At 42.9% G+C, this 64694-nt stretch overlaps 3 protein-coding genes across 5 annotated transcripts in view; all 3 read left to right on the top strand.

Moving 5' to 3' along the window:
- The first annotated feature begins 13247 nt into the window (after positions 1-13247).
- LOC106584295 (protein-glutamine gamma-glutamyltransferase K) lies at positions 13248-38390 on the top strand. Its single transcript, XM_014169368.2, has 14 exons — positions 13248-13555; positions 19559-19827; positions 23834-24025; positions 24957-25208; positions 33748-33866; positions 33996-34103; positions 34262-34439; positions 34547-34685; positions 34828-35020; positions 35152-35305; positions 35454-35738; positions 35855-36015; positions 36160-36296; positions 37080-38390. Exons 2-14 carry the CDS (start codon positions 19560-19562, stop codon positions 37222-37224), a joined length of 2331 nt encoding a protein of 776 aa, XP_014024843.2. The 5' UTR covers positions 13248-13555; position 19559; the 3' UTR covers positions 37225-38390.
- A 5771-nt stretch (positions 38391-44161) lies between these two features.
- dad1 (defender against cell death 1) lies at positions 44162-45099 on the top strand. Its single transcript, NM_001252357.1, is given in 3 exon segments — positions 44162-44470; positions 44617-44777; positions 44877-45099. Coding segments are annotated over 2 exon segments (342 nt in total). The 5' UTR covers positions 44162-44259; the 3' UTR covers positions 44748-44777; positions 44877-45099.
- A 2742-nt stretch (positions 45100-47841) lies between these two features.
- LOC106584296 (zinc finger protein 774) overlaps positions 47842-64694 on the top strand; it is a 21770-nt gene continuing 4917 nt past the window's right edge. The window contains exons 1-4 of one of the 3 annotated variants that reach the window (XM_014169369.2): positions 47842-48255; positions 60731-60820; positions 60949-61134; positions 61605-61841. In XM_014169369.2, the coding sequence (XP_014024844.1) occupies positions 60770-60820; positions 60949-61134; positions 61605-61841 (474 nt within the window). In that variant the 5' untranslated portion in view covers positions 47842-48255; positions 60731-60769. The remainder of the gene's footprint in view (positions 48256-60730; positions 60821-60948; positions 61135-61604; positions 61842-64694) is intronic. The other 2 variants (XM_014169372.2, XM_014169370.2) reach the window with 2 other exon arrangements.

Raw genomic sequence — 64694 nt, forward strand, 5'->3', positions numbered from 1 at the left:
CGGTGTTGCCATCAGACGGGGGAAGCCCAGTGACAAAGTCCAGAGAGATATGAGACCAGGGACGATGAGGGACCGGTAGTGGCTGAAGAAGGCCAGAAGGAGCATGCCGTGGAGTTTTATTCTAAGCACGCACCGTGCACGTGGCGATGAAGGCAGAGATGTCAGGAACCATTGTAGGCCACCAGAAATGCTGTCGGAGGAATGCTAGGGTACGGCGGGAACCTGGATGACAGGTCAGCCTGGAGGAATGAGCCCATTCCAGGACCGGGGACTGGACTGAGTTAGGGACAAACAGCCGGTTAGCCGGGCCCCCTTCAGGTCCAGGCTGGGAATGTTGTGCTTGCAAACCAGTGTCTCAATCCCCCAATCCACTGAGGCTGCAAGGCATGAGGTAGGGAGAATGGTTTCGGAGACCGAGGGTGTGGCAGAGGAACTGTAGAGGCAGGAGAGGGCATCAGGCTTCACTTTATTGGACCCTGGGCGGTAGGAAATGGTGAAGTTCAATCTTGTAAACAAGAGAGCCCACCGGGCCTGCCTGGAGTTAAGGCGCTTGGCTGTACAGAGATATTCCACATTTTAATGGTCGGTCCAGACCAAGCATGGCTGTTCTGCTCCTTCCAGCCAGTGCCTCCCCTCTTCCAACGCCATCTTGACCGCCAGGAGTTCTCGGTTGCCTACATCGTAGTTCCTCTCTGCAGGATTGAGATGATGGGACAGGAAGGCACAGGGATGAAGCTTTTGGTCCTGGGCAGATCGCTGGGACAGGATGGCCCTCACCCCAACGTCAGAAGCATCAACCTCCACCACAAATCGGGTCCGGATGGACGAGGATGGGTGCTGTGGTGAACCGATGCTTCAGGTCCACAAAGGCTCTGTCGACAGCTGGAGACCATGTGAATAGTACTTTGGGAGAGGTGAGTGCAGAGAGGGGGGCCACCAGGGTACTCTAGCCCTGAATGAAACGGCGGTAGAAGTTAGCGAAACCCAGGAAGCGTTGTAACTGGACCCTGGATGTAGGTTGAGGCCAATCTACCACTGCTTTCACTTTTCCAGGATCCATTTGGACATTTCCTTCAGCGATGACATATCCCAGAAAGGAGATTGACGAGTGGTGGAACTCACACTTCTCGGCTTTCACGAACAATTGGTTCTCCAGGAGGAGCTGAAGGACCTATCTGACATGAAGAACATGTTCTTGGACAGACTGGGAGAAAACCAGGATGTTGTCAAAGTAGACGAACACAAAACAGTTTAGCATGTCCTGGAGCACATCGTTTACCAGAGCCTGGTAAAGTCCAAATAGCATGACCTGGTACTCATAATGTCCGCTGGCTGTGTTGAATGCTGTCTTCCACTCATCTCCTTCGCGTTTCCAAACCAGGTGGTAGGCATTCCGAAGGTCCAGCTTGAAAGAAATGGTGGCCCCCTGGAGAGGTTCAAAAGCCGAGGAGAGGAGTGGTAGGGGGGTAACGATTCTTAATCGTAATGTAATTCAGACACCGGTAGTCAATGCACGGACGCAGGGTCTTGTCCTTCTTCTCCACAAAGAAAAACCCTGCGCCGGCAGGACATGCAGACGGATGGACGCCTCCAGTAGCCAGAGACTCCTCTATGTATTCCTCCATGGCCTTGGTTTCCGGCCCTGGATTGAGAATATAGCCGACTACGAGGTGGTGTGGTGCCTGGGAGGAGATTAATGGCACAATCATAAGGATGGTGCGGGGGAAGAGAAGTAGCACGTGCCTTACTGAAAACTGCCAGGAGGTCATGGTATTCAGTGGGAATGGCAGAGACATCCAAAGCCTTGCTAACGCCCCGAGGAGAACGTCTTGGGGACAGCTGTGCTGATTTAAGACAGTGGGAATAGCAAAATGGGCTCCAACCCAGGATGGAGCTTGTGGTCCAGTCAATAACAGGGTTGTGTTTTTGGAGCCACGAAAATCCCAAGACAACAGGAACATGGGGAGATGCAATGAGAAGGAACTGTATTGTCTCACTCTGGTTTCCTGAAACCCGTATATGAACGGGCACTGTACTATGGGTGACTCTTCCAATTGAGCGGCTGTCCAGTGCCCTTGCATCCATGGGGACAGAGAGGGGTTGAGTGGGAATACCAAGTTCAGAAACAATAGTAGCATTCATAAAACTTTCATCAGCCACAGAGTCAATGAGCACTCGGAGAGACTTAGATTGGTCTCCCCACAGCAAAAGCACAAAAAAAGGAGTGCGGGTGATGGGAATTAGGGAACTCCCAGTCTGGCTCACCAAAGTACTTGTACCCACCAGAGACAAGGCTTTCCTAACAGGGCAGGTGGCTATATAATGAGCTATATAATGTCCTACCCCTCCACAGTACAGACAACAGTTTGAACTCGCGTTCCCCAACTGATAACCTAGCTCTTCCGAGTTACATAGGCTCAGGAGTATCCAACTCACCCGTCGCTGATGATTCTCGGGGAACCTCGGGTGTTTTTGGCTCTCCTCGGAAATACACACTTTGGGGATTTCTGGATTCCTTAGGATGAGTGCCATCAGACGAATGAGTGCTCCTGAGGCTCGACCTCCTCTCACACCGGTGTTCTCGTAGGCGGCCGTCAATCCTCATCGAAAGGGCGATAAGGGAATCAAGGTCCAGTGGTATTTCCCGAGCTGCGAGCTCGTCCTTTATCCCCTCCGACAGTCCATGGAGGAAGGTGTCGAACAGAGCCTCTGGATTCCAGGGCCAATGTGCGAAAATCTACTGTGTAGTTTGCCACACTATGGGAGTTCTGATGTACCTGCTGTAGTTTTCGAGCCGCCTCCCTCCCGGGCACCGGAGAATCTAAAACCTTCCTCACTTCTGCCATGAATTCCTCCAAGCTCTGGCACACAGCGGATTGCTGCTCCCACACAGCTGTTGCCCAGGAGAGCCAATCCACCACTAGTAGGAAGGTTACTGGGTGGATGAGAGGTCTCAGATGTGGTATGTTGCCTATGAGCTATTTCACTGATCTGCTCCATTATCGCCTTGAACCCTTGGTCGTGGCGTTCCATCGGGGAACGAAGCCCATACAAAAGGTCCCGAAGTAGCTCCTCATGCCTCCCAATGGTGGCTCCCTGCAGGGAGACAACGTGACGGAGCTGATCCAAGTCTGCTGGGTCTGTCATGGCCAGTTTGTACTATAAGGGCACAAGGAGAGACCCAAATGCAGACACAGGAGGCAGATGGTAGAGCTCCGATATTTATTTATTATAACCTGTTAGGGACAGATGTTCCGCTAGCGGAACGCCTCACCAATATCCAATGGTATAGAGTGGCGCGAATTACAAATGCCTAAAAAATGCAAAAACTTAAATTTTTCAAACATATGACTATTTTACACCATTTTAAAGACAAGACTCTCCTTTATCTAACCACATTGTCCGATTTCAAAAAGGCAGAAGGCAAAACATTAGATTATGTCAGGAGAGTACTCAGCCAGAAATAATCACACACCCATTTTTCAAGCTAGCAAATATGTCACAAAAACCAAAACCACAGCTAAATGCAGCACTAACCTTTGATGATCTTCATCAGATGACACTCCTAGGACATTATGTTATACAATACATGTATGTTTTGTTCAATCAAGTTCATATTTATATCAAAAACCAGCTTTTTACATTAGCATATTTTGTTCAGAACTAGCATACCCACCGAAAACTTCCGGTGAATTTACTAAATTACTCACAATAAATGTTGACAAAAAACATAATAATTATTTTAAGAATTATAGATACAGAACTCCTTTATGCAATCGCGGTGTCCAATTTTAAAATAGCTTTTCGGTGAAACCACATTTTGCAATATTCTGAGTAGATAGCCCGGCCATCATGGCTAGCTATTTTGACACCCACCAAGTTTGGCACTCACCAAACTCAGATTTACTATAAGAAAAATTGGATTACCTTTGCTGTTCTTCGTCACAATGCACTCCCAGGACTTCTACTTTAACACCCAATGTTGTTTTGGTTCCAAATAATCCATAGTTATATCCAAATAGCTCCTTTTTGTTCGTGCGTTCAAATCACTATCCGTTACCGTACTTCGAAGCATGTCAAACGCTGTTTAAAATCAATTTTTATGCAATTTTTCTCGTAAAATAGCGATAATATTCCAACCGGGAGACGTTGTATCCGTTCAAACACTGAAAGAAGAAAATGGAGTCGTCACATGCACGCGCGCACCAGTGTCATTGTTCTCAGAAGTACCACTCTCCAAAACCCCTACTGTTTTTCGCCCAGAGACTGCAGAGTTATCATTCCACTTTCTGGCGCCTTCTGAGAGCCAATGAAAGTCTTAGAAAATGTCACGTTACAGCAGAGATCCTGTATTTTCTGTAAAGAGGCTACAGAAGGCCAAGAAATGGTCAGACAGGGCACTTCCCATATAGAATCTTCTCAGGTTTTGGCCTGCCATTTGAGTTCTGTTATACTCACAGACACCATTCAAACAGTTTTAGAAACTTTAGGGTGTTTTCTATCCAAATCTACTAATTATATGCATATTCTAGTTTCTGGGCAGGAGTAATAACCAGATTAAATCGGGTACGTTTTTTATCCGGACGTGAAATTACTGCCCCCTATCCCAAACAGGATAACAAAGGGAGTAGGCAAAGGCAGGTTGGGGACAAGTGAGAGTTCATAAACCAGGTCAGAGTCCAAACAGTACCAGACGATAGGCAGTCTCGAGGTCAGGTCAGGCAGGGGTCAGAAACCAAATCCGAGTCCAAAACAGTACAAGGGGTTAGGTAGGCTGGTAGTCAGGCATAGTGGCAGAGTGGTCAGGCAGGCGGGTATGGAGTCAGGACAGGCAAAGGTCGAAACCAGGAGGACTAGAAACAAACAGAGACTGGGAAAAATAGGAGCACCGGTACCTTTCTGCGTTGTGTTCTGGTAAGGTGTAGGTGGAAGATAAGGCTCTGGACACAATTCTGCCGGTTGTCTCTCTTTAAATGACTGCATGGAATGGATACAAATACAAGGCAAAAGTTAATGCTTCTGTCTGGACTCCATACAAGTATATTTGCCTCTCCTCATCACGCTCTGAGCAAACTGAGGAGTAAGAGCATGGCTCCTGTTGATGACATCGCAGCATTACACAATTTAGAAAATAAATACAATTAAAATCATTCACTCTTGAAAGTAATGTAATGCATCTTAAAATAACCTTAAAATAATAAATAAAAATAAATATGAGGGATTTTTGGTGAAATACATAAAGTATATTATACATCTGTTACATTCACCCCTCCTGAATTTCACCAAAATCCTGAATGCATATCAAACAAGATATGGAGCACAAGGGACAACAAACTCTACTGAGTCACTACTGGCACAAGTGAACACTAAGATCTCATCTTTGGTCTCTGCTATACAAGCTATCTGCAGGCAGATTCAGAGGAATCTAACGTTGATCAGGCCTGAGAACCTCCTAGACAAATAAGATACCATACTCATCCTCACATCACATTATCCCTTGACACCATTCTACACATCACTTAGATGGCTTTACATATCCATGAATATTCCTCAGAACAACAGAAGAAATAAAGAAAACCCTTTTTAAAACAGAGTTAGAAGAGACTGAGACTTATTTCCTAGTTTGGTGGCTAAGCCCTCCATAGTGAATGGTCTCTGAGCCATTGTCTCAATAAGACGACTTACAGATTTCACTACCCTGCCAGTGCGTGTTCTGACCACATCTTGCGAATCACATGAACCCGGGCTTTGTAAGTCTTGGTCACTAGCTAAATCAACTGGTGCAACTGAGTCAGGAATACCTGAAGGTTCTGTGTCAGGGACTACAGCTACCCTGTCATAGTCAGGAATGCTAATTGCAGTCTCATTATCGAGAGATAGCTGAGCTTGACAGTTTTCGTTTGAATTGTCCCTGCAGCTGTCCGCTGACTGTTCTTGCTCCATCTCATCTCTGATTGTCTCCTGTCTCTCCGAAGATTCCTGACTTGCGGGGTCATCTACTCCACTGAGTATCCATGAACTGGTCATATCTCCAGAGCTTTCCTCTTCATCAAAGACTGAAGGGTCCATTGACTGACCCTCACACTCTGGATCTACAGCGCCATCTGATTGAGATTCACATGAATCATCCTTAGGCGTTTCTACCGGCAGAAAGCTGATGTCAAGAAGAAAGTTCTGATGTACCACCTTGGTGCTTCCTTTATCATCCACCAGCTAATATATGTGTGTATGTAGGTTTCTGTCAATGACCGTGTACACCTTACCTTCCAACTTGTCGGCAAGTTTTCTTTTTCCCCTTTCTCCTTTGTTAGCGAGAAGCACCCTGTCTCCATTGTTCAGGTGAGTGCCTCTGACTTTTCTGTCATAATGTTTGGCCTGTTTCTGTTGTTCTTTAACTGTATGCCACTGAGCGATGCTCGCTGCTTCATGGAGATGGGACATCAGTGTTTTGACATAGCTACTATAGTCAACAACCACAGGATCCCTCAAAACTTGCTTGAACATTACATCAACAGGGAGTCTCAGAACACAACCAAACATGAGCTGGAATGGAGCATAGCCAGTGGTTTCGTGTACAGTAGCATTGTAGGCAAACGTTAGAGTTTGTATCTGCTGCAGCCATTTCTCTTTAGCTTTTAGAGGGAGTGAGCGAAGCATATTTCCCAGAGTTCGATTGAACCTTTCCGTTCCCCAATTCTCCATGGGATGGTACGCAGTTGTGTATGACTTGGCGACACCAGAGAGCTTGAGAAGTTCTGCGATTAGCTCACTCTCAAAATTGACCCCTTGATCTGTGTGGATCTGCTCAGCAAATCCATAAACATAAAATACGTTGTCCCATATCCTTCTGGCAACTTACTTTGCCGTTTGATTTGAGCATGGAAAGGCGTGAGCTAACTTGGTGAAGTGATCTGTCAGAACCAATACATCCACTGAGCGTTGCTTGTTGTCCTCAGCACTCCAAAAGTCAAGACAAACTCCATAGGCGCGGAGGTTCTGATGCTTTCAAGGGGAGCTCGAGCAGACGGCTCAGGAGACTTAGTCAGGATGCATCTCCGACAGCACTTGACATACTCCTTCACATCATGCTCCATCTTGGGCCAAAGAAACGCTGCCTTGCCAAATGAAGAGTTCTAGCTTGCACTTGGTGGCCAGCAAGGTCATGCACACCACTCAATGCTTTCTCCTTCATATTTTTGGTCAGCACATACTGATGTCTCTTTTGTTTCCTCAGGGAGTCCTTTGTCACCTTGTAAAGCACACCATATTGGACTCTGAGCCTTTCCCACTGCTTGACGAGTGCAAGGGTTTGTGAATCAAATCCATCCATGTCCGGGGGTTTCATCGGATGGGGCCACAGTGTCTCCTGACCCCTCCTGTCTCAGCCTCCAGTATTTATGCTGCAGTAGTTTATGTGTTGGGGGGCTAGGGTCAGTCTGTTACATCTGGAGTATTTCTCTTGTCTTTTCCGGTGTCCTGTGTGAATTTAAATATGCTCTCTCTAATTCTCTCTTTCTCTTTCTTTCTTTCTTTCTCTCTCTCGGAGGACCTGAGCCCTAGGACCATGCCTCAGGACTACCTGACTTGATGACTCCTTGCTGTCCCCAGTTCACCTGGCCGTGCTGCTGCTCCAGTTCCAACTGTTCTGCCTGCAGCTATGGAACCCTGACCTGTTCACCGGACGTGCTACCTGTCCCAGACCTGTTGTCCCAGACCTGCTGGAACCCTGACCTATTCACCGGACGTGCTACCTGTCCCAGACCTGCTGTTTTCAACTCTCTAGAGACAGCAGGAGCGGTAGAGATACTCTCAAAGATCGGCTATGAAAAAGCCAACTGACACTTACTCTTGTGTTACTGACTTGTTGCACCCTCGACAACTACTATGATTATTATTATTTGACAATGCTGGTCATTTATGAACATTTGAACATCTAGGCCATGTGCTGTTATAATCTCCACCCTGCACAGCCAGAAGAGGACTGGCCACCCCTCATAGCCTGGTTCCTCTCTAGGTTTCTTCCTAGGTTTTGGCCTTTCTAGGGAGTTTTTCCTAGGGAGTTTTTCCTAGCCACCGTGCTTCTTTCACATGCATTGCTTGCTGTTTGGGGTTTTAGGCTGGGTTTCTGTACAGCACTTTGAGATTTCAGCTGATGTACGAAGGGCTATATAAATGAATTTGATTTGATTTGATTTGATCGCTAACTACAACATTTTCAGACAAGATAGAACTACCAAAGGGGGCGGTGTTGCAATCTACTGCAGAGATAGCCTGCAGAGTTCTGTCCTACTATCCATGTCTGTACCCAAACGATTTGAACTTCTACTTTTAAAAATCCATCTCTCTAAAAACAAGTCTCTCACTGTTGCCGCCTGCTATAGACCACCCTCTGCCCCCAGCTGTGCTCTGGACACCATATGTGAACTGATTGCTCCCCCATCTATCTTCAAGGCTCGTGCTGCTAGGTGACCTAAACTTGGACATGCTTAACACCCCAGCCATCCTACAATCTAAGCTTGATGCCCTCAATCTCACACAAATTATCAATGAACCTACCAGGTACCACCCCAAAGCCGTAAACACGGGCACCCTCATAGATATCATCCTAACCAACTTTCCCTCTAAATACACCTCTGCTGTTTTCAACCAAGACCTCAGCGATCACTGCCTCATTGCCTGCATCAGTAATGGGTCAGCGGTCAAACGACCTCCACTTATCACTGTCAAACGCTCCCTGAAACATTTCAGTGAGCAAGCCTTTCTAATCGACCTGGCCCGGGTATCCTGGAAGGATATAGACCTCATCCCGTCAGTAGAGGATGCCTGGTTATTTTTTTTAAATGCCTTCCTCACCATCTTAAATAAGCATGCCCCATTCAAGAAATGTAGAACCAGGAACAGATATAGCCCTTGGTTCTCTCCAGACCTGACTGCCCTTAACCAACACAAAAACATCCTGTGGCGTTCTGCATTAGCATCGAACAGCCCCCGTGATATGCAACTTTTCAGGGAAGTTAGAAACCAATATACACAGGCAGTTAGAAAAGCCAAGGCTAGCTTTTTCAAGCAGAAATTTGCTTCCTGCAACACAAACTCAAAAAGGTTCTGGGACACTGTAAAGTCCATGGAGAATAAGAACACCTCCTCCCAGCTGCCCACTGCACTGAGGATAGGAAACTCTGTCACCTCCGATAAATCCACTATAATTGAGAATTTCAATAAGCATTTTTCGATGGCTGGCCATGCTTTCCATCTGGCTACCCCTACCACGGTCAACAGCACTGCACCCCCCACAGCTACTCGCCCAAGCCTCCCCCATTTCTCCTCCACCCAAATCCAGATAGCTGATGTTCTGAAAGAGCGGCAAAATCTGGACCCTACAAATCAGCCGGGCTAGACAATCTGGACCCTTTCTTTCTAAAATGATCTGCCGAAATTGTTGCAACCCCGATTACTAGCCTGATCAACCTCTCTTTCGTGTCGTCTGAGATTCCAAAAGATTGGAAAGCAGCTGCTGTCATCCCCCTCTTCAAAGGAGGGGACACTCTTGACCCAAACTGCAACAGACCTATATCTATCCTACCCTGCCTTTCTAAGGTCTTCGAAAGCCAAGTCAACAAACAGATTACCGACCATTTCGAATCCCACCGCACCTTCTCCGCTATGCAATCTGGTTTCAGAGCTGGTCATGGGTGCACCTCAGCCACGCTCAAGGTCCTAAATGATATCGTAACCACCATCGATAAGAAACAATACTGTGCTGCCATATTCATTGACCTGGCCAAGGCTTTCGACTCTGTCAATCACCACATCCTCATCGGCAGACTCAATAGCCTTGGTTTCTCAAATGATTACCTCGCCTGGTTCACCAACTACTTCTCTGACAGAGTTCAATGTGTCAAATTGGTTGTCCGGGCCTCTGGTAGTCTCTATGGGGGTGCCAAAGGGTTCAATTCTTGGGCCAACTCTTTTCTCTGTATACATCAATGATGTTGCTCTTGCTGCTGGTGAGTCTCTGATCCACCTCTACGCAGACGACACCATTCTGTATACTTCTGGCCCTTCTTTGGACACTGTGTTAACAACCCTCCAGCCAAGCTTCAATGCCATACAACTCTCCTTCCGTGGCCTCCAACTGCTCTTAAATACAAGTAAAACTAAATGCATGCTCTTCAACTGATCGCTGCCCGCACCTGCCCGCCAGTCCAGCATCACTACTCTGGACGGTTCTGACTTTGAATATGTGCACAACTGCAAATACCTAGGTGTCTAGTTAGACTGTAAGCTCTCCTTCCAGACTCACATCAAACATCTCCAATCCAAAGTTAAATCTAGAATTGGCTTCCTATTTCACAACAAAGCATCCTTCACTCATGCTGCCAAACATACCCTCGTAAAACTGACCATCCTACCGATCCTCGACTTCGGCGATGTCATTTACAAAATAGCCTCCAATACCCTACTCAATAAACTGGATGCAGTCTATCACAGTGCCATCTGTTTTGTCACCAAAGCCCCATATACTACCCACCACTGCGACCTGTACGCTCTCGGTGGCTGGCCCTCGCTTCATACTCATGGCCAAACCCACTAAATCCAGGTCATCTACAAGACCCTGCTCGGTAAAGTCCCCCCTTATCTCAGCTCACTGGTCACCATAGCAGCACCCACCTGTAGCACGCGCTCCAGCAGGTATATCTCTCTGGTCACCCCCAAAGCCAATTTCTCCTTTCGCCATCTCTCCTTCTAGTTCTCCGCTGCCAATGACTGGAACGAACTACAAAAATCTCTGAAACTCGAAACACTTATCTCCCTCACTAGCTTTACACACCAGCTGTCAGAGCAGCTCACATATCACTGCACCTGTACATAGCCCATCTGTAATTTAGCCCAAACAACTACCTCTTCCCCTACTGTATTTATTTATTTATTTATTTTGCTCCTTTGCACCTCATTATTTCTATTTCTATTTCTACTTTGCACTTTCTTCCACTACAAATCTACCATTCCAGTGTTTTACTTGCTATATTGTATTTACTTTGCCACCATGGCCTTTTTTGCCTTTACCTCCCTTATCTCACCTCATTTGCTCACATTGTATATAGACTTATTTTTCTACTGTATTATTGACTGTAAGTTTGTTTTACTCCATGTGTAACTCTGTGTTGTTGTATGTGTCGAACTGCTTTGCTTTATCTTGGCCAGGTCGCAATTGTAAATGAGAACTTGTTCTCAACTTGTCTACCTGGTTAAATTAAGGTGAAATAAATAAATAAATAAAGCTTGTCCGGAAGCAAGACGTCAGTGTACATGACGTGGCTGGCTATCCTTTTGTAGTCTGTGATTGTCTGTAGACCCTGCCACATACGTCTCCTGTCTAAGCCGTTGAATTGCGACTCCACTTTGTTGCTATATTGACATTTTACCTGTTTGATTGCCTTGCAGAGGGAATGACTACTCTGTTTGTATTCTGCCATATTCCCAGTCACCTTTCCATGGTTAAATGTAATGGTTCTCGCTTTCAGTTTTGCGCGAATGCTGCCATCTATTCACGGCTTCTGGTTAGGGTAGGTTTTAATAGCCAATCAGCATTCAGGATTAGTCCCACCCATTGTGTAATACAAAAACAAAGACTCCAATTCAAACAACTAACACTGTTTTATTCCCCTTGGACATCACTGCACGCGCGATAAAACAGAAGAGTATGTACTACGATATTTACGTTGCTGGATGTTTATCTCCTCCTTTTCAAAAACAAGAACAAATGTGCCTGGGGCGACCAGTGGCACAGTTTCACCTTTTGGGGATCTCAGCTTTAAGGTCTGAAAGGCATTTGCTTATTGGGCAAGTCAGGAGTATTTTGGGGTTGGCCAAAGATGATGATCACATGCCCAAAAATGTAAAGTAGCTTTTTTTCACCTAAACACAGGGGAGGAACAAGAAGGACCAGACTACTGGAATTCTTTGCATTTTGTTAGTTATCAGTTAAAAAAAAAGCACCTGCCCAATGGGGAAACCAAAGAGCAGGCTCAACTTCCGCAACTGCTTAGGTCACTTGCACAGGGCAATATGGCAGCCCTTACCAATCCCTCATTATGTGCGTGTGTGTAACCACTCCCATATGTGTGTATGAACCAGTCCATGTTCTCTCCATATGTCTGGGAAGACTTTAGCTGGCATTATTGTACGTTTTTGTGTGTAAGTGAACAATTTGTGTAAATATACGTATACTGACACAATCCACAGCAGTTAAAGTTAAGTAGAAAAAGAAAGTGGTGGCATTATTCTATGTAGGTTTGAATTCTGCCAACATGCTGTATTCGTTCTGGCTCATTAGGAAATTCTTGCAATGACATGTTTTCATTTCCTGACCCATGGTACTGTGAGCCTGGTTCCTAAGAACCATTCTACTAAATCTACTTATTCATGATAAATAGCCTACCTCTTACCCTCACTGTTGACAAACAGATATTAATTTCACTGACATTTATACAAAATAATGGTGATAATGAATGTTACGAGAATGTGAAGCATCAAGTTATAAGATATTGTACTGTCCTGTGATGGGGCTATGTTTCTGTTTAAAGAGACCCATTTGGATTTGATTTTACATCACACATGTGAGTCTCAGATATGTTGAACTTTACATTTGTCACCATGAATTTTCTCAGAATGCAGAGCTAACTGTTTTACCATATACAGTGTTAATACAGCAAATGTGGATACCGTATGACAGGCGGTGTGTTTACATATTTTTAGACTGCACTGTAGTTACAGATCATGTCCTAATGACTGCTCTGTGTTTGGAGGGGTTTGTTTGAACTTACTCAGAGGCAACTTTCACCTTTGCAGTCACAAGATTTATGAGAAATGGCACTCTAAGGGGCTCACATGAGAGTGAGAATGACATCACAAGTAGATGTCTCATATGTGCGCTTAGGTTGTGTGTGTGTGTGTGTGTGTGTGTGTGTGTGTGTGTGTGTGTGTGTGTGTGTGTGTGTGTGTGCCCGTGTGTGTGTGTGTGTGTGTGTGTGTGTGTGTGTGTGTGTGTGTGTGTGTGTGTGTGTGTGCCCGTGTGTGTGTGTGTGTGTGTGTGTGTGTGTGTGTGTGTGTGTGTGTGTGTGTGTGTCCATGTGTGTTTGTCCTGTAGGTTTAGAATCGTTTTTCTTGACATGTTTAGACAGCACAGTGGTAGAGTTTCTGCATGGAAGCCTGACTGGTTCAACTACTGCATTCATGTGAGCAGTCTCATGACCGATCCCCTGTGTGTAAAGATACATGACTTTTCCTCCCCTTATGAGGTAGGGAGGAGGGTGTGACTACTGCCTCACAATCTTGAGTTTAAAAGGTCTCTCAAAGACGATATACTAACAATAGTTCACAGCGTGAACACAGCGTGAAGACCGCATAATCTGTGAAGAAGAGAAGACGCGCACCGCATACCAGGGCAATATTATTTTGAACCTGTTTACCTGACTGTTCAGTCAGACAAGGGCTGCCAGGTGATTCAACAAACACTTTAACCCATCGGAGAACTCAACATATAGATTACAAAGTAAGTGAATATTGATAAATGTCTATAATTGACATCTTGATTCATTAATTGATGTAATTTAATTATCATTAGGGTTGAATATTTTCCAGTTGATTTACAAATGTTCCATCCCGAGAATAAATCACTTTTCTCCAGGCTAACCCTGGAAGTGTCATTCAAAAGCATTTAAAGCATATAAATAGACCTATGTTTGGATTTGATTAGAGCTTTGATCGAATATTGAAGCCTGATGCTACCTGAGCCTGATGAGCCATACATTAAATACATTTTATGAGCCCTACATTAAAGGCATTTAATGAGCCCAAGCCCAAATGATTGTGCCGTTATCCAATATAGGCCTATGATATATAAGATACTGCACATTACACAAGACAGAAAAACATAAAAGCCCATAGATGTAGCTAGCTATATGCTCTCTTGGGTAAACAAGTGAACAAACTCCAGTATGCTAATCTTTTGTGAACTGTAATTCTGGGTCAGTACATGCGGCCTACAAAATTACAAGTATAGACTAGTGAATAATATTTTAATTTTGAAATATAATAAGATGCATACAGTGCCTTCGGAAAGTATTCAGACCCCTTGACCTTTTCCACATTTTGTTACGTTACAGCCTTATTCTAAAATGGATATATACCTTGAAAATGATCTATTTTGTGAAATTGATGGAGAGAGAGAAAGACTGTGAGAGAGTGCTCGTGGGTGCACTTATTTTAAAGCAATGATATTTGAGTGATGTTTTAAAAATAATCTTTACAATTAAAAAATAAGGTTACCCCCAGAAGCCAGATGGAGATGTGTCCCTTTAGATGTGAAAGTCATCCAGTAAAATCCTACTTGAGTAAAAGTCTAAACGTATTATGTTTTAAATATACTTAAGTATCAAAGTAAAAGTATAAATCATTTCAAATTCCTTATATTAAGCAAACCAAATGGCACAATTTTCTTGTTTTTTGTACATTTACTGATAGCACTCTCCAAAACTCAGACATACAGTAATTTACAAACAAAGCATTCATGAGTCCGCCTAATCAGAGAAGTAGGGATGACAAGGGATGTTTTCTTGATAACTGCATGAATTGGACTATTTTCCTGTCCTGCTAAGCATTCAAAATGTAACGAGTACTTTTGGGTGTCAGGGAGTAAAAACAGCATTATTTTTTTTAGGAATGTGGTGAAGTTAAAGTTGTCAAAAATATAAATAGTAGAGTAGTAGTAAATAGTACAGATACCCCAAAAAAACTTCAGAGATTCCTGTTTTTCTACAGTCAAAGACTACAATAGCCCAAGGCTGTAGCCAACCAATGTAGCCATGACTGCCGTTGTTTAACATAGGAGTCAACCTATTTCCTGTAATCTCAAAATTATTAAATGTTTTGTTTCTTGTAATAAAGTTGACCTGAAATGGAGCACACTTTGTTTATAACATGTATTAAATCATATAAAATAATATCATTCAAAGAAGTTGACTCACCCACATAAGAATACCTGATGTATCAGCTAGACTATGGTTTCTACCTGAGCACATGGGACGTGGTAATATCCTGCAATTCACACCTCCCATATAGATGGCGAAAATTGGCATAACTCTTGGTGCTTGGCCTCTCTTTCCCGCCAAACATTATTTTGTTTATTAAGAAGTGCTGCGTGAACTAAGCAGTGACTCCACTTCTGTCAGCGGCATCATTACTGTTAATAGTTAAGACACTTTTTTAGAACCCAGCGTGAACCGGCAGGATTAGCCAATTGACTGCTGACAAAGTAACATATACCCTTGAACTAATTAGTTTGGCCAATCAATTAGTGACCCTGCATCCTACTGCTGGCTGAAGCTAAGCAGGGTCGGTCCTGGTCGGTCCCTGGATGGGAGACCAGATGCTGCTGGAAGTGGTGTTGGGGGGCCAGTAGAAGGCAATCTTTCCTCTGGTCTAAGGAGATCCCAATGAAACAGGGCAGTGATTGGAGACATGTGTACGGTGCTGTCTTTCGGGTGGGACATTAAACAGGTGTCCTGACTCTCTGTGGTCACTAAAGATCCCATGGCACTTTTGTAAGAGTAGGGGTGTTAACCCCGGTGTCCTGGCTAAATTGCCAATCTAGACCTCATACCATCATGGCCACCTAATCATCCCCAGCTTCCAATTAGCTCATTCATCCCTCTTCCTTCCCCTGTAACTATTCCCCAGGTCGTTGCTGTAAACGAGAATGTGTTCTCAGTCAACTTACCTGGTAAAATAAGGGTGTAAAAAAAGAAATAATAATAATAATTAAAGGTCAATAAAAGTGTAACAGCTGTCAAACAGTTAACCAGATAAAATAAACCTGCAATGTTATAAGAAATGTATTTGTCTACATTGAATAACATTGTAATTCAAATAATAGACAGACAGATTTTCACAGAACAGATAGGGTGTGACTAAGGAAAAGGACACAAGAAAGAAATAGTATAATAGGGTGTGGTAATAAACTAGATTATTTTGCCTGTCCTTATTGTATGATTTCGTGCCTGCATGTCATTATAATGGATTGGTCTGTTGTTTTGAGACCTGCCTTATTTACATCCTCCTTTGTTAAGCCTGTTTCTGCAGTATTATATCAGAAAAGTAATAACAAAGAAACAAATAATTCAAGCACTTATAGGCATGAGTTCACTCACACGGATACACCTCACCAGCCTACATAACTTGACCGATACAGTATGACTATTTCAACCCTCATCTCATTTAAATACATATGTCTACAATATAAATACATACATCTACTACATTACATCCACCACAGACTAGCTGTATCCAAACCTGAGGGCAAACCCTATCAACAGTGACTGCTGTATGTAATCAAGTCTACTAGGCAAGGTGTTCAGGTCATGGAAGACTGCTCTAACACAGTAGTATCAGAAACAGGCTTCAACAGTGTACATTATGTATCAGTCAAAGTCTAGCCATGCCTAACCCACAGGCTACTGAAACATGCTCACATTCACGTGCAGCATTTTCAACCCTGGCAGATAAGATGGAGAGCATATTCTTTCAAAGTTGACTTGGTTTAAGATGTTGGCAAACATGTTTCATGAGTGGTTTGATGAGCATGAAAATGCAGTGTAAACCATATGCCATGGCCGCGTAAGTCACCAGATCTCAACCCAATTGAACACTTATGGGAGATTCTGGAGTGAGATAGGATATTCCACCACCAACATAACACTAAACGATGAAATGTCTCATGGAAGAATGGTGTCGCATCCCTGCAATAGAGTTCCAGACACATGTCAAGGCACATTGAAGCTGTTCTGGCTCGTGGTGGCCCAACACCCTATTAAGACACTTTATGTTGGCGTTTCCTTTATTTTGGCAGTTACCTGTATATGAGTGTGTGTCCGTGTGTCTGATGGTTTATGTGTGTGTGTGTATATATTGCATGCATATCGTGTTTGTGAATGTACGCTATGTGCATATATTTATGTGTAGGCCGCAAGTGTCAGTTATATTTGCACTATTTAGGCATTTCCAATTTTAGTTAGACTGTTCACATATCCCACTATTCCACTTGTTCACACATCTCAGCAGTTGCGCAATTTCTATCTTGAACTCAAAGTCAGTGGAATGTTTTTACACCCTCTCTCCCTCCCATGGTTGTTCTTAAGTCTGAGGTCTCAAGTGTTAGGTTTAACATTGACGATGAAGAAACATTCCTTTCTCTCTCCGTCTATAACTTAGCCTCAATCTCTCCACTCCTTTCTTTGATTCTCCTCATTGGTATGTACATAAGTAATGAGGTGGTCGGCCACTTTAAAGGCCCTGTGCTTTTTATGTGTATTTCCACACTATGAGGTTGGAATAATACTGTGAAATTGTGAAAATTATTATATTTCCCTTTAGTGAAATTTCAGCCTGTTTTGGTGGGATGGAGTTTTGGCCTGCCTGGTGACATTAGTTAATAGACCAATAATCAAGAGATTAAAACCTCTCTGACAATAACAGCTAGTTTTAAGTTTTCCTCTCCCAGACAGTCCTAGCAAAATTCTTGCTTGGGAAACATTTATTTTGTAATAAGCTTTTTTTTTGTAAATTTTTGACCACTTTAAATAAAAACAATCACAGTAAGATCTGTAAGAGACCTCTAGAGTCTAAGCCGTGTCTAAGCCAGTAGTCTAAGCTATGATATGGAATTCTTTTAAAATGGTCATACCAAGGATAATTTAGCTATTTGATTTAGATCTTTAAGACCCCTTAAGGTATCACATTTTTGGGGAGGAGTGAAACTATTGGCATTACTGCTATTAGCCAATAGAAACACATTGAATAACAGATTCACTTATCCCATTATTTTAGGACTAAAATAACATTTTAGGACTAACTATATATGTATTTCCATACTTTTTTTAACTGGTACTGGGACCTTCAGTTGAGTCTTGAGGCTTGTGGCCGTCCTAGAGCAAAACCGACACCATTGTATTCATGAGAGTCCCATCTTTCAATAGAGTGGTCATAATATAGTGAACAAAAATATAAACGCAACATGCAACAATTTCAATGATTTTACTGAGTTACAGTTCATATTAGGAAATCAGTCAATTTAGATAAATTCATTCGGCCCTAATCTATGGATTTCACATGACTGGGCAAGACCCACTGGGGAGCCAGGCCTTAATTACAGACAGAAATACTCAGCTTCATCAGCTGTCCAGGTGGCTGGTTTCAGACGATCCCGCAGGTGAAGAAGCCAGATCTGAAGGTCCTGGGCTGGCGAGGTCACACGTGGTCTGTAGTCTGTTGTTGTGAGGCCGGTTGGACGTATTCTCTAAAATGATTTGAAGGCAACAATTCTCTGGCAACAACTCTGGTGGACATTTCTGAAGACAGCATGCCAATTGCATGCTCCCTCAAAACTTGAGACATCTGTGTAATTGTGTTTTGTGACAAAACTGCACATTTTAAAGTGGCCTTTTACTGTCCCCAGCACAAGGTGCACCTTTGTAATGATCATATTGTTTAATCAGCTTCTTGATATGCAACACCTGTCAGGTAGATGGATTATCTTGGCAAATCAGAAATGCTCACTAACAGGGATGTAAACAAATTTGTGCACAAAATGTGAGAGAAATAAGCTTTTTGTGGATCTGGAAAAATTCTGGGATCTTTTATTTCAGCTGATGAAACATGGGACCAACACTTTACTTATATTTTTTGTTCAGTGTAGTTTGTAGAACAAACCGTTTGGACGCTACAGATGTTTTCCTTAGAAGACTGGTTTTTGGGATGTCTCATGGTCTGACAAACATTGCACTAGCTCTGCCACCTTTCACCGTACAGTAGATGCGGGATTGACACGCAGCCCATGGAAAAAACACATATCTCTGTATTAAACAGATGACAATGACAGTCAGTGCGAAGCAGGAATGCAGATAGATTGTGGGAAAGGCTTCCAGTAGGACTAAAGAAGTTACTGGAAAGCAATCTACAAAGATGATTATTACCAGTGGTGTAAAGTACAGAAGTAAAAATACTTTAAAGTACTATTTTAAAGTACTACAGTGTTTTGGGATATGTGTACTTTACTATTTATATTTTTGACGACTTTTACTTTTACTTCACTACATTTCTATAGAAAATAATGTACTTGAGTAATTTTCTGTTAAGGTATCTTTACTTTTACTCAAGTATGACAATTGTGTGTGTGTGTGTGTGTGGTGGGGGGAATGAAATAAAAAGGAGTTGAATAAAAGAGAGTGGGAGAAGAAGAGGAGTTTATGGGAGAGACTGGACACATAATAGGAGTTAGGAGGGGTATTAATATGTTGATATGATCACAAGTAATGAGTATACCATAGCTTTAATTCACTCATTAGATGAGAGGACTACATTTGATTTGTGATGCACATTGGCCAATTATAATGACAATTGTTCAAAAAGTTATTGGATGGATCTGGATTGAGGATAGAGTTCTATGCACATGCAAAGTGACAACAATACATGCCACTCTCTGTTTTCTTCTGATTCTCAGGATGCCTGTGGAAACACCGTCAGTCAGACACACGTCTACAATTGGTCGCTTCCCATCAGTCACACTAGGATGGGGGAAAGATGAGGAGCCAGAGAAGAACACAGCGGAAGGGGGGTGTCGACAATGGTTACGTAAGATCTGTCCTTGTTGCTGTCAAAGACCGAGCAAAGATGATGACATCGCAGATAAGGTTGTCACAGGGATCGATGATGCAGACAAGCTTGTGGGGAATGGTGACAAGCCAGTCACTAATGGAAGTAAGCTTGAAGGTAATTTACACTTTTAAAAATACCATACAGTCGCTAGTGAAAGTCTACACACTGTCACGTCCTGACCAGTATAGGGGTTATTTGTTATTGTAGTTTAGTCAGGACGTGGCAGAGCGTATTTGTTTTATGTGGTTCGGGGTGGTGGTTTGTTTAGAAGGGTGTTTGATTTATTATTTCCGGGTTTTGGGTTATGTTCTATGTTTTTGTATTTCTATGTTCATTCTAGTTCTTTGTATTTCTATGTCTTAGTATTGGGTGTTGGACTCTCAATTGGAGGCAGGTGTTTTCTGTTGCCTCTGATTGATAGTCCTATATATAGGGATGTGTTATGTTTGTTAATTGTGGGTAGTTGCATTTTGCACTGCTGTTGTAAGTATAGCCTGTGAAACTGTCGTTCTTTGTTTTCCTCGTGTTCACACATATATATTTAATATATATATATGATGAACATGCAACCCGCTGCGCCTTGGTCCTCTCTACATAACGACAGCCGTTACATTTTGCTGCCTTCAAAATTAAATCTTCAATTGGATTTCCTTCCTATCTACGCAACCTACTCCAGATTTTCAAAGTGAAAGTAATAAAAAATGAAGATGTATTGATTGTGTATGTCTTCACACCCCAGAGTTAATACTTGGTGGAAGCACCTTTGGCAGCCATTACAGCTGTGAATAATTTTTAATAAGATCCTACCAACCTTTCACAACTCATAGAGCAACATATATCCATTGTGTTGTCAAAATTGCTCAAGCTCATTAAAATTGTTGGGCAGCAATATTCAAACCCTGTCTCTGATTTTCAAGCAGATTTAGGTCAGGACTGAGACTGGACCATTCAGGAACACTCACCACCTCTTGGAAAGCCATTTTGGTGTCTATTTGGCAGTAACATTTGTGTAATTGTCCTGCTGAAAAATACAACTCTTACCCAGGGTTAGGTTTTCATAAGACTGAGGTTTTTTTTCTGTAACTTTTTACATGGGCTTTTCTCCATATTTATTTTGATCCTGACAAACTCTGCAGTACCTGCCGGTGACAAGCATGCCCATCACATGATGCTGCCACCACACTAATTAAAAATACAGAGGATCAACAACATTGCATTCACTTTCCTTATGGAAAAACATGTGATCTATGATCTTAGTTAATATGATAGCATGTGACAACATGTAAAGCAACATGTGATAACATGAAACTACACATGTGAAAACATGTAATCACATGTGAAGTGTTCCAAGAATACATGTTTTCATATGATTTCACATGAAATTTCATGTGGGGTCATGTGATTTTCCATGTGTGAAATCATGTGGTTTTTCTGTAAGGATCCAAATTACTGGCCTGTGTGACAAAGTGAAAGAAGGAATCCTGTGTTAAAAAATCCACTCTATTCTGTTTGCAACAAGGCCATTAAGTAATACTGCAAGACAACAGGGCAAAGAAATGTACTTTTGGCCTAAATAAAAAAATACAGGTTTGGATCAAATTCAATACAACACAAAGTAAAAACCTCTGTATTTTCAAGTATTGTGGTGGCACCATCATGTTATGGGTATGCTTGTCACCAGCAGGGACTGGGAAGTTTGTCAGGATCAAAAGTAAATATGAAAGGAGATAAGCCCAGGTAAAAAGTTAGAGGAAAACTCACCACAGTCTCCTGAAAACCTAACCCTGGGATAGAGTTTTCTTTTTCAGTGGTACAATTACTCACATTTTAATGCCAAAGACACACCAGAATGGCTTTCCAAGAGGTGTTGAGTTTCCCTGAGTGGTCCAGTCTCATTCCTGACTTAAATTAGCTTGAAAATCAGAGACAGAGTTTGAATATTGATGTCCTTGAATTATTCTCAACCAAATTTACTGGGCTTGAGCAATTGTGACAAAGACGATGGATATATGTTGTGGTGGAATGTTGTATTCAAATGAGAGCGACTTTGTCATTTCTTCAAACAATCATCTTTATTCAATATCGATTAATTATTGAAATAATGAAACCGTCGACCCAACAGTCTTGACTGTTGAGCCGAGAGCCTACCCTTTACAGGCAATGATCAGTTTACATAGCTGATACCAAGAATGCTTGGTTCCACCCCTCCCATATAGATTGGGGGGCACCATAAGTCACTTTGGGTTCATCCTCTGGTCATCTGCCTCTGGTGTTGTCTCCTAGATGCCAGGATAATTAGGAATACTGAGGCCTGTTTTGTTCCTCCAGGCTATCTCTATCTCGGTGACACCCACCACATCTGATCTATGGAATGCCAGCTGTAGGTTTTTTATCACCAAGCCATCACTTAATCAGTTGCCAACCCAAGCTGCAAAAGACTCCTCAGTTAACTCAGAAAGGGAGAGAGAGAGTTCTAAGAACCTTACTTTATTTAATAAAACAACCATTTGGTGCATAAATATAACATCATTTTGTAATCAAGGCTACCACAATGTTGACCTAACAGCTGTGCAAAGTTGGCAGAATCTTGAAATAAAAGATCCCAGACATTTTCCATACACACAACACAATGCCACAGATGTCTCGAGTTTTGAGGGAGCGTGTAACTGCCATGCTGAATGCAGGAATGTTCAGCAGAGATTTTTCCAGAGAATTCAATGTTCATTTCTCTACCATAAGCCTCCTCCAACGTCGTTTTAGAGAATTTAGCAGTACGTCCAACCGGCCTCACAACCACAGACCACATGTAACCACGCCAGCTCAGGACCTCCAAATCTGTCTTCTTCACCTGCGGGATGGTCTGAGATGAGGCACCAGGACAGCTGATGAAACTGTGGGTTTGCAGAACCGAAGAATTGCTGCACAAACTGTCAGAAACCGCCTCAGGAATGCTCATCTGCGTGCTCGTTGTCCTCACCAGGGGCTTGACCTGACTGCAGTTCGGCGTTGTAACCGACTTCAGTGGGCAAAATCTCACCTTCGATGGCCAGTGGCACGCTGGTGAAGTGTGTTCTTTACAGATTTATTCCGGTTTCAATTGTACCGGGCAGATGACAGACAGCCTGTATGGCATCATGTGGGCGAGCGGTTTGCTGATGTCAACATTGTGAACAGAGTGCCCCATAGTGGCGGGGGGGGGTTATGGTATGGGCAGGAATAAGCTACGGACAACGAACACAATTGCAGTTTATCGATGGCAATTTGAATGCACAGAGATACCATGACGAGATCCTAAAGCTCATTGTCATCCCATTCATCCTCCACTATCACCTCATGTTTCAGCATGATAATGCACGGCCCCATGTCGCAAGGATCTGTGCACAATTCCTGGATGCTGAAAATGTCTCAGTTCTTCCATGGCCTGTAGAGTCACCAGACATGTCACCCATTGAGCATGTTTGGGATGTTCTGGATCGACGTGCAAAACAGCGTGTTCAAGTTCCCACTAATACCCAGCAACTTCGCACAGCCATTGAAGAGGAGTTGGACACCATTCCACAGGCCACAATCAACAGCCTGAACAACTCTATGCGAAGGAGATGTACCACACTGCCTGAGGCAAATGGTCACACCAGATACTGACTGGTTTTCTGATCCACGCCCCTACATCTTTTTAAGGTATCTGTTACCAACAGATATATATCTGTATTCCCAGTCATGTGAAATCCACATTATGGCCGAATTAATTTATTTCAATTGACTGATTTCCTTATATGAACTGTAACTCAGTAAAATCTTTTAAATAGTTGCATGTTGCATTTATATTTTTGTTCAGTGTATTAACTCTGGGGTGTGAAAACATATGCAATCATAACAACTTAATATTTCTTTACATGTATTATTCATTTGGAACATTTTAGATAATTTTCTTTCACTTAAAGAAATTGGAGTAGGTTGTGTAGATCTGTAAGAAAAAAACTAATTTAATCCCTTTTTAGATTTAATTTTAAGACAGCAAAATGTGAGCACTGTATTTCATTGTTACTACGCAAGACATTGTGACATTTGTGACAGAATGGTTGACTTTAATATGAACTTCCCTCTCTTCCTGTTGTCTCAGAGCTGTTGTTGATTGTGCGGTCCATAGACCTGATGAAAAAAAAGAAAGGTCAGAACCGCATGGAGCATCATACAGACCGTTACTACGGTGATGGCCTCATCATCCGCAGGGGTCAGATCTTCATGATGTGGCTTGACCTCTCGCGACCTTACAATTCCAACACGGACAGACTCCACCTGGAGCTTAGGACAGGTCAGTGAGACATTCTGCTGAATCATGAAGGGTTACAATGACACAAAAATGTCCTCCCTTGTTCCCCTGATGGGAAGCCCTAGGGCTAACAAGTGCACATGATAACAGTAAGCCCTTTATAACCAATCATGGGAACTGACAGAGTAACTAGTTGGTTGTGTGTTTTTGTTTATTGGCATGAGTTTGTGTGTTAGTGTGCGCTTGTGTCTTGGAACGGCCCTGTGTCTGCACCATGTTTTAGTGATTATCACCATGGTAACTGGAGTTATGCATGTGGTTTGTGGCAAGCCTCCAGTGTTTTACAGGAGCCTGCCTCTCTCACAGTCCTGCAAAATCCCCTCTTTCCACTGACAATTCATTCCTACCATAAACAGCTTTGCCACCAACCAACCCACCAACTAATTTCACCATGCACTTTCAGCTTCTAGATTGTAATATTTATCTTAGAGATGAATTGAATATGAGTGTGTACTGAATGAGAGATGTGTATTAATAGACAAGCAGCAAATCAACATTCAGGACAGATACTGCATGGATCTGCAGAATCAGTGTACTGTGGGTGGATTGTAGATGTGTCTGTGTGTGCGTGTGTTTGAGGATGAGAATGTTGCTCTGCTTGTTGTCTCAAACACACCCTGTTAACACCTTGGGTGCAGTCACCAATCTGACATAGAACTCTTTTAGGAAGGAATTTCTTGATGCCGTTAATAACTAACTACAGATTATGAATCAACACGTGTGTTTTATTACTAAATGAAATATCTGTTTTTTGTCAGTGTTGCCAACAAACCAACTTCATGTTATTTTTTTCATGACAGCAATAAATGAAAAATTCAGCTAAAATAGGAGTAAGAGAAATTGCACTACAAAATTTCAACATATTTTGTTCTTATGATACTGAGTAATATTTGTGTGTGACTGTCTGGGATAGGACCCTTGCCTACAGTGGCAAAGGGCACCCATGTCATCATCCCATTGGTTGAGGAGCTGGAAGATGACCGTTGGGAGGCCAAGATTGTGCAACGGGACGGCAACAGGCTCAAGCTGTCCATCAACTCCCCGCCCACAGCCGTGATTGGTCGATACCAGCTCACCGTGGCAACGCAAAGCCCAAACGGGGAGGCCACATCTACACATGACCCTGGGAATGACATCTGCATGCTGTTTAACCCCTGGTGTGAAGGTGAGAGAGAGAGAGAGAGAGAGAGAGAGAGAGAGAGAGAGAGAGAGAGAGAGAGAGAGAGAGAGAGAGAGAGAGAGAGAGAGAGAGAGAGAGAGAGAGAGACAAAAATAAAAATGTCCTCCTGTGAGCTACCTATATCCCCCACTAGAATTCACATACTTTAATGAAGACAGCTTCTCCATCCTGGAGGGGTAATCAATAATTTCCAGGCCCAGGGACATGTACTAGTCTGTGGCGACCTAAATGCCAGAATCGGACAAGAACCTGACAGTAAATCTCAGTAAGAACCAAAATAATGGTGTTCCAAAAAAGGTCCTGTCGCCAGGACCACAAATACCAATTCCATCTAGACACTGTTGCCCTAGAGCACACAAAGAACTATACATACCTTGGCCTAAACATCAGCACCACAGGTAACTTCCACAAAGCTGTGAACGATCTGAGAGACAAGGCAAGAAGGGCATTCTATGCCATCAAAAGGAACATAAAATTCGACATACCAATTAGGATCTGGTTAAAAATACTTGAATCAGTTATAGAACCCATTGTCCTTTATGGTTGTGAGGTCTGGGGTCCGCTCACCAACCATGAATTCACAAAATGGGACAAACACCAAATTGAGACTCTGCATGCAGAATTCTGCAAAAATATCCTCCGTGTACAATGTAGAAAACCAAATAACGCATGCAGAGCAGAATTAGGCCGATACCCGCTAATTATCAAAATCCAGAAAAGAGCCGTTAAATTCTACAACCACCTAAAAGGAAGCGATTCCCAAACCTTCCATAACAAATCCATCACCTACAGAGAGATGAAACTGGAGAAGAGTCCCCTAAGCAAGCTGGTCCTGGGGCTCTGTTCACAACCACAAACACACCACACAGAGCCCTAGGACAGCAACACAATTAGACCCAACCAAATCATGAGAAAGAAAAAATAAATAGATAATTACTTGATACTTGACACTTCCCTGTGGCTCAGTTGGTAGAGCATGGTGTGTGCAATGCCAGGGTTGTGGGTTCTGTTCCCACAGGGGGCCAGTACAAAAATGCAATCACTACTGTAAGTCGCTCTGGATAAGAGCGTCTGCTAAATGACTAAAATGTAAAAATGTAAAAAAAACATTGGAAAGAATTAACAAAAAAACAGAACTAACTAGAATGCTATTTGGCCCTAAACAGAGAGTAAACAGTGGCAGAATATCTGTGACTGACACAAACTTAAGGAAAGCTTTGACTATGTACAGACTCAGTGAGAATAGCCTTGCTATTGAGAAAGGCTGCCATAGGCAGACCTGTCTCTCAAGAGAAGACAGGCTATGTGCACACTGCCCACAAAATGAGGTGGAAACTGAGCTGCACTTTCTGTGACGTCGTGGGTGTGGAGTCAGGCGCAGGAAACAGAAGTGTTTAGTACAGTGCCTTTTATTACGCACCACCAAAACAGTATTCGCCCAACACAACAGGCCGTATCAAAATACAAAGTCCCAAAAAACACGATCCACTACACAACACACAGTGTAAATGAATGAAACAAGCCCGCACACAGAACAGGTGGGGAGACAGGCTTAAATAGCTTAGCTAATGACCTAATTAAAACAGGTGCAACAAATAAAGGCATAACCAACAGAAAAGGAAAAAGGGATCGGTGGCAGCTAGTAGGCCGGTGACGACGACCACCGAGCGCCACCCGAACAGGGAGAGGAGCCGACACCGGCCTCGGGGGTGACCCTGAGGGCGAGGCGCAGGGCGGTCCGGGTGGAGGCAATGGAAATCCCTCAACAGTGACGGATCCAGTATGTCCCCCACCGGCACCCAGCACCTCTCCTCCGGGCCGTACCCCTCCCAGTCCACGAGGTACTGCAGGCCCCTCACCCGGCGTCTTGAGTCCAGAATGGTACGTACTGTATACGCCGGGGACCCCTCGATGTCCAGAGGGGGCGGAGGGACCTCCGGCACCTCACCTTCTTGTAATGGACCAGCTACCACCAGCCTGAGGAGAGACACATGAAACGAGGGGTTAATACGATAATAAGAAGGGAGTTTTAATCTGTAACACACCTCGTTTATTCTCCTCCGGACTTTGAAGGGCCTTACACGCTGCGGACCCAGCTTCCGGCAGGGCAAGCAGAGGGGCAGGTTTCGGGTCGAGAGCCAGACCCTGTTCCCCGGTTGGAATACGGGGGCCTCACTGCGGTGGCGGTCAGCGCTCCTCTTCTGCTGTCCACCTGCTTGCTTAAGGGATTCCTGGACAGCCCTCCAGGTCTCCTTGGAGCACTGCACCCAATCCTCCACCGCAGGAGCCTCGGTCTGACTCCGATGCCACGGTGCCAGGACCAGCTGGTAGCCTAACACACACTGAAATGGCGACATGTTAGTGGATGAGTGACGGAGTGAGTTTTGTGCCAGCTCGGCCCATGGTATGTACCTGGACCATTTCCCTGGCCGGTCCTGGCAGTACGACCGCAGAAACCTACCCACATCCTGGTTCACTCTCTCCACCTGCCCATTGCTCTCGGGGTGATAACCGGAGGTCAAGCTGGCCAAGACCCCCAGGGGCTCCATAAACGCCCTCCATACACGGGGCGTGAACTGGGGACCCCGATCAGAAACGATGTCCTCCAGCACCCCGTAGTGCCGGAAGACATGGGTGAATAGAGCTTCCGCAGTCTGTAGGGCCGTAGGGAGACCGGGCAACGGGAGGAGACGGCAGGACTTAGAGAGCCGATCCACAACCACCAGAACCGTGGTCTTCCCCTGAGACGGGGGAAGATCGGTAAGGAAGTCCACCGACAGGTGAGACCACGGCCTTTGTGGAACGGGGAGGGGTTGTAACTTCCCTCTAGGAAGGTGCCTAGGAGCCTTACTCTGGGCGCATACCGAACAGGAAGAGACATAAAAGCTCACGTCCTTAGCCAAGGTGGGCCACCAGTACTTCCCCCTAAGGCCTCGCACTGTCCTCGCCACCCCAGGATGACCCGACGAGGGTAGTGTATGAGCCCATCGAATCAATTGATCGCGGACACCAAGCGGAACGTACTTACGGCCTGTAGGACAGTTAGAAGGCGCAGGCTCTACCTGTAGCGCCCGCTCAATGTCCGCGTCCACCTCCCATACCACTGGTGCTATCAGCTTAGAGGCTGGAAGGATGGGATTAGGATCGATGGGCCGATCCTCAGTGTCATAGAGACGGGACAACGCGTCGGCCTTGGTGTTCATGGAACCTGGTCTATATGAAATAGTGAACTGAAATCGGATGAAGAACATGGCCTACCGTGCCTGACGGGGATTCAGTCTCCTGGCTGCCCGGATATACTCCAGGTTCCGGTGGTCAGTTCAGATGAGATAAGGGTGTCTAGCCCCCTCAAGCCAGTGTCTCCACACAGTCAGAGCCTTGACCACAGCCAACAGCTCCCGGTCCCCCACATCATAGTTGCGCTCCGCCGGACTAAGATTCCTAGAAAAGAAAGCGCAGGGGCGGAGTTTCGGTGGCGTACCCGAGCACTTTGATAGCACGGCATCCACCCCAGCCTCCGACGCGTCTACCTCTACTATGAATGGTAAGGAGGTGTCCAGGTGCGCCAACACAGGCGCATCAGTGAACAGTGCCTTAAACTGGTTGAAAGCTCTGTCCGCCTCTGTCGACCACCGTAAACGCACCGCCCCCCCCTTCAGCAGTGAGGTAATGGGAGCCGCTACCTGGCCAAAACCCCAGATAAACCTTCGGTAGTAATTGGCAAATCCCAAAAACCGCTGCACTTCTTTCACTGTGGTTGGAGTTGGCCAATCACGCACGGCATTCATTTTGTCACACTCCATCACCACCCCCGAGGTGGAAATGCGATAACCCAGGAAGGAGACGGCTTATTTGGAGAACTCACACTTCTCAGCCTTGACGTATAGGTCCTGCTCCAGCAGTCTACAAAGCACCCTGCGCACCAGAGACACATGCTCGGTGCGTGTGGCGGAGTAAATCAGGATATCGTCGATATACACAATCACGCCCTGCCAATGCAGGTCCCTGAGAATCTCATCCACAAAGGATTGAAAGACGGCTGGAGCATTCTTCAACCCATACGGCATGACGAGGTACTCATAGTGGCCCGATGTGGGACTAAACGCGGTTTTCCACTCGTCTCCCTCCCAAATACGCACCAGATTGTACGCGCTCCTGAAATCCAGTTTCGTGAAAAAAACGCGCTCTGTGAAATGATTCCACCGCCGTAGCGATGAGAGGTAGTGGGTAACTGAACCCCACTGTAATGGAATTGAGACCTCTATAATCAATGCACGGACGCAGACCTCCTCCCTTTTTCTTCACGAAAAAGAAACTCGAGGAGACGGGTGAAATGGAGGGCCGAATGTACCCCTGTCCCAGAGATTCCGTAACATATGTCTCCATAGCCAACGTCTCCTCCTGGGACAATGGGTACACGTGACTCTTGGGAAGCACAGCGTTTACCTGGAGGTTTATCGCACAATCCCCCTGTCAATGAGGTGGTAATTTAGTCGCCTTCTTCTTACAGAAGGCGAGAGCCAAATCGGCATACTCAGGGGGAATGCGCACAGTGGAGACCTGGTCTGGACTCTCCACCGAAGTGGCACCGATGGAAACTCCTAGACACCTACCTGAACACTCCTCTGACCACCCCTGGAGAACCCCCTGTTTCCACAAAATCCTGGGATTGTGACTGGCCAGCCAAGGCACCCCCAGCACCACTGGAAACGCAGGTGAATCGATAAGGAAGAAACTAATTCACTCCTTATGATTCCCCTGCGTTACCATGTACAGTGGCACCGTGGCCTCCCTGACCAGCCCTGACCCTAATGGCCGACTATCTAAGGAGTGCACGGGGAAGGGGGAATCTAACGGCACCAGCGGAACTCCCAGCTTGAGGGCGAGTCCGCGATCCATAAAGTTCCCAGCTGTGCCTGAATCGACTAGCGCCTTATGCTGGGAAAAGGGAGAAAAATCAAGAAAAAAATTAAAACAAACATGTGACCAACAGAGGGTTCTGGGTGAGTTTGATGCTTACTCACCTGGGGTGAACGAAGAGTGTTCTGCCTGCCCTCTCGACTCCCAGAGGGACCCCCCCAGCACCGGTCGGCCGTGTGTCCTCGTCGACCACAATTGGTGCAGGAGGAGTGCCCTCCTCCGGTTCCCCTTGACGCGGCCCCTCCTAGCTCCATGGGAATGGGCGTGGGAGGGCTAGGAGGTGGAACTGACAGGACCCTTTCTGAACTCCCGCAGGCAGCCAGCAGATTGTCCAGTCGGATGGACATGTCGATCAGTTCATCTAGGGATAGTGTAGTGTCCCTCACGCTAGCTCCCTGCGGACGTCCTCCCGGAGGCTACACCGGTAGTGATCCATTAGGGCCCTGTCATTGCACCCGGCCCCAGCAGCCAAGGTCCTGAACTCCAGAGCAAAGTCTTGCGCACTCCTCGTATCCTGCCTAAGCTGAAACAGCCGCTCACCCGCCGCTCGGCCTTCTGGGGGGTGGTCGAATACGAACTCAGGCTAGTTCTCCCTCGCTGAGTCTGGGCCATTCCGTACAGCGTTGGCCCATTCCAATGCTCGGCCCTTCAGGCAGGAGACGAGGAGGCTCACACTCTCCTCCCCCGAGGGAGTCGGCCTCACGGTAGCCAGGTATAAATCGATCTGTAACAGAAACCCCTGGCACCCTGCCACTGCTCCATCGTACTCCCTCGGGGGCGCAAGACGAAGTGCGCCAGATCCAGACGGAGAAAGGAGCGGAGTAGGTGGACTCATCGGGTGAGCCGGAGGTGAAGAGAGGAGACCACTCCTCTCCCATCGGTCCATCCTCTCCATCATCTGGTCCATAGCTGACCCAATCCGATGGAGGATGGTGGTGTGATGGAGGACCCTTTCCTCCATCGATGGTGGAGGGGTGGCGGCTGCTCCTGCTGACTCCATGCTTAGAAGGTGCAGGCTTCTGTAACGCTGGGACGTCGTCTTCCTAACTTCCTGCCCAATGTATGACCATAATTGAGACACATATTTCCCTCAGATTACACAGATCCACAAAGAATTCGAAAACAAACCCGATTTTGATAAACTCCAATATCACCTGGGTGAAATACCACAGTGTGCCATCACAGCAGCAAGATTTGTGACCTGTTGCCACAAGAAAAGGTCAACCAGTGAAGAACAAACAACATTGTCAATACAACCCCATATTTATGCTTATTTATTTTCCCTTTTGTACTTTAACCATTTGTACATCGTTACAACTCTGTATATATACATAATATGACATTTGTAATGTCTTTATTCTTTTGGAACTTCTGTGAGTGTAATGTTTACTGTTAATTTTTATTGTTTATTTCACTTTTGTATATTATCTACCTCACTTGCTTTGGCAATGTTAACATATGTTTCCCATGCCAATAAAGCCCCTTGAATTGAATTGAATTGATCAAATCAAAATGTATTTGTCATGTGCGCCGAATACAACAGGTGTAGACCTTACAGTGAAATGCTTACTTACAGGCTCTAACCAATAGTGCAAAAAAGGTATTAGGTGAACAATAGGTAAGTAAAGAAATAAAACAACAGTAAAAAGACAGGCTATAAAAGTAGCGAGGCTACATACAGACACCAGTTAGTCAGGCTGATTGAGGTAGTATGTACATGTAGATATGGTTAAAGTGACTCTGCATATATGATGAACAGAGAGTTGCAGTAGCGTAAAAGAGGCGTTGGCGGGTGGGTGGGACACAATGCAGATAGCCCGGCTAGCCAATGTGCTGGAGCACTGGTTGGTCGGCCCAATTGAGGTAGTATGTACATGAATGTATAGTTAAAGTGACTATGCATATATGATAATCAGAGAGTTGCAGCAGCATAAAAGAGGGGTTGGGGGGGCACACAATGCAAATAGTCCGGGTAGCCATTTGATTACCTGTTCAGGAGTCTTATGGCTTGGGGGTAAAACTGTTGAGAAGCCTTTTTGTCCTAGACTTGGCACTCCGGTACCGCTTGCTTGCTATGCGGTAGTAGAGAGAACAGTCTATGACTGGGGTGGCTGGGGTCTTTGACAGTTTTTAGGGCCTTCCTCTGACACCGCCTGGTGTAGAGGTCCTGGATGGCAGGCAGCTTAGCCCCAGTGATATGCTGGGCTGTACGCACTACCTTCTGTAGTGCCTTGCAGTCAGAGGCTGAGCAATTGCCGTACCAGGCAGTGGTGCAACCAGTCAGGATGCTCTCGATGTTGCAGCTGTAGAACCTTTTGAGGATCTCAGGACCCATGCAAAATCTTTTTAGTTTCCTGAGGGGGAATAGGCTTTGTCGTGCCCTCTTCACAACTGTCTTGGTGTGTTTGGACCATTCTAGTTTGTTGTTGATATGGACACCAAGGAACTTGAAGCTCTCAACCTGCTCCACTACAGCCCCGTCGATGAGAATGGGGGCGTGCTCGGTCCTCCTTTTCCTGTAGTCCACAATCATCTCCTTAGTCTTGGTTACGTTGAGGGATAGGTTGTTATTCTGGCACCACGCGGCCAGGTCTCTGACCTCCTCCCTATAGACTGTCTCGTTGTTGGCGGTGATTGCAGAGTCTGCAAACATAATGATGGTGTTGGAGTCGTGCCTGGCCATGCAGTCGTGGGTGAACAGGGAGTACAGGAGGGGACTGAGCACACACCCCTGGGGAGCTCCAGCGTTGAGGATCAGCGTGGCAGATGTGTTGCTACCTACCCTCACCACCTGGGGCCGGCCCGTCAGGAAGTCCAGGATCCAGTTGCAGAGGGAGGTGTTTAGTCCCAGGATCCTTAGCTTAGAGATGAGCTTTGAGGGTACTATGGTGTTGAACGCTGAGCTGTAGTCAATGAATAGCATTCTCACATAAGTGTTCATTTTGTCCAGGTGGGAAAGGGCAGTGTGGAGGGCAATAGAGATTGCATCATCTGTGGATCTGTTTGGGCGGTATGCAAATTGGATTGGGTCTAGGGTTTCTGGGATAATGGTGTTGATGTGAGCCATTACCAACCTTTCAAAGCACTTCATGGCTATGGACGTGAGTGCTACGGGTCTGTAATAATTTAGGCAGGTTGCCTTTGTGAGTGAGTGAGTGAGTGAGTGAGTGAGTGAGAGAGAGAGAGAGAGAGAGAGAGAGAGAGAGAGAGAGAGAGAGAGAGAGAAGGAGACAAACAAGGAAGAAGTAAATTAGTTAATACAAAGAGAGCTTGTCCCTGTCCTCAGCCAACCCTACACTCTTAGAAAAAAGGGTTGCAAAAGGGAACCCTCTGTCGAAATGATTCTACATGGATTCTACATGGACCTCAAAAGTGTTGGACCAAAAGGGTTCTACCTGGAACCAAAAAGGTTTCTTCAAAGGGTTCTCCTATGGGGACAGCCGAATAACCTTTTTAGATTCTAGATAGCACCGTTTATTTTCTAACAGTGTAAGCTCAGAGACTCTCCATAGTCTTCACCCTCATTTCAGGCTGATGACATCACACAATGGAATTGTTTTCCTTTTGAACAACTGGATTTAATCTCTCTCTCCCTCTCCGTCAGATGACACAGTGTACATGGACAATGGCGATGAGAAGAATGAGTATATCCTGAATGATGTTGGAAGGCTCTACTACGGCACAGAGAACCAGATTGGTTCAAGAACGTGGAACTATGGACAGGTGAAGGAACATGAAGATTGTTAGTCAGTTGATGGCAAAATATTCTGAGTAGGACAGACCTAACTAACATATTTCTATCATTGCCCCTGCTTCTCTCTCTCCTTCCATCTCTCCCTCTCTATTTCTCAGTTTGACAAGGGGATCCTGGATGCCTGTCTTTATGCTTTGGAGAAGAGCGGGACCCCCCCCTCAGGCTGGGGAGACTCTGTCAACGTGGTACGAATCATTTCAGCCATGGTGAGTCCTCCTCGCAAATACAGGGCCTACACTTTAAAACTTCACAATATCACCTCTAACCTCGCCTCTAAGTCCAACCAATGTCCAACCAAACTGGCACCTCATTATTCCAACTCTAAATTGAATCCGAAGTGAACCCGTACTCTCCTTTATCCCAGATCAACTCCCCAGATGACTGTGGGATCCTGGAGGGGAACTGGTCAGGGAACTATGTGGGCGGGACTTCCCCTACATCCTGGAGTGGTAGTGTGGACATCCTGAATAAGTACCATAAGGACGGAGGCGCACCGGTCAAATATGGCCAGTGCTGGGTCTTCTCTGGGGTCACCACAACAGGTGTGTTTGTGTGTCTTTGTATAATTCAAATGACTTATCTGAGGGAAACTTGATTGCCATGTTGCTATGCATTGACCCCTAACCTCTCACCCTCCAATCTCTTCCAGTGTTGAGGTGTTTGGGCATTCCCTCCCGTAGTGTGTCCAACTTCAACTCCGCCCACGACACAGATGTCTCCTTGACAGTAGACGTGTACTTCGATGAGAAGTTGGAGTCTATAGATCACCTCAACTCTGACTCCATCTGGTGAGTAGAATATAAACATACTCTCTGACTCATGGTATCATTCAGTACTACATCATCTTAGTCATGTCATCACACACCACTTATGTAAATACAATGTGGATTTACTAGATTACATCTAAGTTATAACCCATTCCTGCTTTAGGAACTTCCATGTGTGGAACGACTGTTGGATGGCTCGTCCAGACTTGCCACCTGGTTATGGTGGCTGGCAGGTAGTAGACTCCACCCCCCAGGAGACCAGTCAGGGCACATACCGCTGTGGCCCAGCCTCCATCAATGCCATCCGTAACGGACAAGTGTTCCTGAAACATGACTCACCATTCGTCTTTGCCGAGGTGGGTCTCTAGTGTGTCTTCTCCCTTCTTTTCTCTCAGACGCACAGTGATGACCTCACTTGCCCCTAGTCTCAGATGTCCTCCATCTCAACCATCTCTACCTCTCTCTCTCTGCTGTACCTGTACTGTAGGTGAACAGTGATAAGATCTACTGGCAGAGGAACCTGGATGGCACCTTCACCCAGATCCACAGTGAGAAAAACGCAGTGGGCCACTGTATCAGCACCAAGGCTGTGGGCTCTGATGAACGCAATGACATCACAGACCTTTACAAGCACCCAGAAGGTAGCTTCACATAGCTGTGCAAATATTAACAAACACTGGGTAGCATTGCATATCATAGTTTCATTGCCATACCTATACAAGCAGACTCCTGTATAAGAACCCAGAGGTTAATATCTATTTTATTCTTTCTTATTGTTATTCTCTCCAGGCACAGAGGAGGAGCGCATCGCTGTGGAGACTGCAAGTCGCTATGGCTCCAAACCAGATGCCTACGCTTCACCCATCGCTCAGGATGTATCCATAGAGGTGACCATGGATGGGGAGGGGCCACGCATGGGGGGAGATGCAGAACTGACCATTGTCATGCGCAACGCTAGTTCTCTACCACGCACTATCAACCTCCACAGCCAGGTGGCAGTCATGTACTACACTGGTGTGGTCAAGGCTACTGTCAAAAAGGACCAAATTCCTGTGGAGCTGCTACCCAATGAAGGTGAGCCACTGGGAAATGTCTTGTGTTGCGTATATATGTGTAGTTCAGTCAGACAGTGTTATTCATTGCATGCCCAGGTTTTTCTCATCCCTAGTCCTACCTCCCTCTCCTAACAGTGAAGAACCTGGAGTGGATCCTTCAGTACCAGAACTACCAGGACCAGCTTGTGGACCAGGCTGCTCTGATGCTGACCCTGTCGGGCAGGGTCAGTGAGACACAGCAGGTTCTGGCAACTCAGTTCAGCTTCCGCCTCCGCACCCCTGACCTCATCATTAAGGTAAGCAGAATGAATTAATATCTCCATAAATCTCATCCACAGCATCTATATGTGTGTCTGTCTGTCCATCTGAATATTGTCTGTTGACAACATAATCCAGAGATGTTCTGTAATGATAAGGTTTCCATATACTTTCCCTCCTAGCCAGTAGGGGAGGCTGTGGTGGGGGAAAAGATGGCGGCTGAGATCTCCTTCACCAACCCTCTGCCATGCACGCTGAAGGGAGTGGTGTTCCGTGTAGAGGGGCTGGGCCTGCAGAGTGTTCGACAGATCACTGTTGGGTGAGAAACTATGTTCACGTACATTCTGCTTGCCATATCTCTTTGTCACTCCATTCATCACATGGGCATATACAAATGTCCTGTAACCAGGGTTGGGGTCAAATCCAATTTCATTTGGAATTCCAATTCAATTCTTGAATTCACTCATGAAGTGGAGAATTTACATTGAATAACATTTTAAATTATGGAATTGGAATTATACTGTTTTAACTTTTTGAATTGTAATTTAATTGTAATTGTAAAACATTTAATCTTTGGAATGTAATTGAATTGGAATTCTATATATTTACATTTCCTAGTTAAGGGAATTAATGGACGTAGTTTCAACAAATGTACTGTAGGATTTGTTTTTAATCATTTCAAGCTGTATTCCTATATTTCCAGTATAGCTAGACTGTCTGAAGCCTGAAAGCCTGAGGGAATTGAATTCAAATTGGAATTTGTGGAACTGTTGGGGATAACATTGAATTGGGAATTAAATTATTGGAACTTACCTAACATTGTAATTCAGAGGAATTTAATTATCTCTGAATTCAAAGACTGACCTGAAATTTGAATCGATTTAAATGGAATTTACAGGGAGAGAGATTTTAATTAGAATTGAATTTGTAAAATTGACCCCAACCCTGAGTGTAACATCAGCTAAACATGCCTATGAGTTCATCTGAACACAGCATCAGTCTGTATGACACTATACTCTCTGTCAATCTGTGGTGCATGTAGTCAATCTTCCTTCATGTTATGAACAAGCGCAGTACTGAGTGTCTCTATCATATTTCTCAGTGACGTGGCCAGTCACTCCACTGTGGTTCAGACGGAGGTCTTTGTCCCCACCCTGCCTGGACCCAGGAAACTGTTGGCTTCACTGGACTGTAAACAGCTCACACAGGTTCATGGTGTTGCTGACATCAACGTGAAGGAGAAATAAGTCTTCAGACACCATAGACCTCTCTTGGTCTGCTTGGCTATTGAGGCATAATCACTATGGAGGTCAGAAGAAATCATCTCCCTTCCTCTTCCCCCTACCAGAGTGCTGGTGTTGCTGTTGAGTCAATTATGATGTTCGGAAGTACAGCTTGAGAGACAGGAAAACCATACACCATGCAAGACAAGCATTTTCAATAGTCATGTTGTCACATATTTTTCCATTCCTCCCTCTCAATATCAGATTGGACCTGTATAATGTGCCTTGAAAAGTGGCTAAACGAATGATTGCAGCCCTTACAAGACTAATATTAGGACTTGAAGCATACCTACTGAACAGAGCACCCGTTAGTTATATGACACATGGGAACAATAATGTTAGCTCAGCATACTGTACAGTGCAGCAATACTACCTTATACAGAACATGTGGCATGTTATGTTGACAGAACATTATACACTATCTATGACATCATCAGATTTATCTCAGCTATTATTTATCACTTATTAGAAGGGCTTTGTGTTAACTTACACTGTACAATGATCTAATACTTTGGTGTTATTATTAACTTATAAACGTTGTTATGGATTTTAAGAGATCAGTTCTTTGAAACACATATCCATGCTTATGCGGCAGGGCGGCAGGGAGCCTAGTGGTTAGAGCGTTGGACTAGTAACCGAAAGGTTGCAAGATTGAATCCCCGAGCTGACAAGGTAAAAATCTGTCGTTCTCCCCCTGAACAAGGCAGTTAACCCACTGTTCCTAGGCCGTCGTTGAACATTTCCTAGTTAAATAAAGATAAAATAAAAAAATGCACTACATGTAGTGTGAATGTCTAAAAGTCTTTCTATTTGAACTGGATGAACAAATCAGTATTAGGAAGTCAAGTTAAATCTGCTCCATCCCATGCTTTTTAGATCCAGGTTTTGTATTAACATCAGATGTGCTGTTATTTTGCACTTATCAAATATCAACTCAATATTAAGTACACAATTAGCTCTGAACTAAATGAAGCACCCAAGGTAGAGGTTTATGACAAAAATGCTGAAATGGCAGCTACACATGTTTATTTTTCACAAACAGCATATCATCTGTAACTGTTTTAATAGTGTATTGTATTTGTGTGCTATTTACATGTTTATACTATGTGAGTAAATTAATTCCACTTCAATACTTTGTCCTTATTCTGTGTGAGTGTGTGAGAGAGAGAGAGAGAGAGAGAGAGAGAGAGAGAGAGAGAGAGAGAGAGAGAGAGAGAGAGAGAGAGAGAGAGAGAGAGAGAGAGAGAGAGAGAGAGAGAGAGAGAGAGAGAGAGAGAGAGAGAGAGAGAGAGAGAGAGAAATGTTTTTTGGTAGAGTGACAGCAACAGGTTTACCCAAGTACATGTTATGAAAGAGTTGATATTTTAATAATGTAAGTGTTCAGTTTGACATCATGCACAATTATGAACACACTCCCTCATACACATACATAAACTGGAATGTACAAATCACATCTTTCTACATTTATTTGTCCTTTTTCATATTCAGTAGTTCATTACAACACGTGATACTGGCAGTCATAAGTCAATCCCTTCATAATAAAGTCAAGAAACTATAATGGTGGTCTTATTGTCAGTCATGACATGTCAAGCCTCTTGAAAAGGAAAACTTTTTTTAAAGCCTATAGTGGTTGGCACTGGGCTAATTAGCCTCTGCCAACAAAACTCACACAGTAGACTGTATTATATAAATAAAATTAAGCAGCATTGTTAAATTAGTCACACACACACAAAATCACTCATTCTCAGTCTACATTATCACAGATGGTCTACACAACTCTGTTGAACTCCTCAGGCTGATCAATATAGACCTGATCAGCAGCTCCCTCAACCACCTGAGACAGGGAAAGAGAAGGGGGAGGAGTGAGGGACTGTGAGGTTCAGCTCCATTTCACACTTTGTGATTTCAGGGGTGTTGTCGGTTGTAATCTTGTACCCATTCGTTTGAACTCCACTTTTAGGTCTGCTATTGTTAGCTCAAAAGAGAAGCCCACTGTGGTCTGCTCACCCAGTGCTTTTAGGTCAAATGTGAATTCCATAAACTTGAATACCCCCTCAGTTTTCAAATCACGTAGAGGGCTTGCGCTGTTGCACGATAGCAACCAAAGCCCATGTAAGTCAGTTTATAACATTCCATCTTTGGTTACTCTGACAGTTCCTCATATTTACATTGGCTGCAGCCTCAGGCCTTATGGTGGTAACCTTGGACAAGTAATTCCAATTTCTATTCCTTCCTCTATTACTAATAGGGATAGACCAAAATGGTGCAATCTTATAGCCATACCAACTATATCAATATCAACCGTCAGACAGGGCCTGCAACTTACATTTACGTCATTTATCAAACGCTCTTATCCAGAGCGACTTACAAATTGGTGCATTCACCTTATGATATCCAGTGGAACAACCACTTTACAATAGTACATCTATATATTTTTTGGGGGGGGAGTGTAGGGGGGGTAGAAGGATTACTTTATCCTATCCCAGGTATTCCTTAAAGAGGTGGGGTTTCAGGTGTCTCCGGAAGGTGGTGATTGACTCCGCTGTCCTGGCGTCGTGGGGGAGCTTGTTCCACCATTGGGGTGCCAGAGCAGCGAACAGTTTTGACTGGGCTGAGCGGGAACTGTGCTTCCGCAGAGGTAGGGAGGCGAGCAGGCCAGAGGTGGATGAACGCAGTGCCCTTCTTTGGGTGTAGGGACTGATCAGAGCCTGAAGGTACGGAGGTGCCGTTCCCCTCACAGCTCCGTAGGCAAGCACCATGGCCTTGTAGCAGATGCGAGCTTCAACTGGAAGCAAGGAGAGTGTGCGGAGGAGCGGGGTGACGTGAGAGAACTTGGGAAGGTTGAACACCAGACGGGCTGCGGCGTTCTGGATGAGTTGTAGGGGTTTGATGGCACAGGCAGGGAACCCCGCCAACAGCGAGTTGCAGTAATCCAGACGAGAGATGACAAGTGCCTGGATTAGGACCTGCGCCGCTTCCTGTGTGAGGCAGGGTCGTACTCTGCGAATGTTGTAGAGCATAAACCTACAGGATTGGGTCACCGCCTTGATGTTAGCGGAGAACGACAGGGTGTTGTCCAGGGTCACGCCAAGGCTCTTAGCACTCTGGGAGGAGGACACAATGGAGTTGTCAACCGTGATGGCGAGATCATGGAACGGGCAGTCCTTCCCCGGGAGGAAGAGCAGCTCCGTCTTGCCGAGGTTCAGCTTGAGGTGGTGATCCGTCATCCACACTGATATGTCTGCCAGACATGCAGAGATGCGATTCGCCACCTGGTTATCAGAAGGGGGAAAGGAGAAGATGAATTGTGTGTCTGCCTATTGAACATAGCTTGTTTGAATTGGAGACTCCTTGTTACTTTAAAATCGTAAAGGACTTGGGGTGATGCATCTGAACATTAGGAGCTTACTTCCTAAACTGGATTAAATCAATATCTGGGCTATGCAGACGAATCCGGACATTCTCGTTTTGACTGAAACTTGGATCTCTGGAGACATTCTAGACTCATTCTGATAATAATAATATTGAGTCTTTGTCTGGGGTAATAATTGCTCCATAACTGTTATAGGGGTCTACCGTCCTCCCTCTGCTAACCTTTGTGCAGTTAAGGAATTAACTTGTTTGTCTCTTTTTACTAAATCAGAAATTATCATCCTGGGTGACCTAAATTATGATTGGGAAATGCAGGCCTCAGACAACCTAAAATACATGTGTAATGATCTAAACCTAACCCAGCTGATGACTAAGCCTACACAGTCCAACCCTAAAAATCCTTCAAAATCAACTCTGATTGGTCTTATTTTAACGAATACATCAGAGAAATATGTTTCTACTGGTGTCTTTTCCGAAGACATTAGTAACCATTGCCCAGTTGTTTGTGTCAGCACACAGAGGAACTTCAACAATTTCAGTGAACAGGCTTTTTCACATGATCTTTATTTTAGTGACCTTGATTGTTGTTCAGCTATCCCTGACCCTGATTTAGCTTTGAGCCTTCTATACTATTGTGGATAATCATGTTCCCTTCAAAAAATGTATGGTTAAAGGTAGTTCGAATTCTATTGGGAACCTGGCAAAATTCTGGAAAACTGTCAAATTCCTGAAGGGTTCTACTTCCTCCTCTCTGCCACGATAAATTAATTCATACACTGGCCTCATTACGGGAAAAAATTCCATCATTGATGCATTTAATCACCATTTTATTTCAGCGGGCTCTATCTTTGAAATAACTTCTAAGCCTATTCACAATGATGTTGGGCTGGATGCTGATAGGGGAAACTTGTTGAATGATCAGAGAAATTATTACTTTAGGCTATTTACAGAAAAACAAGTCCTGAATGCTTTGCTAGCAATAGACAATAAGAAATCCAGAGGGGCCGAACAATTGGATCCTGGTCTGCTGAAGTGTGCAGCACCCATCATTGTTGGCTCAGTAACCCACATTTTTTAAATTGTTTCAGGAACTATTCGAAAAGTATGGAAATCAGTGCTGCCACTCCATAAAGGCCGGATTAGTAGCGATCTTAATAATTAAGCCCATTTCAATGCTTCCTGTCTAGCTAAGATTCTTGAACGCTTGGTAAATGTACAAATTTGCTCTTTTTTATTTGAGAAATGTATTTTGAATGTAAACCAATAAGGGTTTAGGCCTAGGCATAACTCTATTACAGCAACCATTTTAGTTGTTAATGATCTTGTCAATACTTTAGACGCTATAATGAAATGTGCTGTTTGTGGACCTGTCAAAAGCTTTTCATACTGTCGATCATGCTATTTTATTGAATAAGTTGTCCTCGATAGGCCTGAGCTCTGATGCCTGTTCATGGTTTCATGATTATCTTAGTGACAGAACTCAGTCCATCGTGATTGACGGGGTTAAGTTCATTTCTTGAAATGCTGTACATAAAGATGCACCGCAGGGGTCAATTTTGGGACCTGTTCTCTTAACTATTTATATAAACACCATTGGTCAATCTGTTAAAAACGGTCAATTTAATCTATATGTGGATGGTACTATTATGTATGCTATTGCCCCAACTGTTGATCTAGCTGTGTCAAAACTACAGTCAGATTGTATAGCTATGCCGGAATCCCTTGCTAATTTAAAACAAAATACATGTCGTTTTTAAACTCTCGTATGAATGTTTCAGATTAACTACATGTTTACTCATTAGATGGTTTGAACGTGTTCATGCATATAAATACTTATGCATTTGGATTGAAATGGATTTTACATTAAAAAAAAACCTATAGATGAGCTGGTTAAGAAGCTAAGATTTAAAGTTGGCTTTTTCTACAGAAACAGATGGTGTCTTTCTCTAAGCAGTAGCAAGCAGATTATTCAGTCAACCTTTTTATCTGTTCTTGATTATGGTGATATTATTTATCAAAGTGCAGCTGCTACTACTCTTAAAACTTTGGATGCCACCTACAATAGTGCCCTTCATTTTGTTACAGGCAACAGTTTTGATACTCATTACTGCATCCTGTATCAAAAGGTTGGCTGGACTTCGCTAAATACTCGTAGATCTCTACATTCCTTTTTTGTTCACAAGGTCCTACTTAATAAACTTCCATCTTATCTAACTTTTCTGTTGAAGTATAGACACCTGAGTCACCTAACCCGTTCACAGGATTGGTTAACTCTTCAGGTTCCTAGGGTCTCCACCGAGATGGGTAAACCTGCTATTAGTTTTAATGCACCGTATTGCTGTAACAAAATTCTAAAACACATTTTATCTTGATATTCTGGTGCTACCGGTGATACAATGTGGCATAATCAAGTAGTCAAGTCAGGACTGGTGGGTACCTGTGAAATGCTTTCAGACATATTAGATAAGGGGACTCACTGTCAAGGATCTTGGCTTCTGTGCTCTTCAGAATGGACATGGACGTGGGGCACCATGAGGGCCACCATTCCCAGCCAGATACTGACTTACAGAGAGGACACACACTTCAAAAACAAAATACAAAATCCCCATTAAATGTCTACTATGCAAAACTATGCTATGCTCACTATTCATGATTATTTCCACAAATTTACTTTGGTTCAGTATTGTTATCGGTACTAAGCTATATGGAATTGTTTTAAGAAGGTCATACCAAGAAACATTTAGCTATTTGAGTTTGAATTATTTTAAGAGTATAAAAAGTATTAAAAAAATATCCAATTAGGAAAATTATTTTGGGCCTTACTGCTATTAACCCATACAAAAGCATTGCATAACAAATTCACTACATGGAACAGAGTCTGCAAAAGATTCAGAAGGACGTTTGTTTGGAATTGTCTGTCCTATATGTGAGAGATATAAGAAAGATCAGGAAACATTATTTATTTTTATTTTCAGCACTGAACAGTCTAAGCACTGTCTAAGAGGCAATTAATGCTTGATCTGAAAATGCTCTACTAAGCTATATAGAATTGCTTTAAGAAGGTCATATCAAGGATCATTTGATTTTGAATTTTAAGATCCCTTAAAGTAAAAAATAAATATATACAGTACCAGTCAAAGGTTTGGACACACATACCCATCCAGGGTTTTTCTTTATTTTTCTACATTGTAGAATAATAGTGAAGACATCAAAACTATGAAATAACACATAGGGAATCATGTAGTAACCAAAAATGTTTTAAAACAAATGTAAATATATTTTATATTTGAGATTCTTCAAAGTAGGCACCCTTTGCCTTGATGACAGCTCTGCACACTCCAAAAAAGTATCTAAAAAGAAGTTTGTTCCGAAGTGTTCAATATCGTTCATCGCAAACTAAAGGCATACAGGGACATATTCACAACACGTAGAATCAAAGTCGACCGATGGTCGTTGTTTTGTAACATGGAACTACTGTACAGTGGATTATATGTGCAAGAGGGAATGTTGTTATTGTTACACCAGTTTTATCGACACGTCATTTTTGTGCTACGTCTGACGGAAGCGTATTTGACAAACCGTTTGATTCTCTCTGCACCGTTTGGGGCTTTTTGTTCATAAGAAAACATGTCCAACTCGGTAATTTCAGTGATTTCTCGATTCCTGGAAGAATACACGACCAAAACATCGAATAAATTGAAAGTGGTCGACGCGTACCTTTTCTACATCTTGCTAACCGGTGCATTGCAGTTTCTGTACTGCTTGCTGGTTGGCACCTTCCCATTCAACAGCTTCTTGGCCGGGTTCATATCATGTGTTGGCGCCTTCATCCTGGGAGGTAATTGACACACTTCACGGTCAATTATTTGCATAATCATGTGACATTCAGCAGTATTATACGTCTATTAAATATGAAGATAATCAATGGTAGCAACCATTATTGCTGATTAATCGATCTTCTCTGTGGTCCCGCCCTGCTTACAGTCTGCCTGCGTATCCAGATTAATCCAGATAACAAAGGAGACTTCCTGTCCATCTCCCAGGAGAGGGCCTTTGCAGATTTCTTGTTAGCCCACACTGTCTTGCACCTTGTGGTCATTAATTTCATTGGTTGAGAAAACCAATGATTTGGATCCTCAGAACAGGTGTGAACAGTACACACACACCCTCAATGTTTTTCATTGTTATCCAGTGTTATTTGTCAGCGTGTTACTAACATGATTCATGTTTGTTTCATTTCACAGATGAACAACCGACATGACCAAAATGCACCTGTCACCTCAAGACAACATTCATACAATTAGATTTACCCTGGCTGGAAGAGCAGGGACAGCTCAATAATGACAGTAATGGCCTATATGTTCTACAAATTCCTGTCATTTGTGTTTCTGGAATAATTATTTTGTACTGTTTGTATGATTGTTGCAATCCACTTGAGATTGAAATAAATGACACAGAATTCTGTTGAAAAGATACTGAGTTGTGATTTAATGAAATGTCTTTCCTTGCCAGTATTGGCAATGATTTTCTTAGGAGACATCATTCCATTGCTAGCACTGGAGAAGACTCCACATTTTGGACTTATTCTAATAAAGCTACTTGCATTGTAGGGCAATAGCTGTGACCTAATGATTATCTTTAGACTTGCAGTTTTCAAATATTAAAGGCAGAGGCATACACTAAATTCAAGGATGCTTTTTTTTCTCTCTAACCTTGTCCCCAGTTTATTGTGCACAGCCCAATGGGATATCAACTATCTATCCAAAGTTGACCTTGTGCTGTGCTCATCTACCAAGTGGGAAGGTGGTAATTATCAGTGGTGAAGTCGTAAATACGAGTTAGATGCATTCACGTGCTTTGAACTTGTTGAGATATGCCGATTGGCTGATGGCAAACAAGCTGCGTCAATTATAAACTTAAAGTACAGCTATCATGCTCGCAAACAAATTATAGTGTTAAAAATACATATTAACTTTATATGGGAATTGGCCTATATGTATAGGGTTAAATTGAAATGTTTCTTACAGAAGAAATATGAAAAGCATATGCATAACCATGGTAGCGATTGATAAGGCACAGTTTGGAGATTATGGGAAAATGATTAGACCAAAGGTGTGTACACTGAATCCAAACATTACACTGTTGATTTTACGTGCATTCTACTGTAGTTTTCGCCACATTTGTTGATTACAAAATCTGAAAATACTCTGGATAAATTCAGTAACACGATAAGATGATTCCTGGAAAATGTGGGGTAGGTGCAACAAAAAAATGACAAGGGTTTGAGTGAGAGGACTAACTGGTGTCTCCAAGTGGCCACACACTACTCCAAAGAGTGCATAATTACTAAGCAATTTCAATGCACTTTTATGACTCAAAGAAGAGTCCTCAACTACGCACCTGAAATCTCAAGACAACATTCATATAATTTGATTGTGCCCCTGTAATTTATCCTGACTGGAAGTGCTGGGACAGCTCAATAATGACAGTGATGACCTAAGCAGCAGGTAGCCTAGTGGTTAGAGCGTTGGGCCAATAACTGAAAGGTTGCTAGATCAAATCCCCGAGCTGACGAGGTAAAAATCTGTCATTCTGCCCCTGAACAAGGCAGTTAACCCTAGGTTGTCATTGTAAATAAGAATTTGTTCTTAACTGACTTGCCTAGTTAAATAAAAAATATTGCCAACATGATTAGCTAAGTTAGAAAATATATTACATTGCTAGGCTTTCACAAGGCAATTCAGAGAAACAGATTGTAATTGTGGTGCGCATAGAAAGGAGTCATTATTGCGTATGCCGTGGCAATTTTCTTCACTTTAAACAAACAGGCTAATTCTGTTCAGAACAACCCAGGGTATGACGACATGTCATCTTGTAACTTGTACAAACATAGTGATCATAAACGTTGACACTGTACATGACATGAGTGTTGGAGATGTGAAGTGCACATTTGGACTCACAGGTGTTTGGTTTGCCAGTATGTCATCAAAGCGGTATTTATTATAGGCTAATCCTCAACCTTTCATCTTCCAAAATGTATGGTGCAACTCAATATTAGGAAGGGGCTCCTAATGTTTGGTATGCTCAGTCTTTCTATAAATAATGGGAACAATGTGTGACATGGGACCAAAATGGCAAAATGGTATGAAACAAAATCAAAAAGGATTTTTATGCAGTTCCACATGTGTACTTAGAGGAATATATGGAAATTAGCCCATAACTACCTATACAACAACATAGGCCTAGTCATCCTTTATTAAGCAGGGTTCATACAGACATTGGCAAGTCGAATTCATGGACATTCAGGGACTTTTTCAAGCACTTAATTGTAATTTTCAAGGACCTCAATGTTATACAATTGTATATATATGGCAGAGGAGGCTGGTGGGAGGAGCTATTGGAAGATGGGCTCATTCTAATGGCTGGAATGGGATAAATAGAACTGTATCAACACATCAAACATGTGGAAGCCACATATTTGACTCCATTCCATTTACTCCATTTCAGCCATTACAATGAGAATGTCCTCCTATAGCTCCTCCCACCAGCCTCCACTTATATGAGGATAATGCATACATTTCACTTCACTTCACTTCACTTCACTTCACTTCATGCATTTTTATTTTTTTGTACTGGCCCCCCGTGGGAATTGAACCCACAACCCTGGCGATGCACACCCCATGCTCTACCAACTGAGCCACAGGGAAGGCCTATGTCCTGTGTAATGATCATGCTGTTTAATCAGCTTCTTGAAATGCCACACCTGTCAGGTGGATGGATTATCTTTGCAAAGGAGAAATGCCTTTGTATTTTAGCTAACCCCAAAATTTGAGAGAAATAAGATGTTTGTGCATATGGAACATTTCTGGGATATTTAATTTCAGCTCAAGAAACATGGGACCAACACTTTACATGTTGTGTTTATATTGTTGTTCAGTGTATATATAATGTAATAAAAGACCCCCTATAAGTATGTTCTTCCTCGTACATTGGTCTCTAGTTAAATCATTCGACGGGCCTTTTCGTCCTATGACAAATGTAGGGCTGTAAGATTCACTTTCATGTATGCACAGCACTTGGCAGTAAAATAGGAAAGTATTTTCAAACTCGGTGGTATTTGGTCTTTTCGAGTTTCCGTATTTAAATAATAAACTTTTCCTCAGAGAGGAAGAGACAAAGCGAGAGGTTTCACTCTCGCCAACGTCTGTCCAAAAATAAGCACGATGCGTTTCTATGGGCTTATTTTGGATCTAAGATTGTCGACTTCCTTCACGACTTTCGGACAACCAACTCCCATTGTTAGGGCGGAGACATGGGCATCTCGTCATTATATACAGATATCTGTTTTACCCTGCGTTTCCCGGCCATGTCTAGATGGGATACAGATTTTGTCAAATTGACGTACATATTTTTGTATTTTAGCTAACCCCAACTATTTCCCTGACCTTAATCTAATGACCCTAACGAGCTACTTTAATTCTCATAACCTGCTGCGTAAATTCCCCTAAACTCAATTCTGAAAATTCAATTTTGACAAAAGCTCTATCCCTTCTAGACATACCCGCTTTTACCCGACCCTCACAGATAATCCTGAAAACCGTCCATGTAGCTAGCTACAGACAGGTAAATATATATTCTGCATATATATTTTTCTAAACATATGAGCTTTATAATATTGCTATTTGATACGTTGGGTGTGTAGCTAACATTAACTATAAAAGCCATCTAGAACGAATTATCTACAATAGCTAGCTACGTTAACGTTAGCTAACGTAAGTTAGTTTAGGGCAATTCCACGTACACTTAACATTTTCATTGAACTAATATCATCAAAATCAATAAATCACAGTACGTTTTTGGGCTAATTCAGTAGTTTTTACCTGAATGTAGAATCCTGTTGAATTTAAAAATAATTTATATTGCTTAAACATGCATTACATGATACTGTTGCTGCTTCCTGTTGTCATGGCCGAGTATCAAAACTGTTTTTAAATTCATAATCAATACGCTGAAACAAGTCGTGATATTTTGAAGACCAATACATACAAGTTATTCGAACACACGTTTTCAGATTACTTGTACTTTGCTAAATTTGTATTTTAGAAACTGCATACCCACCAATATTTACCAAATGGTCACTCAATTCTGGAATTGATTAGCTTGTTCTACTGTATAATCAATATCGCGCGCAAATGAATTACTCACATCGATATTGAAATTAACTGGGACAATAACAGCATCTACATGTACCGTTTACGCTCTTCTAACAGACAACCCTCAATGAACTTGTGTATACCACATACACTAGATGTGGACACCCCTTCAAATGAGTGGATTTGCCCATTTCAGCTGTTGTTAGTTCGAGCACACAGCCATGCAATCTCCGTAAACAAACATTGTCAGTAGAATGGCCCAACCGAAGAGCTCAGTGACTTTCATTGTGGCACCGTCATAGGATGCCACCTTTTCAACAAGTCAGTTCATCAAATTTCTGCCCTGCTAGAGCTACCCGGGAAACTGTAAGTGCTGTGAAAACGTCTAGTCAGCAACAACGGCTCAGCCGTGTAGTGGTAGGACACAAGCTTACAGAAAGGGATTGCCGAGTGCTGAAGCGTGTAGTGTGTAAAAATAGTCTGTCCTCAGTTGCAACACTCACTACTGACTTCCAAACTGCCCCTGGAAGCAATGTGAGCAAAATACCTGTTCGTCAGGAGCTTCATGAAATGGGTTTGCATGGCCGAGTAGCCGCACAGAAGCCTAAGATCACCATGTGCAATGCCAAGCGTCGGCTGTAGTGGTGTAAAGCTTGCCACCATTGGACTCTGGAGCAGTGGAAATGCGTTCTCTGGAGTGATAAATCACGCTTCACCATCTGGCAGTCTGACGGATGAATCTGGGTTTGGTGAATGCCAGAAGAACGCTACCTGCCCCAATGCCTAGGGCTAACTGTAAAGTTTGGTGGAGGAGGAATAATGGTCTGGGGGCTGTTTTTCATGGTTTGGGCTAGACCCCTTAGATCCAGTAAAGGGAAATGTTAATGCTACAGTAAACAATTAAATTCTAGAATGTTCTGTGCTTCCAACTTTGTGGCAACAGTTTGGGGAAAGCCCTTTCCTGTTTCAGCATGACAATGCCCCCCGTGCAAAAAGCGAGCTCTGTACAGAAATGGTTTGTCGAGATCGGTGTGGAAGAACATGACTGGCCTGCACAGAGCCCTGACCACAACCCAATTGAATGCCTTTGGGATGAATTGGAACGCCAACTGCGAGCCAGGCCTGACGCCCAACATCAGTGCCCGACTTCACTAATACTCTTGTGGCTGAATGGAAGCAGCAATGTTCCAACATCTAGTGGAAAGCCTTCCCAGAAGAGTGGAGGCTGTTATAGCAGCAAAGGGGGACCAACTCCATATTAAGGCGCATGATTTTGGAATAAGATGATTGAGGAGCAGGTGTCCACATATTTGTAGTGTATATCTGTCTATAGATGGCAACCAGTCATAGCCAGGAGCCACGTTTCCATCCACAGTTTTTATGTGAGTAAACTCATACCATATATAAAAAATCACAACAGCTGTGAAGGAAACCGGTAGTTTCGGTTCAATTTTACAAACGCAGACAGATAATTGGTTCGTTTGACAGGTTGGGATCGTTTTGTGTTGGTAAAATGAATTATGCACAAATATTGATATAATCATATCAAAGTAAACTTGGAGTCATGCGATGATATGGTGTGAGGTCCTCCCACTATGACTAGTGAAACCATGCAGTTTATAATGATACAGATTAATTAAGTTATTAACTTCACAGGGTGGTGAAAGTGCTTGGTGATCTTGTTGCTTCTTTCCAATAAATATAGAGGTTCTTATTCTGGTGACATGATGATTGATGCTTGACTGCAGATTGACAAATACAAATATTCTCGTTCTTATCCAAAATAATCTCATGTACAGTCGTGGCCAAAAGTTTTGAGAATGACACAAATATACATTTTCACAAAGTTTGCTGCTTCAGTGTCTTTAGATATTTTTGTCAGATGTTACTATGGAATACTGAAATATAATTACAAGCATTTCGTAAGTGTCAAAGGCTTTTATTGACAATTACATGAAGTTGATGCAAAGAGTCAATATTTGCAGTGTTGACCCTTCTTTTTCAAGACCTCTGCAATCCCACCTGGCATGCTGTCAATTAACTTCTGGGCCACATCCTGACAGATGGCAGCCCATTCTTGCATAATCAATGCTTGGAGTTTGACAGAATTTGTGGGTTTTTGTTTGTCCACCCGCCTCTTGAGGATTGACCACAAGTTCTCAATGGGATTAAATTCTGGGGAGTTTCCTGGCCATGGACCCAAAATATCGATGTTTTGTTCCCTGAGCCACATAGTTATCACTTTTGCCTTATGGCAAGGTGCTCCAACATCCTGGAAAAGGCATTGTTCGTCACCAAACTGTTCCTGGATGGTTGGGAGAAGTTGCTCTCTGGGGATGTGTTGGTACCATTCTTTATTCATGGGTGTGTTCTTAGGCAAAATTGTGAGTGAGCCCACTCCCTTGGCTGAGAAGCAACCCCACATATGAATGGTCTCAGGATGCTTTACTGTTGGCATGACACAGGACTGATGGTAGCGCTCACCTTATCTTCTCCGGACAAGCTTTTTTCAGGATACCCAAAACAATCGGAAAGGGGATTCATCAGAGAAAATTACTTTACCCCAGTCCTCAGCAGTCCAATCCCTGTACCTTTTGCAGAATGTCAGTCTGTCCCTGATGTTTTTCCTGGAGAGAAGTGGCTTCTTTGCTGCCCTTCTTGACACCAGGCCATCCTCCAAAAGTCTTTGCCTCACTGTGCGTGCAGATTAGAGGTCGACCGATTATGATTTTTCAACGCCGATACCGATTATTGGAGGACCATAAAAACCCGCTGCCGATTAATCGGCCAATTAATTAATTAATTTATATATATGTTTTTTGTAATAATGACATTTACAACAATACTGAATGAACACTTATTTTAACTTAATATAATACATCAATAAAATCAATTTAGCCTCAAATAAATAATGAAACATGTTCAATTTGGTTTAAATAATGCAAAAACAAAGTGTTGGAGAAGAAAGTAAAAGTGCAATATGTGCCATGTAAAAAAGCTAACGTTTAAGTTCCTTGCTCAGAACGTGAGAATATATGAAAGCTGGTGGTTCCTTTTAACATGAGTCTTCAATATTCCCAGGTAAGATGTTTTAGGTTGTAGTTATTATAGGACTATTTCTCTCTATACGATTTGTATTTCATATACCTTTGACTATTGGATGTTCTTATAGGCACTATAGTATTGCCAGTGTAGCAATATAGCTTCCGTCCCTCTCCTCGCTCCTACCTGGGCTCGAACCAGGAACACATCGACAATAGCCACCCTCGAAGCAGCGTTACCCATGTAGAGGAAGGGGAATAACTGCTCCAAGTCTCAGAGCGAGTGATGTTTGAAACGCTATTAGCGCACACCCGGCCAACTAGCTAGCCATTTCATATCGGTTACACCAGCCTAATCTTGGGAGTTGACAGGCTTGAAGTCATAAACAGCGCAATGCATTGCGAAGGGCTGCTGGCAAAACGCACGAAAGTGCTATTTTGAATGAACGCTTACGAGCCTGCTGGTGCCTACCATCGCTCAGTCAGACTGCTCTATCAAATCATAGACTTAATTATAACATAATAACACACAGAAACACGAGCCTTAGGTCATTAACCTGTTGGGGCTAGGGGGCAGTATTTTCACGGCTGGATAAAAAAACGTACCCGATTTAATCTGGTTACTAATCCTACCCAGTAACTAGAATATGCATATACTTATTATATATGGATAGAAAACACCCTAAAGTTTCTAAAACTGTTTGAATGGTGTCTGTGAGTATAACAGAACTCATTTGGCAGGCAAAACCCTGTGACATTTTCTGACAGGAAGTGGATACCTGATGTGTTGAATGACCTTTAAGCCTATGCCATTGAAACACACAGGGGTTGATTAATGTTTTGGCACTTCCTATTGCTTCCACTAGATGTCACCAGCCTTTACAAAGTGTTTTGAGTCTTTTACTGTGAGATCTGACCGAACAAGAGCCATGATGATGGCCGATTAGACTCTGGCGCGCGAGTTCATGTTGGGTACCCTCGTTCCAATACGTTATAAAAGAGAATGCATTCGTCCACCTTGAATATTATTCATGTTCTGGTTAAAAAAGGCACTAATGATTTATGCTATACAACGTTTGACATGTTTGAACGAACATAAATATATTTTTTCCCCTCGTTCATGACGAGAAGTCCGGCTGGCTTAGATCATGTGCTAACAACACGGAGCTTTTTGGACATAAATGATGAGCTTTTTTGAACAAAACTACATTCGTTATGGACCTGGGATTCCTGGAAGTGACATCTGATGAAGAGAATCAAAGGTAATGGATTATTTACATAGTATTTTCGATTTTAGATCTCTCCAACATGGCCGTTTGTCTGTATAGCAAAGCGTATTTTTCTGGGCGCAGTGCTCAGATTATTGCAAAGTGTGATTTCCCAGTAAGGTTATTTTTAAATCTGGCAAGTTGATTGCGTTCAAGAGATGTAAATCTATAATTCTTTAAATGACAATATAATATTTTACCAATGTTTTCTAATTTTAATTATTTAATTTGTGGTGCTGACTTGACTGCCGGTTATTGGAGGAAACGATTTCCTGAACATCAACGCCATAGTAAACCGCTGTTTTTGGATATAAATATGAACTTGATAGAACTAAAAATGCATTTATTGTCTAACATAATGTCCTAGGAGTGTCATCTGATGGAGATTGTTAAAGGTTAGTGCATCATTTTAGCTGGTTTTATGGTTTTGGTGACGCCTGTCTTTGAATTGACAAAACATTACACACAGCTATTGTCAATGTACTCTCCTAACATAATCTAACTTTATGCTTTCGCCGTAAAACCTTTTTGAAATCGGACGACGTGGTTAGATTAAGGAGATGTTTATCTTTCAAAGGGTGTAAGATAGTTGTATGTTTGAAAAATTTGAATTTTGACATTTATTTGGTTTCAAATTTGCCGCTCTTGAAATGCACCTGCTGTTGATAGGGTGCACCACGGTTGGCACGCTAGCGTCCCACATAGCCCCAAGAAGTTAACCTCTATGGGCTAGGTGGGACGCTAGCGTGCCACCCGTGGTGCACTCCATCAACAGCAGGTGCATTTCAAGAGCGGCAAATTTGAATCCAAATAAATGTCAAAATTCAAATTTTTCAAACATACAACTATTTTACACCCTTTGAAAGATAAACATCTCCTTAATCTAACCACGTTTTACGATTTCAAAAAGGTTTTACGGCGAAAGCATAAATTTAGAGTATGTTAGGACAGTACATTTACAAGAGTTGTGTGTAATGTTTTGTCAAGTCAAAGACAGGGTCACCAAAACCATAAAACCAGCTAAAATGATGCACTAACCTTTGACAATCTCCATCAGATGACACTCCTAGGACATTATGTTAGACAATGCATGCATTTTTAGTTCTATCAAGTTCATATTTATATCCAAAAACAGCGTTTTACTATGGCATTGATGTTGAGGAAATCGTTTCCCTCCAATAACCGGCAGTCAAGTCAGCGTCACAAATTAAATAATTAAAATTAGAAAACATTGGTAAAATATTATATTGTCATTTAAAGAATTATAGATTTACATCTCTTGAACGCAATCAACTTGCCAGATTTAAAAATAACCTTACTGGGAAATCACACTTTGCAATAATCTGAGCACTGCGCCCAGAAAAATACGCGTTGCGATACAGACTAGACGTCATGTTGGGGAGATCTAAAATCGAAAATACTATGTAAATAATCCATTACCTTTGATTCTCTTCATCAGATGTCCCTTCCAGGTATCACAGGTCCATAACGAATGTAGTTTTGTTCAAAAAAGCTCATCATTTATGTCCAAAAATCTCCGTCTTGTTAGCACATGATCTAAGCCAGCCGGACTTCTCGTCATGAACGAGGGGAAAAATATATTTACGTTCGTTCAAACATGTCAAACGTTGTATAGCATAAATCATTAGGGCCTTTTTAACCAGAACATGAATAATATTCAAGGTGGACGAATGCATACTCTTTATAACGTATTGGAACGAGGGTACCCAACATGAACTCGCGCCAGGTGTCTAATGGGACATCATCGTTCCATGGCTCTTGTTCGGTCAGATCTCCCTCCAGAAGACTCAAAACACTTTGTAAAGGCTGGTGACATCTAGTGGAAGCAATAGGAAGTGCCAAAATATTCCTCAGCCCCTGTGTTTTTCAATGGGATAGGTTTAAAGGTAATACAACACATCAGGTATCCACTTCCTGTCAGAAAATGTCTCAGGGTTTTGCCTGCCAAATGAGTTCTGTTATACTCACAGACACCATTCAAACAGTTTTAGAAACTTTAGAGTGTTTTCTATCCATATATAATAAGTATATGCATATTCTAGTTACTGGGTAGGATTAGTAACCAGATTAAATCGGGTACATTTTTTTTATCCAGACGTGCAAATGCTGCCCCCTAGCGCTAACAGGTTAATATGGTCGAATCCGGAAACTATCATCTCGAAAACAAAACGTTATTCCTGTTACATTGCACAACCTTCAGTGTTATGTCATAATTACGTAAAATTCTGGCAAATTAGTTCGCAACGAGCCAGGCGGCCCAAACTGTTGCATATACCCTGACTGCGTGCAATGAACGCAAAATGACACAATTTCACCTGGTTAATATTGCCTGCTAACCTGGATTTCTTTTAGCTAAATATGCAGGTTTAAAAATATATACTTCTGTGTATTGATTTTAAGAAAGGCATTGATGTTTATGGTTAGGTACAGTTGTGCAACGATTGTGCTTTTTTCGCAAATGCGCTTTTGTTAAATCATCCCCGTTTGGCGAAGTCGGCTGTCTTTGTTAGGAAGAAATAGTCTTCACAGTTCGCAACGAGCCAGGCGGCCCAAACTGCTGCATATACCCTGACTCTGTTTGCAAGAGAAGTGACACATTTTCCCTAGTTAAAAGAAATTCATATTAGCAGGCAATATTAACTAAATGTGCAGGTTTAAAAATATATACTTGTGTATTGATTTTAAGAAAGGCATTGATGTTTATGGTTGGAGCAACGTGTACCTAAGCGATTATATGCAACGCAGGACAGGCTAGATAAACTAGTAATATCATCAACCATGTGTAGTTAACTAGTGATTATGATTGATTGATTGTTTTTTATAAGATAAGTTTAATGCTAGCTAGCAACTTACCTTAGCTTCTTACTGCATTCGCGTAACCTCGTGGAGTGCAATGTAAAGCAGGTGGTTAGAGCGTTGGACTAGTTAACCGTAAGGTTGCAAGATTGAATCCCTGAGCTGACAAAGTAAAAATCTGTCGTTCTGCCCCTGAACAAGGCAGTTAACCCACCGTTCCTAGGCCGTCATTGAAAATAAGAATGTTTTCTTAACTGACTTGCCTAGTTAAATAAAGGTCAAAATAAAAATAAAAAATTAAATCGGCCAAAATCAGCGTCCAAAAATAGCGATTTCCGATTGTTATGAAAAATTGAAATCGGCCCTAATTAATCGGCCATTCCGATTAATCGGTCGACCTCTAGTGCAGATGCACTCACACCTGCCTGCTGCCATTCCTGAACAAGCTCTGTGCTGGTGGTGCCCCGATCCCACAGCTGAATCAACTTTAGGAGACGGTCCTGGTGCTTGCTGGACTTTCTTGGGCGCCCTGAAGCCTTCTTCACAACAATTGAACCGCTCTCCTTGAAGTTCTTGATGATCCGATAAATGGAGGATTTAGGTGCAATCTTACTGGCAGCAATATCCATGCCTGTGAAGCCCTCTTTGTGCAAAGCAATGATGACGGCACGTGTTTCCTTGCAGGTAACCATGTTTGACAAAGGAAGAACAATGATTCCAAGCACCACCCTTCTTTTGAAGCTTCCAGTCTGTTATTCAAACTCAATCAGCATGACAGAGTGATCTCCAGCCTTGTCCCCGTCAACACTCACACCTGTGTTAACGAGAGAATTACTGACATGATGTCAGCTGGTCCTTTTGTGGCAGGGTTGAAATGTAGTGGAAATGTTTTTTGGGGATTCAGTTCATTTCCAAGGCCAAGAGGGACTTTGCAATTAATTGCAATTCATCTGATCACTCTTCATAACATTCTGGAGTATATGAAAATTGCCATCATACAAACTGAGGCAGCAGACTTTGAAAATGTATATTTGTGTCATTCTCAAAACTTTTGGCCACGACTGTAGACTAAGACTAGCCTACCTGCACTGTATCTGCGAGCTGTTGCCTAGAGTAGACACATTTGCTATTTAATGCAACAGTTTTTGTGACAAAACTGTCGGTAGAGTTGAAAATGCGATGAAAACACATTGAACTTTAGATTTCTTTTCAGTAAATGAAAATGTACACATTTTGTGACTTTTATCCGCATGTCTGTTTGGTGGAAACAATATTCGCATGAAAATCTGTATCCAATTGGATGGAAACATAGCTGCTAACCACGTTTCCATCCATAGTTTTTATGCGAGTAAAGTCATACTATAGATACAGTTGAAGTCGGAAGTTTACATACACCTTAGCCAAATACATTAAAACTCAGTTTTTCACAATTCCTGACTTTTAATCCTAGTAAAAATGACCTGTCTTGGGTCAGTTAGGATCACCACTTTATTTTAAGAATGTGAAATGTCAGAATAATAGTGGAGAGAGGTATTTATTTCAGCTTTTATTTATTTCATCACATTCCCAGTGGGTCAGAAGTTTACATACACTCAATTAGTATTTGGTAGCATTGCCTTTAAATTGTTTGACTTGGGTCAAACGTTTTGGGTAGCCTTCCACAACCTTCCCACAATAAGTTGGGTGAATTTTAGCCCATTTCTCCTGACAGAGCTGGTGTAACTGAGTCAGGTTTGTAGGCTTCGTTGCTCGCACACACTTTTTCAGTTCTGCCCACAAATGTTCTATAGGATTGAGATAGGGCTTTGTGATGTCCATTCCAATACCTTGACTTTGTTGTCCTTAAGCCATTTTGCCACAACTTTGGAAGTATGCTTGGGGCCATTGTCCATTTGGAAGACTCATTTGCGACCAACCTTTAACTTCCTGACTGATGTCTTGATGTTGCTTCAATATCCACATAATTTTCTTTCCTTATGATGCCATCTATATTGTGAAGTGCAGCAGTCCCTCCTGCAACAAAGCACCCCACAACATGATGCTGTTCTATTTTTGTTTCATCAGACCAGAGAACATTTCTCCAAAAAGTACGATCTTTGTCCCCATGTGCAATTGCAAACCGTAGTCTTGCTTTTTTTATGGCGGTTTTGGAGCAGTGGCTTCTTCCTTGCTGAGTGGCATTTCAGGTTATGTCGATATAGGACTCGTTTTACTGTGGATATAAATACTTTTGTACCTGTTTCCTCCAGCATCTTCACAAGGTCCTTTGCTGTTGTTCTGGGATTGATTTGCACTTTTCGCACCAAAGTACATTCATCTCTAGGAAACAGAACGCGTCTCCTTCCTGAGCGGTATGACGGCTGCGTGGTCCCATGGTGTTTATACTTGCATAGTATTGGATGAACCAGTCTTGTGGAGGTCTACAATTTTTTTTCTTCTGAGGTCTTGGCTGATTTCTTTTGATTTTCCCATGATGTCAAGCAGAGAAGCACTGAATTTGAAGGTAGGCCTTGAAATACATCCCCAGGTACACCTCCAATTGACTCAAATTATGTCAATTAGCCTATCAGAAGCTTCTAAAGCCATGACATAATTTTCTGGAATTTTCCAAGCTGTTTAAAGGCACAGTCAACTTAGTGTATGTAAACTTCTGACCCACTAGAATTGTGACACAGTGAAATAATCTGTCTGTAAACAATTGTTGGAAAAATTACTTGTGTAATGCTCAAAGTAGATATTCTAACCGACTTGCCAAAACTATAGTTTGTTAACAAGAAATTTGTGGAGTGGTTGAAAAACAAGTTTTAAAGACTCCAACCTAAGTATATGTAAACTTCCAACTTCAAGTGTGTGTGTGTGTGTGTATATATATATATATATATATATATATATATATAATCAACTTCTCAAAAAACTATTTGGGTTTCTAAATAACAACAGGGTTGGCTTTCATTTGAATGCTAGTTTAACCCTCAAATCCATGAATTCATGTGAGGCCAGAGATGGTAGGAGCGCCCAATGTTTTTCTAGCCACGTGGTCAGAAAATGACAGCTGCATTCTAAGCAATGATTTATATATACATTACCAGTCAAAAGTTTGGACATGCCCACTTATTCAAGAGTTTTTGTTTATTTGTACTATTTTCTACATTGTAGAATAATAGTGAAGACCTCAAAACTATGAAATAACACACAGGGAATCATGTAGTAACCAAAAAAGTGTTAAACACTCTTGGCATTCTCTTAACCAGCTTCACCTGGAATGCTTTTCCAACAGTCTTGAAGGATTTCCCACATGTGCTGAGCAATTGTTGGCTGCTTTTCCTTCACTCTGCAGTCCAACTCATCCCAAACCATCTCAATTGTGTTGAGGTCGGGTGATTGTGGAGGCCAGGTCATCTAATGCAGCACTCATCACTCTCCTTATTTGTCTTATAGCCCTTACACAGCCTGGCAGTGTGTTTGGTCATTGTCCTGTTTAAAAACAAATGATAGTCCCACTAAGCACAAACCAGATGGGATGGTGTATCGCTGCAGAATCCTGTAGGAGCCATGCTGGTTAAGTGTGCCTTGAATTCTAAATAAATCACTGACAGTGTCACCAGCAAAGCACCATCACACCTCCTGTTCCATGCTTCACGGTGGGAACCATACATGCAGAGATCATCCGTTCACCTACTCTGTGTCTCACAAAGACATAGCAATTGGAACCAAAAATCTCAAATTTGAACTCATCAGACCAAAGGACAGATTTCCTTTGGCCAAGCAAGTCTCTTCTTGTGATTGGTGTCCTTTTAGTAGTGGTTTCTTTGCAGCAATTCGACCATGAAGGCCTGATTCAGGCAGTCTCCTCTGAACAGTTGATGTTGAAATGTGTCTATTACTTGAACTCTGAAGCATTTATTTGGGCTGCAATTTCTGAGGCTGGTAACTCTAATGAACTTATCCTCTGCAGCAGAGGTAACTCTGGGTCTTCCTTTCCTTTGGCGGTCCTCATTAGATCCAATTTCATCATATCGCGTGATGGTTTTTCCGACTGCACTTGAAGAAACTTTCAAAGTTCTTGATATTTTCCAAATCGACCTTCCTGTCTTAAAGTAATGATGGACTGTTGTTTCTCTTTGCTTATTTGAGCTTTTTCTTGCCATAATATGGACTTGGTTTTTTACCAAATAGGGCTATCTTCTGTATACCACCCCTAGCTTGTCACAACACAACTGATTGGCTCAAACGCATTAAGAAGGAAATATGTTCAACAAATTAACTTTTAACAAGACACACCTGTTAATTTAAATGCATTCCAGGTAACTGCCTCATGAAGCTGTTTGAGAGAATGCCAAGAGTGTGCAAAGCTGTCATCAAGGCAAAGGGTGGCTACTTTGAAGAATCTCCAAATATCAAATATATTTTGATTTAACACTTTTTTTTGGTTACTACATGATTCCATGTGTTATTTCATAGTTTTGATGTCTTCACTATTATTCGTTTTATTCACACTGCCCTTGACTTTGAATGAGGAATCAACTCTTTTTTGCCAGTTCACTCAACCTATTTGGTGGGCCGAGTCCTCTTTGCGTTCACAATGCTATGTTTAGCATTGAAGATTTTACAAAAACACATTGACTTAAACTTAACTTGCAATTAATTTGTTTTGTTTGACGTACGTTTCAAAGTGAAAAATCGGAGTCTCATTCCGTTACTATGGAATTGCCCTTTAGCTAACATCAACATTGGTGCCATTGTTGCCTTTTATTTTGGCTTTGTTGTTAAGCCTTTTGATCTAACTCAACATTTGGGTGGTTTATTTTGTTGTTGACAGGTCACGAGTCTGATCATCATCTGCTGAAAATTGGATCCAATGGATCAATATGTGAGATATGAAAACATTGGTCAGTCAGAAGAACTTATTGTAGGTTGAGCCAAATTTGATCCATTCTTCAAAATGAGAAACAATTTAATTATACAATATGTAAAATAATCAGCTACAAGTTTTATTGATCTATGGTTTATTCTAACACCAACTGTGGTCTGTTCTAGGGTCAATCATTGCATTGGAGTGAGGTTAAAGAGGAGGCTGAAGAATGTCCAATTTCAGCTGTGCCATTAGGACTTGAAACGTCAAAGGTTTATAAAAAAGAGGACACTGATGGACAAGATCCCTCCTTTGAAACAGTTTCAGACATCCATGGAGTCGCAGAGGAAGAGCGTGGACCTAAAGGCAAGGTAAGTAGCTCCTCAACACTGCGCAAGCACCGTTGCAAAGCCAGGAGTTATACCCTATAAAAGTCCGGCCTGCTTCCTGGTGCAAGTCTCATACTGTTTTTGAATGGGCGTCAAGCTTTTATCACCAAATACATGAAAATGGCGTCAATCAAGTGTATTTATAAAGCCCTTTTTACATTAGCCGATGTATAGATATACATAATATTATATTTGTAAGTTAATTTACCTTTACCCAATGCCTTTCATGAAGGTTTTCGATTACGGAAAAAAGAACGCAAGGCATCAGAAGTAAAATAATTCAGGAATACGAATATAATTGTACATGCATGTATATCTTTAATACCTCTGGAGTCTCATCATCATTCCGTTACTATGGAATTGCCCTTTAGCTAACATGAACATTTCATGAATTTTATGATATAAGCTTGATACTGAATGATACTGAATGAATGATGTTTTCTCTGTGTAAGGTGCTGCCTTCACCAGTCCTAGTCAAAGAGGAGTCTGAAGAATGCTCCCTTCTGCCAGTAGATAAAGAGGAAGTTACCTTAATTACAATGAAGGAAGAAGAGAATGAAGATGGGTTGAAGTCAGAAGACGAGAATATTGTGAAAGTGTCAGTGCCTTGGGAGCCGTTGGAAACATCACCATCATACTCGGATACAGATGATACAGAGGACAGTGAGATGGAAGGTGATAATGTGCGGGTGAGTTTAAGCATTTAATAACAGTGAAATAGACACTTTGAGATGTTTTGTATGGTCAAACTAAACGTTTGTTTTGTTCCACTAGTTGTTTTGAACATTCTTTACCCTACCTATTATAAGCTGTGTACACAAAACTAGCCTTCAACCTTCATGTTTTCTGACACTATGTGACTGCATTTGAAGTGTGCTACTGACATACAAGAAGTAGGCTATAGGTGTAGCGAAAATGTCTAAACTTAAACCAGATCTGAACTTGAGAACCAACTTCTCTCTTTAAAAACAGCATATGTGACATCGAGATTAGTCAGGAACATGTATTCCATTGCCAAAATTGACTAAAAATTGCCAGTAGGTAAAGTCAGTATCTTCCAAAACTGAGTTTTGTGAGATTTGAGTACAAGAGTTCGTCATGACTTACTAAGAAAGCTAAAGTAACTGAGCTAAATGACTACCGCCCTGTAGCACTCACTTCCGTCATCATGAAGTGCTTTGAGAGACTAGTCAAGGACCATATCACCTCCACCCTACCTGACACCCTAAATCCACTCCAATTTGCTTACCGACCCAATAGGTCAATTGACGACGCAATCGCCATCACACTGCACACTGCCCTAACCCATCTGGACAAGAGGAATACCTATGTAAGAATGCTGTTCATCGATTACAGCTCAGCATTTTTAACACCATAGTACCCTCCAAGCTCGTCATTAAGCTCGAGACCCTGGGTCTCGACCCCGCCCTGTGCAACTGGGTCCTGGACTTCCTGACGGGCCGCCCCCAGGTGGTGAGGGTAGGTAACAACATCTCCACCCCGCTGATCCTCAACACTGGGTCCCCACAAGGGTGCATTCTCAGCCCTCTCCTGTACTCCCTGTTCACCCACGACTGCGTGGCCATACACGCCTCCAACTCAATCATCAAGTTTGCAGATGACACTACAGTGGTAGGCTTGATTACCAACAACGACGAACGGCCTACAGGGAGGAGGTGAGGGCCCTCGGAGTGTGGTGTCAGGAAAATAGCCTCACATTCAATGTCAACAAAACAAAGGAGATGATCGTGGACTTCAGGAAACAGCAGAGGGAGCAGCCCCCTATCTACATTGATGGGACAGTAGTGGAGAGGGTGGAGAGTTTTAAGTTCCTCGGCGTACACATCACGGACAAACTGAAATGGTCCACCCACACAGACAGCGTGGTGAAGAAGGCGCAGCAGCGCCTCTTCAACCTCAGGAGGCTGAAGAAATTCAGCTTGTCATCAAAAACCCTCTCAACTTTTACAGATGCACACTCGAGAGCATCCTGTCGGGCTGTATCACCGCCTGGTACGGCAGCTGCTCCACCCTAACCGGAAGGCTCTCCAGAGGGTAGTAAGGTCTGCACAACGCATCACCGGGTGCAAACTACCTGCCCTCCAGGATACCTACACCACCCGATGTCACAGGAAGGCCAAAAAGATCATCAAGGACAACAACCACCCGAGCCACTGCCTGTTCACCCCGCTATCATCCAGAAGGCGAGGTCAGTACAGGTGCATCAAAGCGGGGACTGAGAGACTGAAAAACAGCTTCTATCTCAAGGCCATCAGACTGTTAAACAGCCATCACTAACATTGAGTGGCTGCTGCCAACATACTGACTCAACTCCAGCCACTTTAATAATGGAAAAATTGATGTAATCAATTTATCACTAGCCACTTTACTCATCTCATCTTGCCATCTTGATGTAATTAAATGTATCGCTAGCCACTTTATATTACATAATGTTTACTTACCCTACATTACTCATCTCATATGTATATACTGTACGCTATACCATCTACTGCATCTTGCCATCTTGATGTAATTAAATGTATCACTAGCCACTTTAAACAATGCCACTTATATAATGTTTTCATACCCTACATTACTCATCTCATATGTATATACTGTACTCCATACCATCTACTGCATCTTGCCATCTTGATGTAATGTATCACTAGCCACCTTAAACAATGCCGCTTTATATGTTTTCATACCCTACATTACTCATCTCAACTGTATATACTGTACCCTATAGCTTCTACTGCATCTTGCCTATGCCGTTCGGCCATCACTCATTTATATATTTTTATGTACATATTCGTATTCATTCCTTTACACTTGTGTGTATAAGGTAGTTGTTGTGAAATTGTTAGGGTATATTACTTGTTAGATATTACTGTGTAAAAGTGTAGGTTCCGTCCCTCTCTTCGCCCCAACCTGGGCTCGAACCAGGGACCCTTGCACACATCAACAACTGACACCCACGAAGCATCGTTACCCATCGCGCCACAAAAGCCGCGGCCCTTGCAACGCAAGGGGAACAACCACTTCAGGTCTCAGAGCGAGTGACGTCACCGATTGAAACGCTATTAGCGCGCACCACCGCTAACTAACTAGCCATTTCACATCGGTTACAACTGCATGGTCGGAACTAGAAGCACAAGCATCTCGCTACACTTGCATTAACACCTGCTAACCATGTGTATGTGACAAATACATTTGATTTGATTTGAGGGTTGGGTTTTGATTTCAACAATGCTCACTAACACGGGATAAAGAGCTGCGGTGATTGCGCTCTATCCAATTGCACGGCAGAACACACAGACTCTAGCTATTTTTTCATTAACTTGTCCTGTCGACATTTAGAAAGTTCACATAGAAAATTCCATTGAACTGTCTTGGGTCGATTTAAAAACAGCTGGACATGATGAAATCACATCTAAAAAATAAATTAAGTTATGCAAAAGCCGAGTGTCGAATAAAAATGAAGTGGTTAAAGTGTTTCCATTATCCATTCAGGCAAAGAAATTGGCGACAGCCTGTGTGCCCTC

This window comes from Salmo salar, chromosome ssa23 (genome assembly GCF_905237065.1).
Source record: "Salmo salar chromosome ssa23, Ssal_v3.1, whole genome shotgun sequence".
NCBI classification, from domain to species: domain Eukaryota; kingdom Metazoa; phylum Chordata; class Actinopteri; order Salmoniformes; family Salmonidae; genus Salmo; species Salmo salar.

What these genes read in the sequence shown, in the direction of transcription:
- LOC106584295 (XM_014169368.2), top strand. Translation starts at nt 19,560, where the DNA reads ATGCCTGTGGAAACACCGTCAGTCAGACACACGTCTACAATTGGTCGC. An exon ending in TAATGGAAGTAAGCTTGAAG is followed by an intron (nt 19,828 to 23,833) that starts GTAATTTACACT and finishes CTGTTGTCTCAG; the next exon opens with AGCTGTTGTTGATTGTGCGG. An exon ending in GTTCGACAGATCACTGTTGG is followed by an intron (nt 36,297 to 37,079) that starts GTGAGAAACTAT and finishes CATATTTCTCAG; the next exon opens with TGACGTGGCCAGTCACTCCA.